This window comes from Gordionus sp. m RMFG-2023, chromosome 4 (assembly GCF_954871325.1).
Source record: "Gordionus sp. m RMFG-2023 chromosome 4, tfGorSpeb1-WG-v2, whole genome shotgun sequence".
Classification (NCBI taxonomy): domain Eukaryota; kingdom Metazoa; phylum Nematomorpha; class Gordioida; order Chordodea; family Parachordodidae; genus Gordionus; species Gordionus sp. m RMFG-2023.
Genome location: NC_088778.1, coordinates 33,716,071 through 33,777,018, shown reverse-complemented (window position 1 = coordinate 33,777,018; position 60,948 = coordinate 33,716,071). Strand labels below are relative to the sequence as shown.

Genomic DNA, 60,948 nt, shown 5'->3' with positions numbered 1-60,948 from the left:
GTTAGCGGGCTGGGAAGCTATACCTAAGAGAAAAAAATTGAATGGGTTGTTCATTCTAAATATATATACTAAAGATTTTGTTAGAAAGCACATTTTGATTGTAATAATTAAGGCAGATGATTTTACAACAAATTAGATTTTTTTAAATTCTTTATTTACAAAAAATATCAATTTTTTTTTACAATTTTCTATTCTATATATATATATTCCTTATAAACTTTTCCGGATAGTATGTCATTGCAAGAGCCAAACCATAGCTTGGAATGGAGATGGTAAAAGTGTACTTATAAACATAAACGATTTTCAAACCGAGCATCTCATCAAGGGCATCTTTCAACATATACGAAATTTAAGAAAATAAGAATTTTACTAAGAAGAATTTATTTTGAGGTTAAAGAAAAAGAATTTAAATGAAAATTTAACAAATTAATAATAACGTAAGGTTAAACTATTTACGAAATTTAAAGGTTAAACAATTTATAAAATTTATATTCAAATAAATCTTTAATTTTATATTCAACAGAGTGTCATAGTAATCTAAATAAAAACGTAATTTATCGTTTACTTTATTTATTAATTTTACCATAATAAATTATACAGCAAAACTTTATAAAATTAAAGTTAAAAATTAAAAGAAAAAAATTAATAAAGTAAATTTTATAAGTAAAAAGTAACAAGTGATCCCAAATTATAAAAAATTGTTTCTTTATATAAAATTAATATCATATGATAATTTAATTTACAATTTTTATGAACTTTAAATAATTATTGACAAATTTACAAAAAGTATTTTTAAAATCAAAATATCGTCTGATTATAATTAACTTCAAAATTAAACACAATAAACCGTAATAAAAATGTCGTCTGATTCATTTTTAATACAATCTTATTAACTTTAATCATTATTCAACATTTATATAAACAATTAATCGAGTTTCTTTAACCAATCACAACAATACTGATCAAATATTTGAAATTATAGTTTAATCAGTTTGCAAAATATTTTTTTTTCATTCAAAATAATCCCCTAAGTGTATTATTTCATTAGTCAAGTCGCCGAAATATCTTTAAAAAATTTATAATATTCACATTTATTGAATAGATCCCCCCCCCCCCCCCCCCAAATAAATAGATTATTTAATTTTTTAAAAAAATTTCACTATATAATTTATATAAACTTTTCGGTTGAATAGCGCAATTTGTTTAAAGCGTAGCTAGGTATGTGTTGTAGGATTTAGCTAAAAGAAAATCTATGCAGAAGAAATTCTAAAGCCTAACGGGTTATCATTAGATTAACCCTGCATTCATAGTTGGCACCATGAATTGGCGGAGAAGTATACAAAATATGCTGTATTTTTGGTGTATATCCACATATACTTTATGTTACGAATTCGCACTTAACTGTGAATGAAGGGTAAGATAATAGATTTAAATCATCAGAACCTCTTGCCATCCATCAGGAAAAATAATTGAAGAATTTATGATAAATATAATTTATACTCTTAAGATGCCCAAGGTAGAGAGATACACTATCAATCTACTCAAAGGAAACTAACTAATTTTAACCAGAAAAAAATGTATTCAGAATCGAATACCTTATCCCATCGAATATTTTGATCTCGTGAACTTTCTAGCCATTTTTTTTAGCAATTAGTAGTCAAATTTTGCAATAATATGCAAAATTTCTCGAGAATATTTTTGGGTGTAATCAAAAATTTGAATCCTAATTGACCGATCTAAATATGTAATTCTTAATAAAATCATATTTCAAGGCTGCATTCAAAATGGTGACGGATCTGTTTTTTTACATCCGTTCCGTCAAAAGTCAATCTCAAAAATGATATATATGTGCAAAGTGCGTCCGTCCGTTCCGATACATTCCGTCTTAAATCAAATCCGGGAAAATTTTGAAGTCAAAACATTTTGACTTTTTGATCCGGCAAATTGAGAAGAGAAGAGAAGAGAAGAGAAGAGAAGAGAAGAGAAGAGGAGAAGAGAAGAGAAGAGAAGAGAAGAGAAGAGAAGAGAAGAGAAGAGTACTTATAATTTTTTAAAAAATGAATATCAATATATATCATTTTTAATGAGATTGACTTTTGACGGAACGGATGTAGAGAACGGACCCGTCTCCGCTTTGAATGCAGCCTTATATTAGTTTTTATAATGATTCATAATAATGAAAAAATAAGGGATTTATTGTTTTATCATTTTAAGAAAAAATCGTTAAATATTTTAGTAATTTTTAATTTTTTTTTTTTTATATATAATTAAAACAGTCTAGTTCCTGATAATTCGAAATTTTATTTTAATTTTTTTATATAAACCCCATCCCCATCCACAAAACAAATTTCTAGATGTTCTTATATAGGATAAATTCTTATAATGATAGATAATCTATGTATATGTTCTTGGGAATTTAGAAAAATCATGGGTTTTAGGTCCAATTATGTAGAATTTACTTATATTGGGGCAACTTTTAAATTTTGGAGGATCTGAATTTTTCCGGAATTGTGTACCCACATGTACAGAGTGCTTGCTCTGTGGATATCAGACAATTATGTAGGGGAATTCTTTCGAGCTACACTTAATTTATATATATATATACATGTGTATAGTTTTTCGTATAAAATATAAAATATTAAACAATAATTTATTGCCGAAATAAAGTGGAGATCATTATCTGGAGTGCTCTTTGACGAAAGAATCCCACACAAATTGAAGAAAATAATTTACGGTTCCATAGTACCAGCGTCTAAATGACAGGATTTTCACTGGATGCAAACCCCCTTCAAAAACCTTTGTCTACCCGCCTAAAAAAAATTGGCCACCTTCGGCGGCGTTGTCTCCTTCTTATTACTTTTACCTTTTAGATTTATTGATACACTTTCCAGAGAATTTATGAAGGATAACTTATATTAATCTATCTCTACTACCAACTATCGATATTTTGTGAATATAAAGAATATATTTTTTAGATAATAAATTCAATTAAAACCTCCATTATTTACAATGAATTAATTATTATGGCATTATGAGCTTGCTGAAATGATAGCAGAAAGTTTTATTTGGAAATTTAATAGATAACCCCCCAAAAAATTTATCTTACCGCCATTAAAGCAGCCTACCCCTCTCAAAAAATAGATGCAAACTGTTCCTACCCCTCCCGATCATGTAGACGCTGCATAGTACAACCAACTAATCTATATAGTTCGGAAACATGGCCAACCAAAAAATCAGACGAGAGAAGTCTACAAAATATGCAGATGAGAATGCTGGTGATTGCTGGGGTAACAGGATAAGGTGCGAAGTACAAGCAGTGTCTACATGACAGGATTTTCACTGGATGCAAACCCCCTTCAAAACCTTTGCCTACCCCCCCTAAAAATCATTATTATTTTCACCTATTTATTTATTGATACTCTTTTCAAAGAATTTACAAAGGATAACTTAAATTAAGCTATCTCTACTGCACCAACCTATCGATATTTTGTGAATATAAAGAATTTATTTTTTTTAGATAATAAATTCAATTAAAATCTTCATTTTTACAATGAATTAATTATTATGGCATTATGAGTTTGCTAAAATACCTAAACCTTTTAAATTACATTTAAAAGGATAGTTTATTTGGAAAACAATGTGTATGATTGTTTGCAATATATAGATTTGATTGATGAATTGTATTATAATAATACTATAATAAAAGTATTAATTTTTACAGCAATAAATTTTGTCCTATTTCATCTCAAAATTTAATGGATAACTACCCCAAAAATTTATCCTATCCCCATTAGAGCAGCTTACCCCCTACCCCCTCAAAAAAATCGGATGAAAACTGTTCCTAGCTCTCCCGCTCATGTAGACGCTGAGTACAAGAATACTAGGAAGTTTAAAGGTAGTTCCCATTAATACTCAGATGATGGTAAACTGACTTAGGTGGTATGGGCATACAATGAGAAGGCCTATAACTACATAGGAAATAAGGTTGCGAGTTTTGGAAGTGATGGGCAAACGTAAAAGAGAAATTGCCAAAACTTCAATGGGGCCATAAAGTTAGAGCCAATACTAAGAAGTATAAATTAGATAAAAGAGATAGTTTGATATAACATAAAGTGGAAGAGTGAGATATTGTAGGTGCCTACCACCAGAAAAGGTGAAAGCTAAAGAGAAACATAAGAATGGATCCTTTAAACATATATAAATAGGTTTCCTGGAATGTTCAGGCATATTTTTTTATACTAAAACTCGGTTCTATTAAACAGAGCCACGTGATGTTATTCGATAAACTCTTACCATGTATACAATTTTTTTTTTGTCTTCTTTAAAGCCGCCTTTTGCCTTTAATGAAATTGAGTAAACTCGAATATATTAATATCATATTTTGAAGGTAAAAAAAAATGATGTAACTTTTTAGAAGTAACACTAACGATACTAATTTTCTTTTATATATATATATACAATTATTTTATAAGCATTTTCTTTTCATATATTTAACCACACACTCCCCGTTTATATGAATTATTGGCACTCTTGATCAGGGATGCCAACCCGGCAAAATTTTAGCCTGGGGTCGGGTTCGGTTTAAAAAAGGTGGGTTCGGGTCGGGTTCGGGTCGGGTTCGGTTTAGGGAAACAGTTTTGGGTTTGGTTCCGGCTTCAACTCGGGTTTAAGAATTTGAATTGATAAAAAAAATATTCTATATTTAAATCATAATTGAAATATTAACATAGATTTGATATAAAAAAATTAATTTTTTTTATTTTATTTATAGGCGAAATATAAGTTAAAATAACAAAGCATTGTCATGTATCAATTTTAAAAATTTTATTTAGACGTATTTCTTTAAATTAACAATAATCCAATATAATAATTTTTACTTAGACTTGTTCACTTTCATTTTCCTCTAATTTTAATAATCTTTGAGAATAAGTTAAAAATTAAAAATAAATGGCGTAAATGAATTTGATTGGTTCGTAAATTTATTAACACTCCAATAGGAATCTTCGAGAATAAATTTAAAAAAAATTTAAAAATGGAGTGAATGAATTAAGTTGTTTAAAATTTATTAACACTTCACTTAAATGGGAAATTTGAAAATATTATAAAAATGTCAAGTAAATTATTAATATTTGTATTAGAAATTATACAAATTATCTTATATTAATTTAAACAATACACTGAAACCGGTTGAACCCGAATTCAAATAAAATTCCCGGGTTCGGTTCGGGTTCAGATTGTTTTTCCAAAAACCCGGGTTTTCTTTTCCGAGTTCGGTTCGAAACTCGGCTCTGGATATCCTTAAATAGAAATTTGCACATCGCATACGCCATTAATTGATGATAGACTTACGTTATTTTGGTCCCAATTATAACGTTTACGCTAAAAGGGAACTTGACGGCAAAAATTTTACTAATATAACTTATTTCGTAATTTTGTAATCATTTTTGACTTTTATCATAGACATAAGAGAAGGTAAAACAAAATATACACATAGTTTTATTTTGATATTATTAATATACAATTATTACAACATTTAACATAAAATTTATTGACGGCAACAACAAGAAGATTAAAATGTATTGATTTTGGGTACAATTACAAAGGATTATAATATGTGTATATATACATAAATAAGTGTTTTTGTAAAATTTGCGCTTCTGTTCAAGATAAAAATTCTTTTTATCGGTGATCACGAAAACATTTGTAGAATAGAGAAAGTTTGAATCCCCTAACCACTTCTTCCTTATAGGCAGGATTTAATATCACGTTCAGGTAAAAGGTCAAAGATATGAACGCATACTCTATGAACGTAAAGGCAGCAAAGGCTATATCGAAATCGATGTTTGATAGATGATGATCGTAAAAGTCTACGGTGGTTATGTAGATCGAAAATGGTAGCAAAAATATGACAAATTGCAGCATCAAAATGAACAGCATACTGAAACATATCTTAAAGTCTTTGCGTCTCTTTGCCAGCCTCTCCGCGGAGTTGCAATACATATTTGCTTGGAGGATTAGATTGTAGACCAAATGCGCGTTGATTAGTTTGGATATAGCGACCATCTTATTGTTGTTCCCGATGTTACTGGAACCGCCCAGTGGTTCTCTTCTAACTTCGGATGATGTCGCTTCTCTTTGGATATGGTTGACATTTTTGGTGGCGGGATTAGCGGCTCCCGCTACTTTTACATTGGACCCAGTCGGAACAGAAATCAAGCTAATCGTGTTTTGCACGCTCAAATTTAATAAAGACCTTTGGCGCATGAGGGAATAGTAAATAAAAAACGCTATCGCGCAAAGCGGTAAATATTTAGTGGTAAATTCCCGGACGAATCCGTATAAAATCCAGCGCTTTTTGGCTGCGGGGGCGTAAAATGCGAATTGCCTAGTGTAGATCGTGGAATTGCCGAGTCCGCATATATAATTGATTGGAATATTATCGAACCACCACCCCGAGGGTAATAGCCAAAACATGAGATAGGAAAAGCACAGGCACAACAACACTCTCATTCTAAATACGGTAACGTGACGCCTATATAAATGGGGGTACACGGTTGCCATCGTTTGCGACAAGGCGAGCAAAATGTATATGGCGAAGGATAAATTGACAAAGATTTTGGCCAACGGGAAATGATAACTCGACAAATATTCCTTCCAAGGTCTCTGTAACCAGAAAGAAGCCAAACGATATTCGGCCGCGGTATCCAGGATAGGGTAGAGAAACATGAAGAAGTAATTTACGATGTTGATCGAATAAAATGCTCTGCTCAATTGCACTGCAACGCGCGAATGGTTGCCCTTCATCGCGATGTAAAATCCCGCCCCATTACCGATTAGACCTATAATTAGCAGGATTGGATACATGCACATAAATATAAGTTTGAGTCGTCTGTCAATGGGAATCAAGTTTTCCCGCATATCGCAATTAATAATCATATTAACTTTTTCTAACCCATCGTATAACTTGTTCTGATGACTGATTATATCGTTCAGGTTAGGAATGTCAGCTGAAAATCTCCACGGCATATTGGTTTATTGTGTCTTTTTTTTAAAAAAAAATATTAAATCTAACGGTAAAAAAAATTATATAGATGTGTTTTAATTTAAAAGGTTATTATAATCTCGGAAAAAAAATAATAAAAGATTGTACCCCCCCCCCCCTTTCAAATTTTAATATAATGTCAAAATTAAATTCTCATTTAAAAAATAGGAAGTGAAATTAATTGAGATGAACAATACTATTGGTGTCACTTCTCCAAAAATAAAATAAAATATTATTATATTTATAAAAAAATAAATAATACTCTTATTTGTTCACCTTTACAAATATTTTTTTCTTTGCTATCAAATCTTAAGGTTCCAAGTGAAAAATTGTTATTGTCGAATATACTTCAATCCACGTTACCTAGGGTCAGCTTAGCTGGCACAGTAACATACTTTAATACGGAACTATCTAATGTGATGAACCGATGGTGACTACATCAAATTGATTAATAATAATCAGAGTTGTTAAAAGATACTTTTTAAATGGATCTAGATACAGATTTTTTGTATCTAGATCTTTTAACAACTCATAATATTTAATAATACTTAAGGAAAATATCAATTAGGTTTAATAGGATTTCTTAGTGTTTTTTAAAAAAAAAAAATTTAATTGAGTAGTATGCGTGAATCATATGTTCATAAAGTCCAATAAAAATCTCCAGCCCCCTTTTTTTTTCTCACTAAATTCTTTTGTTTAAACTATAGGCCTACTTTCTATGGCTTAATTATATTATTATGAGGGGAAAGTGTTGTATAATAAATATAACTTAGGGGTTTTATAAAATTCGAAACTATCCGTTAGTAAACCGGGTAGTGTTTCTTATTTCTCAATTTTTAAAAATACCTGCGTTTTCCGTAATAATATTCCAGCATGGTAGGGCAGATGAGACTGGGGCTAAACTAACCAGGAGTCCTGTTAGAATACATTATTCCATTTTTTTTAAAAAAAATATATAAGTTTAAAGGGTTCGTTGTAGGAAGAAAAATTTCCAGCAATTATTTTAAGAATTCAATTTTTTATTAAAATTCATATACAAATATGATAAAATATTATTATTTAAAAATTAATAATTATAATAATATAGAATATAATAAAATATGTCATATATCAGTTTAAGTTAAAAAACAAAAGAAGATTCAAATGTATATTTTTATAAAAAGAAAAAAAAAACAATTTTAAAAAAAAAATAAATAAAATGGAGGTCGGGCCATGATGTTTTAAATATTTGATAATTAGCTCTATTTATAGATACGGCGACTTTCTGCTTGAGTTTGTAAAATGAAGAAAGGTATGATTTTTTTTTATTGATTTGGATATTGTCTTGAATAGATCTAAAGCCTGTGTCCAAAAGAGCAAGTTGATGTAGCTGCTATAGGAACAAAGTGGTTATCACACATTAGGTGTGAGTATTTTATATTTTTCAGAGATTCGGCTCTGTTAAGGGGATCACGGGAATTATTAGATGGAGCCATGGGATCATTGCAGGTAAAATCCCACATTAAAGGCTTTCCCATGTAAAATGGTAGGACGGTTTTGCCATCAGGGCGTTTTTTATCTAAAAAGGATGTAGGTTCTAACTGTGAAAATTGGCTTTATTTCAAAAAGAAGCTATTATTGCATTTATTTTATCATGTCAGCTGAATTTTGATATAAATTTACAGTGGAGAGCGTGTCTCTCATACGCGTGTGACGATTGATTGCATTTAATGCACATATAATGGTTTAGGAAAAGTACGCCCAAGCGTAAATTGATTGCATAATGAAATGCGTCGTTATCTATTAGCTGGTTATTTAAAATACTGGGATATGAATCTAACCATTCATGGCCAGAGTTGTTAAAATTAAGAGATCTTAGGAGTCATATTGTGACTTATAGAAGTGGAAAGCATTTTAGTCAAATTGACTATCTGCTTATACGGCGAAAGGATTTATGGAGGATCAAAGATTGCATGGTAATACCGGGAGATGAAATCGCCAGGCAACATCGTCCACTTGTCACGGATCTTGAAAGAAAAGGGTTTCCGGAAAGAAGAAAGGTTTATTAACCTCGAATTAGGTATGAAATGCTAAAGGACATGCCGACAAACGATAAACACCATCAGAAAGCCTCCACACTCTTGGGTGCCAGCAAGTTAGAAAGAAACGTAGACGACGATTGGAAGACGCTAACTGCAGACATAAAAGAAACGACGATTCAGATTCTAGGACAGATCCAAAGGAGGCAAAGCTTTGAATAGGGTTATCGAAAGAAAGGAAATTCTATATAGACGATGGCATAAATCTAAAAAGTCGGAGGATTACAAAGAATATAGGGAGGCAAAGAGAGCTGCGAAGAAGGCCGTTGCAATAGCGAAGAATGCTGCGTACACCGAGATGGCAAACAAACTGGATCATAAAGGGGGCGACAGGCTTATGTACAAATTGACCAAGATAAGGTAGAAGAAAAGTCGCGATGTCGGAGTCCTTAAAATAGTCAAAAATGAGGAGGGTCAAACCTTATTCAAGCCGAAGGAGGTGATGGAAAGGTGGAAAGGATATTTCAAGGAACTTATGAATATTGCTAATGACAAAGATTTCCTTCCCGATATTGAGCCAAACATAAGTATGGTCGAACTCTTTCAGGTGGATGAAGTGAGGACGCAAATGAACAAGATGCAAAAAGGAAAAGCTAATGGCCCAGATGGAATTCCTATGGAAGCATGGGTCGGATGCCGGGAAGAAGGAGTCACTACCATGGCGAACCTCTTTAACAAGATATTGGGAGAAGAACGAATTCCTAATCAATGGAGAGCAAGCACGATTATGCCCTTATTCAAAGACAAGGAGACCCTCAGGAGTGTGGTAATTACATAGGTATCCAGCTAACTTGCCACTCCTTGAAACTTATGGAAAGGATCTTAGTTACAAGGCTGAAGAACGAGGTGGAAATATCGACTAACTTATTCGGACTTGTGGCCGGCAAATCCACAATCGATTCGATCTTCGCACTAAGACAAATGATGGAGAAAAGAAACCTACATATGGTCTTTATTGACTAGAAGAAAGCTTATGACACGGTCCCTCGCGATTTAATATAGTGGTGCTTGAGAAAACAAAATATCCCTGACGCACATATACGGCTTATGAAAAATATCTATGAAGCTTCAACTTCTTGTGTTAGAAAGACAGTTGGAGACTTAACCTTTTCGGATTGAAATTGGATTACATTAAGGATCTGCTCTAAGTCCCTTTTTATTCAATATAATTATGGACACGATAACGAGAGACATCCAAAAGCCATCTCCTTGGTGTATGCTATATGCCGATAGATGCGAAGAGACAAAAAGTATTCAAAGAAGCCGAAAAGTGGTCAAAACGCTTAGTTGGATATGATTTAAAGGTCAACAATCGAAAAACGGTATACATGGAGATGAACGTTACAGGCACCCTATCCCTCGATGACCAATTGAAGGACCCAAAAGTAGACAGGTTTACATACCTAGGCTCGATGCTACAACAAGAGGGAGGTTGCGCAAAAGAAGTCAATGCACGGATTCAAAAAGGATGGCTTAAATGGCGAAGTATATCCGGTGTAATGTGCGACAAGAAGATGCCAATATGGTTGAAAAGTAAAGCTTACATATCCATCGTAAGATCGGTGTTACTCTATGGAAGTGAAACATGGGCATTAAACGCTACGGAAGAAAATTTATTTCAAGCCACGGAGATGAGAATGATACGGTGGAGCTTGGAGTATACTAAACTCGACCATATGACGAATGACTGTCTCAGAGCAAAAATGGGTATTCAACCTATGGCGGACTTGATAAACGAAAATCGGTTAAGGTGGTATGGTCATATACTAAGAAGGGAGACGAATGATGTAATCGAAAATAATTGGACATAGAGGTGCCGGGGAAGAGAGGAAGAGGGCGACCTCGTGTTACGTGGAAAAGTCAAGTAGACAAAGTTATGATGACTAAGAAGATAAATTCGGACAGGGCCCTTACTCGATCAAGATGGAAGAAACTTATCAAAACAAACCCCATGACTGTGGGACCATATCAATGATAAAGAAGAATGTCGAGTAGTGTTGTTTAACGGCTTGATTTTTTAAAAACGGCTAGATTACTCAATCCTGAAGATTTTGCTCACAGATGGCACAAAGGTCCTAGACATCTAATATCGAAATCTGGAGACTTATGCAATATTTCTTAGGCTAAAATATTAACACTAGTGATAGTAGTAACTTATTTCGTTTTATTTAATTTTCTTTTTTATTATAATTGTTTCGGTTCTTCTAGAATTTTCGTTCTTTCTTGAATCTAGATAATATGAATATCAGTAATTTTCGTATTTTTCTAAAAACATTTAAATTTATTCGTTTACCCAGGCTGATTGAAGATTAAATTAAAGCCTAAAGCGTTACATATTAATCTAAGCTTTGGAATTAGTGCTTTCAAAAGTTTAAGAAACTTTTAATATCAAATTCATACCAAATTTTTGAAATATATTAGATTTAAAACTATCTTACACTTTCTATATCGATTAAATAAACTTGTAAACTGTCACAATATTATTTTTGTTGTTTATTTTTTGTCGTGAAATTATTTTATGGCGCGGATAAATATTGTAATATACGCGAAATTATTTGTTTTAAGAAAGAGAAGACTCATGGTGAGTCGAGGATATTTTTTTTGTTGGAAAATATAATTTGTAATTTTTGGATTAATTTTTAATTTTTTTTGAAATTGTAATTTTAATAATTTCTGTTTAAGAAAAAAATAAATAGACTAATTAAAGTTTCGGTGTCAATTTGTTTAAAGAAAAATAAAAGTAAAACAAATTAATTCCTGAAAAGGACAGTTCAATTCGAAAGTCATTAAGATACGGCACAGCGTCAAATAAACAACAAATAAAAATATCTTATAAAGATAGTAGAATCCTTAAAATTCAAAAAAATGTTTATGATCGTGGATAGGGGGGGGGGGAGATATTTATTTATATTTAGAGAAAAGTTAATTAACTTTTGAATAGTAATTTAAAATCCAATATTTAAGACACTCGGCCTAAGATGTGCCGTTATTTTTATTTTCGTTATAACTGGTTTTTTTTTTATTAACTGGAAAAACTGCCTGATAAATTAGTAAGTATATTAATCATGCACATAGTGACGGGCCTAGATATTCAGTGCCTTCTATAATTTTACTTCTTACCTCATCGTCAGCCTAGAATTGAAGTGCTCCACTTGCGAAAATGTTTAAAATGAGAAACTCAAGCATTAAAGTTTTAAAATCAAATATAGGAAAAGCCTTATTGATCAATTTTTGACAGAGCTATACCTTTGGCAAAAATTAATATATATTTTTTTAAATCTTAGTTTTCATTTATATATATATTGGGAGGAATAAATAAGTTATTATCCACTTATGACTCAAAAATTTTGAAAAATGTCGAGTAGAGCACTCCAACTCTAGATCGACGTGATGTCAATCTTAGCATTTTTTTTTGCAGTATTTAGTTAAACCCTAGAAAATCGGCTCAAATTGAGCCGTCTAAGAAACAATATTTATTCTCAATAACATGTGTTTCTTAAATTATCAATAATATAGTCAGCATATTTAATTTTTTTATTATTATTATTAATAAACAAGACACAATAAAAAAAAAACAATGAGATATAGTAATTTATATATATATAAAATATGCTTTATATACAAAATATTATCGTAATATCGAGCTACAGTAATAATTATTATAACATACCTTTATTAAAGTCAAGCATTGTGTTTTATAATCATATTTTTAAAAAAAACGAAGAAGAGGAGTATAGAATATTGTTTTAAAATATTTCTGTAAATTTAGGGATTACTGAGGCGATTGTCTTACTCCCATTCCGTCGTCCCGGGAGGCTTAGCAGTTAAATCGTATAAAACCCGCGAAACCCCTTCCACCGTGTTCGTTATTTTATCGACCATTTCGTCCAAGATCTATTTTTTTTTCATTTTTATATTTTGCATGATTGAACTAAGGTAAATTAACCATATTTTAACTTAAGATGGATAATGGGTCATTTCATGCATAATCGATCAGGATTTGGCCGATCGTTTTAGGTATTCATATAATTTCGCATACAGCTTAAAGATCGTATAATCTGTATTTGGGCAAAATTTTTAGCCTCCTAGCCTCTGATACTTTTGATTAAGCAATTATATTTGATGAATCTTGCATCAAATTAGGTTAAAAAATTTTCTAGACTTCTTACTTACAGAATTAAATTTAAAATCCCCCCCAAGAAAAATCGGGAATATCCGATTTTTTTTAAAAAATAAAATTTAGGATAAACATTACAATCACCATTTTATATTATTGTTTAAAAAAAAATTAGAGTGAAGTCTCTATGACTTCATAAGCAAAATCAACAAAAACTAGTAAAAAAAATGAAAAATATTTTTTTATACTATAGATGGCGTTTCATTTTAATTAACCTAATATTCGTAATAATGTTTCTACGTGATAATTTCTACAAAATTTTTCCCTACGAATCGGAAGCCCAGTATAAAAATTGAAAAAAACTTTTCAAATATATTGTCATCACTCGAAAGATTTTGACATTCCAACAGAATGACATTTTCCCGCTACTGCGCACGAAAGTTAGCGCATGTGGCAGTGTTGGAGGCAGAGTGAAAAGGCTAGCACCAAGAGCCAGTTTACAGGGGACCCGAGCTGATCAAATAACAGCACCAATGGAGCTTTCCAAATAATAATATAAACTTGAATTCATGACAAAAGGTGAGTTATAAGATGCAGAGGAAGTTATCTTTTAATAACTATTTTTGAAAGCAAGGCCAATCGCAGGAACAAAAATTCATGTAGCGGATTCCTCTTGGATCGGAACGTTTTATGTAAAAAAAATGTATACGAGTGCAACAAAAACTACAATAGGAAATTTGGGGTAACGAAGATGAAAGTAATACGTTTAAAAATATATTGGGCTACCATGACATGCATATATGACTCAAATTGGTTATTGGCTTTAGTCATGAAAAAAAGAATGAGAAAACGGAACACCCTTGCGGACATCACCAATGTATAGGCGACACTCTTCATCTACCCGAGTAGCAAATTTTAACCACAGTTTCACGCCGACAGGAAGTAACTTACACGCCCCCCCCCCAGGAAAGGTTTGCATGCAACCGAAAAATTAGAATATATACAAAAGTACGCCATTTTTTTTTATTTATTAAATCGGTATTCTAATTCATATATTTCGTTTTTTTTAGAATGAAACAGGTGCCTTTCCCCGATCCGAACGAGATATTAAAAAAAAAATGTTGACATAATATGAAATAAGGAACGAAAATTAATTATTAATAAAGCAAGCCTTATAATTATGTATAAACAACATATTTTTTATAATTATATAAAAATTTATGGTCTGGTAGATGGTAACTTCGCGTAGATAGGTTGTCATTATATAGAAATATAGAAACATTATTCTGAATATTCGGTTAATTAAAATAAAACGCTAATATAAAAAAAAAAATTACTTAATTTTTTTCGATTTTATTTATGAAGTAGTAAAAGACTTCCCTCAAATATTTTTTTTTACACCCATATATAATGGTGGTAATAGTAATGTAGATCCGAATAAAAAAAAATCTGAGATGCCCATTTTTGCTTTATAAAAGTCCTAGAAAATTTTAAAAAAATACAGGCTTCTTTTTGATTAGTTGTTGTTAAACGGCTCGTTTTGAGCCAATTTTTAAAAACTGCTAATTCAATACTTCATCCAGAAAAAATATTACAACCTGAAGATTTTGCTAATAGAAGGAGCCAAGGTTTTAGACATTTATTATCAAAATCTCGAGGCTGAGGCAATATTTTTCTGGCTAAAACATATGAGTTAGCTATTTTAAAAATCGGCTCAAAACGAGCCGCTTGACAACACTAATTTTGATATATAATTGCGTAATTTTTAATCAATTATTTTATTTAATGATTACAGGCGACATTGGCCAAAAAAAAATTTCTCATGCGGTATCCTAAATATCTTCGAAAGTATAGAAGCTAAGAGGAGGCCAATATTTGGTCCAAATTATAGATAACAGAATTTTTATATCGTAAGGGGTCGTCTGCATATAGGTTTTTTCTGATTTGACATGGAATAACCCTGATTCGTTTATTAGAAGTGTTACAGACATCGATGTCAGCTGTAGTATAGACGCCATTGAAAGGCGTTTCGCTAAATATCATATTTATTACGACGAATGCGGTTTAAATTAGTATTAATATCATTAGTAACAAATTTTATAAATTGAAAAAAATTTCCGAACCTGAAAGGGTAAATGAACGCCGGGTCTCGCAGCTACCCCGGTCATAAAGTCGGCACTCACGAAAGGTCTAAGCACTATGCATCTAAGGACCGGATCATCACCCGATACGGGTGGCGTGGGATCCAATTGCAAAGGTAGCATGACAACAGGCATTTGACCGATCTGCAAAGTGTTAAAAATTAATTAACCTTCTTTTTTAAAAATAAATAATTTATTCCCTCAATCATGTCCCGGGGGGGGGGCGTGGGTATCTAGGAAGTGATTTCATAAATGAGCCAAAGAGTACCATTCACTTTTTAGACCCTTAAATATCTTCCCTTTAAAATGGAAATTGACGCTCGAACGCTGAAGAGGGGGGGGGGTGGTGGTGGGAAAAGAGGAAACCTTTTTAATCTGTTCCCTGTTAGGTCCGGGGGCACAATGGTGTAGGCATTCGTGGGCTACGTAGTCGGCTAACCTGAGCGTGCCCAGCGTTTTGGGAGTCACCAAAGTGGGAACTATTTCCGTAACCGGGAGTTTACATTCGGGGCCGAAAGCGTATACAACTCTGAATTCATAAATGACAAAGAATAAAAAAATAAAATGTATTAAAAATATAACACACGTATAATTTGTATGTATATATATGTCGTATGGGGATTCGGAATCTCTCAATCATAAAATCATTTAACTAAGGGCGATTATTAGATTTGGAAAATCTCATTTTACAGGAATCGTATTTCCGGCAAGTAATAGAGTACCCAAACTGTCTATTTCAAACAATTTTGCCACGAACTTTAGAACTGCTCCTAAGTGGATTTTTCATATAAATTAAAAAAAATACCGAAAATGTCTATGGCTGAAATTTAGAGGGTAAAAACTCCAAGCATCCTTAGAATACATTTCCGGGTTAAATCGGATTTAAAATTTTTTTATTAATTCGCCCTCGGTAAAGGATTTTAAATCAAGAGATTCCGAATCCCCACGAATTCCATACCCCCATATGACACACATATACTCAACGTTTCTCAGTATTTTCTTATTTCCGCTTCATATATAAAAAAAAACATATGCTTTTTGTGCAATATATTTCTTAAATTTTCTAGTTTTTGTGTGATATATAATAATGCTGGAGTTGGAGTGTGTTGTTATCTGTCGATTTACAATTGACATTTATGGACGTTTTTCAAATATATTTTTTTTTCGAGAAGAATACAGTTTGTTTTATTTATTCATTTTTTCTTCACTGTTTATAAAAAAAAATAATTTAATCACGTGATTTGGTGTTGTAATTGTTACATACGAAAGAAAATAAAGATAATTTAAACGGGCTGCAATATAGTGTTGTTAAAAAGCCGAGTTTTATCGGCTCCGACCTCGAGGTCGTAGCCAAAAAATTTGCTCAGGCTCAAGAGTTTGCTCAAGCCGATTTGTGATTAGTGTTGTTAAACGGCTGATCCTAACCCGCTTCTTGGCTTACGAGTGTTGTTAAACGGCTGAGCCAAGCCGGCTTCTTGGCCGCCATGCCGGCTTATCCCTAAACTCAGTCAAATTTTGAATCGAAAAATTTGACTCAGACTCAAGAGTTGACTCAAGCCTACTTTTAAGCCAATAATTAATTTATTTGTGATTAGTGTTGTAAAACGGTTTAGCCGTAATTTGAAGCCTTTCATTGATTTTAAATCAGTGATGCAATAATATAACTGCGTATTGAATGTTTTTCCTAGGACCCTTGCAATTTATTTTACTATCTCTCAGCCAATATTATCTTTAGAAATAAAATATTATGTAAAAAAAAATAAATAATAGCATAATTTAGGATTTGGTATAGAAAACTGTTTTAATAAACAAATTTTCTTTTATATATGAAATATCAAACTGAATAAATTTTATTTTGATATTTTACACTCATCTTACATGATTAAAATAGAAAATTGTATTTATAAATCTTGGTATAGTGAGCTTTTTAGACCATGTATCTATCTAGATAAATATGAAAAGTATCATAACAACTCTGGTGTATCAGGATATATAGGTTGTAATTTACTTTATTATTAGCATTAATTTTTTTTTAGTTATTAAATGAATATTATGAAGATAAAATTGCATGAAGGTTAATTTATATAATGAAATATTATATTTTTAATAGTATCATAAGATTTTAATAAAAACCTAATTAATGATTAAACATATATTCAATTAATTCTCATTAATTGGCCCTACTTTGTTTGAGAATGTTGATAAATTCCTCAACATCTATAAAAATTTTTAACAATTGTTTGATTAATAACCTTTCATTTCATTACAATAAAAAATACCCAATTATTCTCTTATATAAGGTAATTATAATATGTAACATTAATACAAATAGTGTATTTTTTTTCCCCTATGTATGCGCAACAAATTTATACAAAATAGATTAACATTTTTTATAAAATAATCATTCCTTAAATAAAATTATTTATAAAAAATTCTCTATAAAATCATTCTCTGTAAAATAAATCTCTATAAACGACATTCTCTATAATTGTTTTCTCTGTAAAAGTTTCTCTATAATTTCTCTGTAATGGTTTCTCTGTAATTACGTGATACCAAAAATATATTTATTTATTAAATTTTATATAACAGCATATAAAATCTTCACCAGATTACTCCATTCTCCCCCACCAATTTTTTTTTTTTTTGCAAAGTCTGTGCTGATTCTTTTTATTTTTTATTTAATAAAATTTGTTTTTTTATAGCATTTCTATCTTATATTTTCAATTATTATTTTATAAATGAAAAAAAATAAATTAAACAATACAATTACAAATAAAAAGAAATTATTATTATTTAAAAAAATAAATTTCAACAAGTTCCTATTTTATTTATCGCATAATGTAATTTTTTTAAATTATTATTTAATATTATTTATGCCATGACATGCCATGCTATAAATAAAATAGGCAAAGTTACATCCTTTTTTTAAAATATTTTATTATTTTTTGTACATATTTTTTTTTAGATATAGAATAGAAATTAAATTATAAATAATTTTTTTCTTTTATAAATTTTATGATATTTTGGATATATTATAATCGTTGAATAGAATGTATATTAGAGCCAGGGCCATAGCCATAGGAAGAAGGGGGGGGGGGGTCTGATGGTAACATAAATTAATAATAGTTAAATATTATTTTTTTTAAAAAAAACTAAAATTTTACAATATAAATTATATAAAATTAAATCCGCAAGCTGGCGTATTATTTTATTTATTTCTTTTTATTTATTATATGCCTTCATTTTATACTATTTTTTTAAATTCTCTTTTTAAATCCCTTATTTTGGCCTTTTAATTATAATGAAGCCAGCCGGAAAATAAGAGAAGAAAAAGTAATTATAATATTTTATTATTTTTTTCATGGGGATTCCAAATATTTAAAAAAAATATATATCCCGAATCAAACGTGGGGATTCAAGATCTCGAATCTCCTAGTTTGGGATTCCGAATCCCACATGATTCCATATCCCAATACGACACGGTGTTTAAATTTTTTTTAGATTTCGGTTATAAATTGTGACCTTGAATTCGTAGCAGCGCGATTGTGATCGCGATTTAACAGCTGATCGATTTTTTTTAAAACTATGTTTTTTTTTATCTTTAATTCTCAATTCCATAATAATGATCTGAGAAATAAGGATTTTAATAGAGAAAAATTGATGCCATAAAACAGGATTAAACTGCTGTCAGCTGTTAAATCGGGATTCGAGGTAACGCTTATCCCATATTTAAATAGAAAAGCCTAAACTAAAACAAAATGATATATTATTTTTCTAATAATTTATTAACAATAACAGACTTGGGGAAATGAATGATAAAGTAATCACCATATGATTTTTCTTTAAAAAATAATTTAATGATGAGAAACCAAACTTGATAAGCAATTTTTTTTATTGCACATTATTTTATTTACATTTATTATTATTCCACAGGTTTCTTAGAATATTTCCAATGTAATTATGTCATTCTCAAAATTTATAATAAATAATACCATATTTCTCAGTATTCCTTCGCCATAGCAAAATTATAAAAATTTTAACCAAAAAATATAATGTTTTAAAAAAAGAAGATGTTTATACAATCTAGAATAAAAATACCATATGAGATTCCATTCGTAAGGGTGTAAATAAAATATGAATATCAATTTAATATGATATAGAATGTCAGCTGTTTATTGGATATTTGGTATAATAGTTTTGCAATACCTTTATAATTTTTATGCCAATTCATATTTACTTGATTGACAGATGTACTTTACCTTTTCCTTAATTTGCCTCATTACCTTGAATTCATAGTGGCGCCATTGTGAACGTGATCTAACAGCTGACAGTTTTTTTAAAATATGTTTATGAAATCAATTTTTTTAAATTAAAATCATCATTTCTTAGATTATTACTATGAATTGAATTAAAATGAACAGATGATTTTAAAAATCGATCAGCTGTTAAATCGCGATCGCAATCGCGCCGCTAAGAATTCAAAGAGATTTAACAGATAAAAAAGGTTCAACGTTTATATAATTACCCGTAAAAAAAAGATAAAATAAATAAATGTTTTTATTGCCTCCGAAATGTTAAATATAAATATGATGGACGTATTCTTGAAAAAAAAATGAAAAATATGTCTGAAAAAAGGAAGAAATAACATCACGTGATCCCAATAATGCTTATTTATTGGTCCCCTAATATTTAGGGGGGGGGGCATCCAAGAGGTATGTAATACAAGAATTAGACATTTTACAAGGTGGGTATGATCAAACTATTTCAAGCGTGTTAATGTTCTCTTAAAAATCTTTTTATTTGAATTTTGAACATATTTGACCGGTGAATATACTATTCAATATCGTATTGTATTTCGTAATATCCACACTTGACTTTATTGGCTAGTGAACTTATTTTATAATACTTTTAGCCTTTATATTTAGATATTCCTTTATGGTATTTATAATATTTAATATATATATTATGGTATAATTTATTAAACAATTAACGCCAACCTGCGGATTAAATATTATTAAATTATGTATTTTAATAATGTTTTACTTTGAAAAAAATTAATAATCATATTTTAAAAAAAGAGATTACATTAAGGTAGGTATGGAAGTTGGTTATTTAAACTATGGATTTATTTAATAAAAAATATGAAAAGTGAAGATATATCTTTATCTAAATCTCAAATAAAATAATATATATAAATATATATATAAATAAATATATACTAGCTAATAACCCTCATTGCCTTAAAATAATTAAACCTATTTTAAATAGGTAAACTTTTGTTTGTTTACAATAATTTTTATCTTGAACTGTCAAATATAAATCTGATTCTATTTATCACTTCTTTGTTGTTATGATGTATTATAATTCATTATCGCTTTATCATATTTACAATTTAAAAGAGAGAAAATGTTGGAATAGAGTAATGTTTCTCGGGATGTTTTGTCCTCTACCAAAAGTATATAAGGAAGACCAAATGATATATTGTTGATGATGAATAAAGAATTTTATCAGGTTAAAAATGGATGCAATTTTTAAACTCTAATCACAAGCAAAATTAGTGTTGTTTAACTACCCAACTTTAGTCAACTATAAAACAGCGTAACCATGTTTTACTTCACCAATATTCGAATCAATCTTCAAGTTGAAACTCAACTTAGAGAGTAAATTCCATTTTTCAGGCTAAAAACTTGATCAAGGCACAATATAAATAGTCTAAGTTAAGTAATTTAACATTACAGAAATAAACTTAGAAAGAAAATTTTTTTTTATAATTAACCATTCCAATTCCCCATTCAAAATGTGGCCTTAGAGAAATTTTTTTTTTTTTAGTTTAATGAATAAGCGTTGCTAAAACATGCGTCCTCCCTTCGTTCATAGAAGCCCAAAATAGTTAGTAAAGCGAAATTTATTTCCAAAGTTAAGAAACTTTTAAAATAAAATAATATTCTTTCGAGTTTGTATTTAAATTATTTTATATTTTGATTTAGGCAAATATGCATAATTATTCGAATAAAGTTTGCTAAATTCGTAAATTTTACAAAATATTTTATCAATACTTATATAAAGCATGATGGCCTTTTTATCATTTTAAGTCATTAAAAATCCATCAAACTAAACTTTTTGATTATGGCAGGTCTAGTAGTTTATGTTTTTTTTTCCTTATGTTGTTTATTTATCAAACATGTGTATATTGTTTGTTATTACACATGTGTATGTTGTTTATTTATTCCACATGTTCATGTTGTTTATTTATTACACATGCGTAGGTTGTTTATTTATATTACACGTGTGTGCATGCTGTTTATTTATTACACGTGTGTATATTGTTCGTTTATTACACATGCGTATGACGCATTTTGTTTATTTTACATATAGTATTTTTCTATTTGTTTTTCAAAGTGAATTGATAGGAGAAGTATATTTCACTTTTATATTTTGTTTACATGAATAAAATGTGTCTTATATATAAAAAAAAATTAGATTAAAACAAATAAAATTGAGTGTAAAATTCTTAAGTAAGAATATACAAAAGCAAAGGATAAAAAAAATCATGAGAATATACAATTGTAAATTATAAATTAAGATATATATATAAAAAAATACGTAGACTAAGGAAAATATGATAACAAGATATTTATCAAAATCACCTGTTGATATTATGGCATACTTTTGGAATAATTTGAGCAAGGGAAAACAAATGATCCCAATTCAAACACTTAGAATCCGTAGGGATGAACGCTGCGTCAGACGACGCGTTTGAGTCGTCGGAACAAGAAAGAGCGCAAACGTAGCTGTAACTCCTTTTATCACCCTATTGTTTTTTTTAGTGTGAAAAAAAATATTGAAAGTTTTATCAGGGTTTCCAAAGCTTTATAAAAATAACTCTTAGCCAGAGTTGAGAACATGATGAAACGGGTCAAATCCAGTGATCAAAATTGAGCCTTATGCGAAAAACACATGTCGGAATTAGGAGAGTGATCTCCGGGGCTCAGTCCGATCCCCCCCCCCCCCTCCGGGTTCCGATTTTATTTCGGTCTTTAAGTGAGCCTAAATTTTTTGAAAATAATTTCGGTGAAGATCTCTAGAATGAACAAGAACCCTAGGAAAGAGATTGCATCTAAAGATACGGGGCATATTTGGATAAAATATTCAGTACCGGAAACCTCTATAGGCGCCCATACAAGTTCTGCTATTATAGCTGGGTTCCTTCGTAATTCAAAAAAAAATTATGTTTAGTCAACCTGAACACCTACGGATTTAACGGGAAGCAATATGGCCGAATATTTGACGTTCTTATCGTTTTTCAAGATGGCCACCAATGTCGCCTGATCGTTGCTTGTCAGGGTATCCCTCAGTTTTTGAACTATCGTATTAGACTTTTTTTTTCCAAAAAAAAAATAATAAAATATATTATAAATGTATAAAATTAATAATATCGATGATTTTCTTATTTCGAAAAAAATTTTTACATACGTGGCAAATCTTGGGATATTCCTCAGGCAAAACCTGAACGAGTAACTTGAGCACAAAGTTGGTTTCGGTGAAAGTCTTGTCGATGAAAGGTTCCATGGCGCAGATTATCCTGATGGCAAGGCCAGGGCCTGAAAAATGAGTGAGTATAAAGAGAGTATCAATAGTTGTGCGATTAAATAAACGGCTAAACATCGTTTTTAAACGAAACTTAAAAAGAGCAGAAGGTCGTTTTCGTTCGCTAAAGAATGGCAAAACATAGTTTTAACCGGGGCTTAGAAAGAACGGAATTGTACTTTTCGTTAGCTAAAGAAAAATGGCTAAACATAGTTTTTTTAACGGCGGTTTAGAAAGAGCAGAAGGTCGTTTTCGTTCGCTAAAGAATGGTTAAACATAGTTTTAACCGGGGCTTAGAAAAGAGCAAAATTGTACTTTTCGTTAGCTAAAGAAAAATGGCTAAACATAGTTTTTTTAACCGCGGTTTAGAAAGAACGAAATTGTACCTTTCGTTAGCTAAAGAAAAACGGCTAAACATAGTTTTAACCGACTTAGAAAAAGCAAAAAAAAGTCGTTATCGCTTGTTAAATAAACGGCTGTAACAAAATCTGTCACAGCCTCAAGGATTTATTTTTTAATTCTTCGAAGAGAGCAAATAGCTCACCGCGCCTTAATGCTCATCTGATTTATTCGCACATCTCTAAGTATAAAAATATTGAGATATTAAAAATTCACTAGTTTATGGAAATATGATGAATATATCATCATTTTTCATCAATCTATATTTGTACCGAATGACATATAAATAATACCTAAACCTGACGATATAATAAATGCATCCGAGAGCGTCATTGAATGCAAATCAGCTGGGACCCGCCATTTTTAATAAACCATATGGTTATTATTCTCATGTTAAAAATATACTATTTATCATCGTTGATCGGGTCAACTCTTTAATAAAGTTTGCGTCAAGACGTAGGGGAAATGAATTGGCCTCTCGTTTTAAATTTAAAATAAAAAATGATATGGGTAATCAAAATGGCGTCCCCAGCTGTTTTTCGTTTATGTGCACCTTTAATGAATGCATCGTCAGTCTAGGTATCATTATTTGTCATTCATTCATACATTATAAATCTAAACTTAACAGCGTTTTACCCCAATTTAAATTTCTTCCCTATTTTACGATTTATTAACATTTTTTTCACCCTTATCTAGAAATCTCGAAAAAGCCTAATAGGTAAACCAACTACTACAGTTACAAGTTACTTTGGTTGGCGTTACTTTATAAACCACGGATAAAAAAAATTTTTTTTTAAGCTATTACCCGGGAATGGATGCCGTTCCACGATTTCCTGAGGCAATTTCAAGTCTCGAGCCAAGGATCTGACTTCGTCCTTGTGGAAATCTTTGAGAGGTTCGATCACTTTACCCTGCGTAAAATTTTTTTAAATTAAAATTAAATTCGTAAAGAAACTTTTTAACCGTATTTATTTGTCACGTGAGAAGAGGTCAAAAAACCAACTTTCTTTTATCGAATTTAAAAAACAGAAATTTTTGAAAACCGGGTCGGTTCGAATATTTTAAATCGCTATATCATTAGCTGGAATAAAATAACAAAATTAGGTGTTTGTTAAACGGCTCGTTTCGAGCCGATTTTTAAAAAACAGCTGACTCAATATTTTAGCCCAGAAAAATACCGCCCGAGCCGCGAGATTTCGCTAATAGATGTCCGAACCTTTGTTCCTTCTACAAGCAAAAATCTTCAGGGGCTTGCGTAATATTATTCTAGATGAAATATTGAGTCAGCTGTTATTAAAAATCGGTTCTAAACGCGCCGTTTAATAACACTAAACGAAATGATATATATATTTAAATGTATCAAATTCATCTTATGTCTCATACTTCCCCCATATTAAATTTTATCGAGAAAAAAAAAACCAATTTCATACAAAAAATGGGGTGGGTTCGGTACGGAAAAGGAAAAAAAAATGACGGCTGGGCCGTTCATCTGGTGACCCCCCTGCAGGTCTCTGACAAAAAAATTAACAAACCTGAGCTCTCAGCATTCTCATGAGCTTGGTGTCGTTGTGATGCGTTTTTATAACCGACGCCTTCGAGCTCACCAAATGACTCGCACTCTCGATCAGGTCCGGTCTTAATGTTCCTTTTACGATTAATTTTTTATTTGTTTTTTTTTATTTAAGTTTTTAAAAAATAATTTTTAAAAAAGGGAAAATAAATAATAGTCGCGAGCGTTAATAATCCAAAATTTAGTAAAAAATTTTTTTTCCCCCATTTCATTTCTTGGAACTCTTCTCGTATTTAACTAATTCTCCTTTCTTCCTAAGATCTGACACCAAAATGCCATAAATATTGAACAATCTCTTCGACCTGAGCAACCCAGTGTTCAATTTCACTATCAACATTATTAATTTAAAAAGCCGTTATGAACCGGTTTGAATGTATATATAAGGGTTTCAGTTCGATTTCGCGGTTTATTTCGAAATCTTTGCCCGCCATAAATTGAATAGCGAAATAAGGAATTTTTAAAACCTAAAAAAAAAATTAAGATAAAAATTCGGAGCTGTCACGAAATAATATCATTTTGGCAAAATTTTGCTCAGCCGGGACCCTGTAATTTTTGACAATATGTCATTATCGATAAATTCTAATGAATGAATAAATCCAAACTGTAAAAAAAAAAATATATATAAAAATTATTTAAGCAATTTAAAATATGATATAAGAAATTTAAATTATATTTTAAAAAATAATAATTTAAATGTTTGAAAAATATAGATTAAAGCACAAAAATATTTTGTAGTGAGAATCATTTCAAGGATGAATCAAGAACCATTGATTCAATCATTAGATTTTCTCGATAATTATAAAAGAAAAATTGAAGGAAAATAAAAAAAATGATGCAGCCCTGGAAATATATTAAGAAATTATGATAAAAATATTATTTAAAAAAAAATTGCATTGAACAATTTGAGGATTAAAAATAAAATGTGGAAATATAGAATGGAAAGAAAAATAGAATAAATACGCGTACCTTGGCAGAAATAAACGTTATTGACATCTAATTTCATTTCGCTGATAATGTCATCGGCTACCTAAAAATACAAATGATAATTTAATATAAAAAATGAAAGGTCGAAATAATCGATCACCTGAACAAATATGTCCCCTATGATCCTCCGCTTAATCTCCGGATTGACCACTTTGCATAGGGGCTTTAGCATGATGTTCCCATCGTAATTCTTGAAGCAGTGAGGTCCCATTCCCATTTTAACCAAGGCTTCCTCCACGGCTCGTGAAGGGGGATTCAGCGATTTGTTGTCGGGATTTTTGAGGGCCGTCATATTAATGGCACAGCATCGACAAACGTCCACCATTTTGGGCGATTTGTGAGCGCAGCAGCATTCGCAATGTTTTATTTCTTCGATTTGTGGGATGAGATTTAAAAATTTTATATTTATTCGTTTCTATCTTTCTTACTTTATATGAAACTTTTTGTTATAAAGGGGGAAGAAAAAATATATAATAATACCTATATTAGCTCCATCTAACCCATTTTCGCTGCTAGGCGGAGGACTGTTATTGTGGTTATCTCCACCCTTGGGATTCAATCGGCCTATCATATTGAACGTACGGCACACCATTTTGGTATTGGTCTCCTTATCTTTATTGTTTATTTTTTGTAGGAAAATTTAAAAAAAATTTCCGCTTTTAACAATGACAGGATAATAATACCTAGACGGACGACGCTGCATTCATAATAATGCACCTGAGAGCGTCGTTGAAATGCGAATCAGCTGAAGCCGTCATTTTGGTAACCCATAATAGTTAATTAATAACTTTGCTTTCTCATTGTCATCGATGATCAGGCAAATTCTTTGATAAAGTTTGAGTGTCAGACCATAGGTTTTAAAATTATTAGTAACTATATGGGTAATCAAAATGGCGTCCCCAGCTGTTTTCCTTGATGTATGAATGCATCGTCCAGTCTAGGTATTATATACTAGTCAATTGGTCTTTACGTTCCAAATGACTTACGATAACTACCACGTTTATTTTTAAACTGAAATTTTTATCGATATGGTATATATCATAAGAATAAACGAATAAAATTTTGTCCGATGAATTTTACCGGGTAAATCATCAAAAATGGTCGACTGGCTCTACTGCCCAAATGGGTTCATTTTGATTACTACGCTTAAATTTCTATCATTTTTAAAAATTAAATTTATATTAATTCTAGATTTTTCTTTCTCTAAACATCTTGGCATTCCTTGTGCTGTTTGTTATTCAATGTCATAGAAATCAAATCTTTTGCGACTATAATTTTTTTTCCTTTGTATTTTCCCATTTTTAAAAAAAATAATAATATGATATGCTTAAATCAAAATTTAGGAATATGATTGAATAAATTCTATGATTATATTTATAGTTTACATATTGTCAATGATTTATTAATAAAGCGACTGGCGGTGCATAAGCTATAAAGACCAATGCACTCAATCTGAATTCTACCCTCGCTCCTAACACAGTCCTGTAGAATAGATACATCATTTTAGCTATCAATCTGCCCATTCTTCATAGGAGACTAGAATTACTTGATATAAAAATTCTCCGGGAAGACAGCGAAGCTTAATATTTTTTCCTAGAATTCTCCATAGAAAATAAAATGAGCTAGATGTGGGTGCCTTATTAACCCCTATTAAACCCTCTATAGATACTCTAGAGGTTCCTGATAAAAATTATTGAGTATACAAAGATCAAATCCAATTTGTGCATACAAACATGGGAATGAAAAATAGTACTCAAACTCGTTATCCAAAAAGTGTTAAAATGACTTTAAAAAAATATAATTCCTAATTTGGGCACAAAATTAAAATTTACTTAGCGGATTTCGCTAAGGGGAATCTTAATTGGAAAACGATTTTTTCTAAGAGGTCCGAACAAGCCCCAGGTCCTAAAATAGGTCGGGTTAGATGGGTTGCCAGTAAACCTGTCCTTGTTAAGTCCGTGTTGACAACTCGGGTTTAGGTCCCAAGGTTAAACGACGATACCTTTAAAATAGGATTGCGCGATTCGTAAATTATCGTCGATCCAATATTTTCCGACCCGATATTTATTCAAAACCGATAACCGGTATTGAAGATTAATTTTAGGCGAATATCTAATAAATAACGGATCGGTACGGTTCTACCCTTTAAAGAAAGTTTATCAGAAAATTCTTAGTCTATGCTATCGAATTTTACCGCAGCAAGCGCAACAACAGCAGCAATTGATGGCGGGGTCGAAAGTCGTAGAATCGGTATCAAAAGCGTCATCTATAATGGATATGGAGTTTCGATTCTTGATCGACACGGAACTTGATTTTTTTTATATATAAAAACGAGGAAAATACAATTTTAAATCATAAATTAGGAATAGATAATTTCTCCTTTTTTAAAAAAATTCGAATTTATTTCTTTCGATTATTCGCTTCAGCCATTTCCCCTGTCATTATTTATTTTGAGTGACATGTTGTCCGATGTCAATCTTTAACATTTATAATCTAGTCGATTATTTTATCCTTGATCATAACGTCCTTTTTTTAAAAAAAAAAAATTTCTAAATATTTCAACTTCAACTTAATAGCGCGGTATTTTTGTTTTTTGCATCGAAAATTCGTTACAATGTAAAAAAGAAAGAATGGCGATTATTTTTTAAAAAAAATAACCGCTAACTCATACAGCTATAACCCCCCCCCCCCTACCAAAAAAATAAGCCATTTATCGCGAGAAGTAAGTAGCTTATAAAAGGTCGCGATTTTACCTATTTTAGATTAAAAATTTTGAGTCGAAATAATGAAGATTTTGTTAAATAGATGTCCAAGCCTATATGCCCCACCTATCAGTAAAATCTTCAGGTTGCCTAAATAATTTAAAGAAGTTCTAGCGCTCTCTCGCTCTCCAAGCATCAAAAAATATTGGTAAACCCGGCATTTTTAGTGGGGAAAAAAAGGAAGAACGTCGCGCCGATATTTTAGCAACAGCTGATTTGCAAATTTTAGGGTAAACTTTAACGTTAAACGAAATTAAAATCGAGATTCGATTCGGAAAAAAAACTACTTTTGTCCGGGGCAAAATAAATATTTAAGCGCGTCCTCGAGATCTCGTTAAATAGATGTCCAATCCAAACCTTTCTGCGTCACGTGCTATTTTTGTTTCGGCTAAAATATTGGGTTTAGCCGCTTTTAAAAAAAGCCAATAACGCCGTTTAGCGGCATTAGCGAAGAAGAAGACAAGGTGCGGGGGCCTACATATGTTATTTTTCGAGCGCGTTTTTTTAAAAATTTGAAAATAAAATTTTGATTTTACCGGAAATACATTCCAAGCATGATTGGAATACCTATCTTATGAATTGTAGATAATTTTAAACCGGTGACTTTTGAGTCATTTAGAAATTTATATTTATATTAATAATAAAATATATATATATATATGTGGGAAAAACTTTTTAAATTATAAAATTATTAATTAAGTTTAAATGTTTACGGGAAAAAATTGTCTGAAATTCGTAGGGTAAGGTAATCCGAACATGACGGCCATGCGTTTCCGGTAGAATCAGAATAACATTTCCGGGAAAAAAACATATTGACGCTAACATGTATATTAGAATTTTAAAAAATTTTTTACAGGCTTAAATTGCGTTCAAAAAACAAAGGGGTAAACCGCGATTCCCTATCCTAGTTGGAAAAGCGTCTAATTTTGAGGGAGAAATTGCCATTTGTTGATGTTACTGGCGGAGTAAAAGAAAGTAATTATTTATTCATTTTTTTTTATTGGAGGGGTTTCAGCCAATGGGGAGGGAGGGTGAGTTTGTTCGAATTAAAAATTTGTTCAGAAGGAAGACGCCCGTTCGTAATTCTCTATTAGGGATTTTTTTTTCTTCCTAAATTCCCGTTAGAATTTTTAGCGATGCCATCCTCTGTGAATGTAAGTTAGAGGGCAACGCGCTTAAGAATGAGAGGCGATGGCCCAGCTTTTTGTGGGATCGATTGCTGCATGGTTTCGATGTTCTCCCCCTTCTACTATAACTATATACAGGCAATTGAAACCGTGCCGACCCTTAGAGTGCACCAGTAAGAGATATTTGACAAGGGCTTACGGTTGGACCTTAGCTATAAACTATGTCATCGTACATTCAACTGATCCAAAAAAATGTAACCTATTTCTAGGACAGTGTCGATACTAAATATCAGTTCGGTGGCAATCATCTACCATTTTATTTAAAAAAAAAAATTGTATCTATAAAAACCGATCCTATATAAATATCATAGTTATATTTTAGTTATTTTTATATACACAATTATATTATTATTTTTTTTAAAATATTTTATACATAATTTGCTAATAATAATTAGGGCTGTGCCGATATTAAATATCGGATCGGCACCGGTATTTAGCGTTTTCTAAAAAATATCGAATCGGGCCGACACCTGTAAAAAACCGATCCGATCCGATATTTTTACTTTTCTTTTTTTTTTGACATTTTATTTTATGTTGTGTATGATTTATTTTACATTATTATAATATTTTAAGAAAGAAAGAAAGAAAGAAAGGAAGGAAGGAAGGATGGAAGGAAGGAAGGAAGGAAGGAAGGAAGGAAGGAAGGAAGGAAGGAAGGAAGGAAGGAAGGAAGGAAGGAAGGAAGGAAGGAAGGAAGGAAGGAAGGAAGGAAGGAAGGAAGGAAGGAAGGAAGGAAGGAAGGAAGGAAGGAAGGAAGGAAGGAAGAAAGAAAGAAAGAAAGAAAGAAAGAAAGAAAGAAAAAAAGAAAGAAATTTTATTCTTTTTTAAAATAGATTTATAGTAAAAAGTTTTTTTTTATAAAAATACAAAGGGAGGCCCAAAGTTTAATTTATTTTAAATCTTTTAATTAAATAATAACGCCAATTTTATTATTTATGAATATAAGTATTTTTTTTAAAATGTAGATCTGAATTATGGGAAATATTTTACAAAAGATAATGATAATTTTGGAAAATGCGTTATCTGCGGAATCATCCGAGTCTGCCTTCAGTAGGGCAGAAGATATGGATAGTGCATATCTTAGAGGCTTATTGCCAGAAAATCTAGAGAATGCCCGGCCCGAGTTTGAAAAAAAACCGGTCATGGCCTTATAATATAAAACCCGGGCCGGGCCGTAAAAAATTTTGAAAAAGATCCAAGCCGGGCCCGATACCTCTGCAGGTCTCGGCTCTCATATTTATTAAAAAAAAGTCTAATATATTATAATTTTATATATTAAATATTACAATTTTATAATTCATACCAACATAAAATGGATATAATATTAAATATATTTTTTTTTTTAAATTATAGTCTTAATTGTAGAAATAAAAAAAAAAATTAAATTAAATTCATAATTCGATTTTTTGCATAAAAAAATATTGATTTCTTTCTTAATTACATTTGGTTCAAAAAGGGGGTGATAAAAAATCAGTATAAATATCGGATCTGTATCGATATCGGATCGGTTTTGAAGCGATATCAAAAAATATCGGACAGGATCGGTGAAAAATATATGGATCGGTGAAAAATATATGGATCGGCACAGCCCTAATAATAATAAAATGTTTAAAATAAAAAATGAAAAATTCAATTAATTTTTAAACTACGTATATTGTATATTACTAAAATTTTACGTTTTTGTAGCCTAATAAATATCATTCTGAGAAGTAAAAATTCTATCGTACATTAACTAAAATCAATAAGATTTTATGTTTCTTGTAAGACTAATAAATATTATTCTGAGAAGTAAAAATTCTATCGTACATTAACTAAAATCAATAAGATTTTATGTTTCTTGTAAGCCTAATAAATATCATTCTGAGAAGTAAAAATTCTATCGTACATTAACTAAAATCAATAAGATTCTATGTTTCTTGTAAGCCTAATAAATATCATTCTGAGAAGTAAAAATTCTATCGTACATTAACTAAAATCAATAAGATTCTATGTTTCTTGTAAGCCTAATAAATATCATTCTGAGAAGTAAAAATTCTATCGTACATTAACTAAAATCAATAAGATTTTATGTTTCTTGTAAGCCTAATAAATATCATTCTGAGAAGTAAAAATTCTATCGTACATTAACTAAAATCAATAAGATTCTATGTTTCTTGTAAGCCTAATAAATATCATTCTGAGAAGTAAAAATTCTATCGTACATTAACTAAAATCAATAAGATTCTATGTTTCTTGTAAGCCTAATAAATATCATTCTGAGAAGTAAAAATTCTATCGTACATTAACTAAAATCAATAAGATTTTATGTTTCTTGTAAGCCTAATAAATATCATTCTGAGAAGTAAAAATTCTATCGTACATTAACTAAAATCAATAAGATTTTATGTTTCTTGTAAGCCTAATAAATATCATTCTGAGAAGTAAAAATTCTATCGTACATTAACTAAAATCAATAAGATTTTATGTTTCTTGTAAGCCTAATAAATATTATTCTGAAAAGTAAAAATTCTATCGTACATTAACTAAAATCAATAAGATTTTATGTTTCTTGTAAGCCTAATAAATATTATTCTGAGTCTAAAATTTCTATCGAACTTTTAAATGATTATAATTTTAGCACGAATAAATGATTAGCTTACAAAGTAAAAATGCAGGAAAAGAAGTTAATCTTTTTTTTTTAAGAATTGCAAGTACAAAAAAAATATACACTACAGAATGAGTTTTAAACGCAATGCTAAAAAAAAGAGGCGAGCATGCGCGGTTTTTAATCTATGGAACGGAACACTTTCAGGAACTTTGGGCAAATTTATGGAATGGGAACGGAACAGGAAATGCCCTTGTTCGGGGTTCCTGCTTTTTAATAAGTGATCAAAGAAGGGAAAAAAATATCCAGATTTCGTTTAAATTAGCGAAACATTATTTCAGCACCAACCTATTGGAGTTAAAGTTGGAGTTGGGGTGGTTAGGGTTGAGGTTGGAATTGTTGATGAACTTCGACAAACAGCAATTCATGACCCCGGGGTAAGTCATATCAAAGAAGTCTGTATACGGAAGCGCGTATTGCAGGAAACGGTTAGAGGCGTTAACCACTTTAAATGTTTATATAAGGAAAGATATATATATATATATATATATACATATATATTAGTATATAAGCGTGTGATATGAAAATTTTCCGGATCATAGGAACCTTTGATTGGCAATCCCAGTGTTTTGGATAGATTTTTCTCGATGAGCATGCTTTCTTGGTGCCTCAGGAATCCGTTGTCGATATGCAGAGCTATTATTTGTTCGGGTCTGAGACACTTTTTAAGCAGGGCTAAACACGTGCAAGAATCGACACCGCCGCTTAGCAATAGCTATATTTATTTTTTAATTTTTTTTTTCGTTTAAAACGTTAAATTTTTAATTTTTATATCAAATATTTTCTTTCGACCATTTGTTTCCTAGCGAATTTTATATTTACCCCCCCCCCCCCTAAAATTAAATAAAGATGGTGGTCACTTAATTGGGCGCCATTTCTTGTGAACGGTATCAAACATACTGTCAAATATTAATGTTTTAGGGGGGGTCATACTGCGCATTTTAGAAAAAAAATCAAATCTATTATAAATAGTGGCACTGCCAGAGTATTCGGGGGATACAAAGAGCGGTGCAATTGTTGTAACCGGATGTGAATATATATATAACGCGTACCAAAACATGTCCGTTCTTGACCTTGCTTTTGATTTCTTCGAGACAGGCCAACTCCCTGTTGGGGAGAGTGAAGTTGGGCTTACAATTAGCTATGTTGAATACAAAATTCCTGAGAATATCCTTGCCACAGGGGGTCAGGTCCACTTCAACGTGAAATTGAACTCCGTATATCTTGTGCTTCTCGTGTTCTAATCCTTTTGATTTTCATGGAGAATTTTTTTTTGATAAAAAAATAAATAAAGTATATATATAATATTGATAATTTTAAAAGTTACAATTTATCATTTTTTGTAACTTTGTAAAGTGTTTCCAAAGAAGAAGAAAAAAGTATCGGATAATATTTTCGCAGGCCTGAAGATCTTTGGTCATAAGATGGCATAAACGTTTGGACACCTATTAGCGAAATCATGTGGTTTAGGCAACATTTCTAACGGCTCAAAGCCGAACACTACTAAAAGCTTAATTTTGTGTTTAAGCTTTGTTTTCCCCGTTAATTTAAAAACAAAGGCTTAACAGCGAAACGCTAGATCACTCGAAAACTCCAGTTAAGACGCGACCTTAAAGGATTGCGGAATCGTTTTATAAGTAACATCTCGGTGGTTGGGTAAATATCCTAAGAATCCAATTATTTATACCATTTTAAGTTTAAAATTTAAAAAAAAAAGGATTTTGGATGTGTGGATCGGTGGAGATAGTATATATTTTTGATATTGGCTCTGCAATGTTGCATGAGGGTTCTAACAACAATGAGTAATATTTTTTTTAAAAAAATTCATATTAAGAATAATGGTTCCTTTATCTTCTAGGCTTGAAAAAAATAATATATTATATCTGTGATGGGCTAATTTGGGGTTATATATATATTTTTTGTATAAAATGGCCATATCATATGGTCAGAAGGAATGACATATGTAACAATACCTAGACTGATGATGCTTTCATTAAAAGTGTACAGCGATGAAAAACAGCTGGGGACGCCATTTTGATTACCCATATCATTATTAAAAAATATTAAACGAGAGGTCAATTTTATTCCTATGTCTGACGCAAACTTAAGAATTGCCTCGTCATCGAGAAAATAGGGAAGCAAATTATCAATTTAATAGTAGTTTTTTAACATGAGGATAATTAGTATATGGGTTTCCAAAATGGCGGGCCCAGCTGTTTTTCATCGATGTACACTGAATGCATATGTCATCGGTTAGACCCGAATTTTTTTCCCCCATTTTTCTAACCCCCAGGCCCAGTGTATTTTTTTTTCTAAGGCCCAAAAGGTCCCGCATTTTTCAAAACCGTACAATTTTAAGGCCATTCCGGGTCGAGTTTATGTTGACAACCCGGATCGAGTTTATGTTGACAACCCGGATCGAGTTTATGTTGACAACCCGGATCGAGTTTATGTTGACAACCCGGATCGAGTTTATGTTGACAACCCGGATCGAGTTTATGTTGACAACCCGGATCGAGTTTATGTTGACAACCCGGATCGAGCCAACAGCTGGTATTCGTAAAAAAATGATATCATTTAACTTCGATCAAAAATGACAAATAAATATTAGGAGCTAGATATAAAAAAAAGGCGTCTTATTTTTTTTTTTTTAAAAAATATTTATTTAATAACAGAACATGCGCACGATATCCACTAAAAAAAATCGATCGAAAAATAATAAAATAACGTAATTCTCACTAAGAAGGTGTTTCTAATTACCAACCCGATATAAATATATAAAAAAAAATAAATAATTACCTTTCCTCGGGGAAAGATAATTTTTAAGAAAAAAATTTTGATTTTTTTCTTTAGTCGAAAAAAAAAATCGTTAAAAAAATCAAACCTAGTGGAATGAAGAAAAAAAACTTGATGAAAATCTTTAAAATATTTTTATAAAAATTTAAATTTCTTAAAATAAAAGTTCAGTCTTTAACAAAAAAAAGAAAAATGAGGAAAAATTGTAAAATAATTGTGTAATTGAAAAATTTTACAAAGAAAGAAAGAAAGGAAGAAAGAAAAAAAGAAAGAAGAAGGCTCAAATCTGATAAGCTTCGAGATTTCGTTCACCGATATTTCCAATCTTTGTGCCCATCTATGAGCAGCAAAAAATCGTCGCGCTGATACATTTCTGGATAATATCGAGTTGGCCCTTGTTTGGAAAATCGACTCAAATCGAGCCGTTGACAACTGCTAGCAAGCACGTGATCGATCCTTCACGAATCAGGCGTATACGATGACAATCACGTGTGGACACGCAAAATCAGCAATTATGCACAAAAATATTCGAGCAATTTTTTTTTTCCGTATCAGTAAAAAAAAATTTCGCCTTAGTTTAAAGGTTATTTGGCATTTCGAAAGTCCTGACAAATATATACAGTGTATTTTTTTTTATCAATGACATATAATAATACCTTAGACTGACGCCCGCCAATCATAATAATGCATTTGAAAGTGTCGTTGAATGCAAATCAGCTGGACCCGCCAGTTTTGGTAACCCGTATAGTTGATTATTCTCATGTTCAGAACTAAGATTAAATTGATAACTTGCTTCCTTACTATCTCGATGATCAGGCAATTCTTTAGCAGAGTTTGTGTCAGACATCGGAATAAAGTAGCATCTTGTTTAAAATTTTTAATAATTATATGGGTAACCAAAATGACGTCGCCAGCTGTTTTTCATTGATGTACGCTTTTAATGGATGCATCGTCAGTCTAGGTAATATTATAAGCAGGGTTGTGGTCAAATTCAAATATATGTTTTTTAAGTTAATATTAACTTTATTTTGAATATAATAGTAAAATGAATCTATAATATTAATTTTTTAAATTCATTGTCATTCAATAACTAATGTGTAAGCTATCTGTATCAGAGTCTTATTCTGATTCATATTCAATATTATCATTTTCTTTAATATTTTTTAATCAATTTTCCTGATGTCTTAGATTTTAAATCGATTTCTATTTTCATAAGAATATTAACCCAAATCGACCTATTTCTGACTAAAGAAGAAGTAGAACTAGGAATTGTTAGTCTCTTAATGGGCAGGGTAGACAAAGTTTAATCTATTAACTTGAGGTCGGAATTGATTGTTTCTGGAAATTACTACTTTCTACATAATTTGCTATATTAAACATGCTGTTTTTGCTTCTGAAATTAATTATATCACTTAAAATATGTTGGTCATCACTATCTTGCAAAATAGCTAATTCTTGAATTATATCCTTCATTAATTTCACTACTAGTGATTTCTCCTCTTGATATTGTGGACCCAAAAAATAAGTAAACATTGTGATCACATGTATTTACATCGTTTTTGCCTTTTTATAAACATATTTTTAATTTATTTTTCCTTTAAATTTTTTAGAGTATATAACCGTATTTGACAGGTCAAATATTCCGGTCAATTGACCGACTTGCCAACCCTGATTATATGTCATTCATTTTTTTTAAAACTAAATATTTTGGTGCCCATTTTTACTAATATTGAGTTAATGACATGGTATAATAATACCTTAGACTGGAGGATGCATTCATTGAAAGTGTACATCGATGATAAACAGCTGAGGACGCCATTTTGATTACCCGCCATCATTATTGAAAAATTTTAAACGAGATGCCGATTCATTCCCTATGTCTTGAATCAAACTTTATTAAAGAAATTGCCTTGCTCATCGATGCTAATAAGGAAGCAAAGCTGTCAATTCAACATTAAAGTTTCTAACATGAGAATAATTAACTATTACGGGTTACCAAAATGGCGGCTACAGCTGATTTGCATTCAATGACGCTATCAAATGCATTATTACGAATGCGCCGTCAGTCTAGGTATTATTTATATGTCATTGTAACGAGTATGAGCATGTCAAATCGAAAAGAAGAAAAAAAAACAATTGCAAATTTTTTTTATCTATTTCCCCCATTCAAACCAGGGTTCTACTTCTAGTTCTACATAAAAAAAATTTTTTTTTGTATACTTACCCTTACCTATGCCTTGAATCTATTTAGAAAATTTTCCGCTAAACCCTTCTCTAAACATCCGCTAGCCATGCCTCGAATCCATTCTTCTAAACCCTTCTCTAAACATCCGCCCATGCCTTGAATCCATTCAGCAAATTTTCTGCTAAACCCTTCTCTAAACATCCCACTACCCGATTGAACACACCAATACAAGGGATAGACCCGATTACCAATTATTAAATGTAAACGACGTAAGTTTCCGAATATGAGAACCCAAGTTCCTTGAAGTAGGATAAAGAGCGATTTCCAAAGGTTATCATGTGGCGGTGAAAATTATAGAAATGCTGAACTATTTACGATTTTTAGTTACTCATCTTTCTCAAGACCATCGAGGGTAATGAAAAACATAGCCTATGCTGTCGTTCTTGTAAAGGTAGAACTGTTAAACATAATTTATGTAATTCGATTATCTTTAGGTCATTAAGATCAGCTCAAATTTAATCTATCCTTGAACCTCCAGGTCTTTTTAGGTCTAACGGGAAACGTCCAGATGGAATTTCTTAAATTCTATGGAAGTGAGGTCAATTCATGATTTCGCATTGATCCATTGGCTCCTTCCAATACAAGAACATATATTAATTCCTATAATTTCCACCACCTTAACAACCTTTGGTATTTAATAACTCAACCTGATACTTGCTCTGACTGCAGTTATACCATCGAGGGTAGTGGAAAACATAACTTTCATTTTCGTTCTTGTAATGGTCAAATTGTTAGACATAATTTATGTAATTCAATTATCCTTAGAGTCTTGAGATCAGCTCAAATTCCATCTATTCTTGCACCTTCAGGCATTTTCAAATCTGATGGGAAACGTACAGATTTTCTCAAATTCCTTAGAAGCGAGGTCAATTCCTGATATGGGATTAATTGTTCATTGATCCATTGACTCCTACCAATCAACCACTTAACATCCTTGAGAAAAAGGAGTAAACTAAAAATATCAAAATATTCAAAAATTTCACAACAACACATACTCATTCCTATAATTTCCACCACCTTAACAAACTTTGGGAATCATACTTTATCCTTTTTCAAGGAACTTGGTTTCATTCATAAACTAATGAACAAACCTTGTAAAAAAAATTTCTTGAGACAAAGACACACCAAAGCTAATCACAAGGCAAATTAGCTTCATGAGTAGCCTCATCCTGAAAGATGATTATTTTTAACATTAATATATATTGTGTGTTGTCTTTATATATATATATTTTAAATTGTGCGATTATGAGAAAAATCTATAATATTTGTATAATAATATAATATTTAAAAACAATTAAATAAATCATTATTCATAAAAAAGTTATTAACTAAAAAAAAATATCCCATAAAAATCTTAATTGATTAGGTCAGGTATTGAACCTCAAATGTAAGCATATTAAAATTAAAATTGTCATTTTAATATATTCTAACCTTAAAAAATTATTATATATATAAAATATATATTTGTCAATAATTAAAAAAAATTTTTTAGAAGGAATTTAACAAACTCGCATAATAGTATTATTAAATTAGGTCTAAATGAGATGATAAGTGAAGTAATAACAATAATATTACTAATGTGAGACAGAACTAGTACTACACCTGATAATTATCTGTGTAACAAAATTTTATCAGCTATAAAATAATTATATGTTTTACCAAAATGTTGTAAATTTTGATAGTTAATGTTGTAAATCAAATAAAATGTAAAATCCTTGTTCAACAAAAATAATTATTTACAAATAAATATGTATATTTGTATAATATTTCATATTTATAATCTTACCTACAACTAATGGACCAGAAAGAGCATTTGATTTTAATCCTTTTCCTAATTCAATCAAACTATCACCATGAGTTAATAAAACCATTTGGTCAGCATTTATACCTCTGTTACAAATTAATAAGTTATTTAACAAATTCATAAATAGTAAACTTATATAACAAAGAATGAGTATCTAATTTGACTGGTAGTACTCCATCTTCCCTAGAGGCTGCAGGTTGTATAACACCATCAAACACATGATTTATTAACTGAAATACAATTATGTATAATATAATTTATAAAAATATTACTTGAAATCCATAGCATATTCCCAAAATAGGTATTGTTGACTCGTTTGATGATGGACTGACAAATGAGTTAAATATTGAAGGATGGCAGTGTGCAGAATATGTATCATAAACAGAACCTGGGCCTCCAGATATGATAATTGCTTTAAATGGATTACCTGATGTTTTTACATCACTTAATAACACTGATAGAGGAGTATCCATAGGCATAATGATTGATTCTACACATAATTCTCTAAGTGCTCTATCTATCAACTTAATTGAATATAAAATTAGTGATTTCACTATAATACATTACTTTCCCATATTGGGCACCAGCATCTAATATTGCAATTTTATCATGAACCATTGGAATTTAGGAATCTAAAAGAATTTACTAAAATAGAATTGAAATTAAATATGAATGCGATACATATTAAAAAGCGAAAAATGTGATTTTAAAATTTTCGATAATGAAAAAGTTAAGAATTTAGAAAATAAATGTAGATGGCGTATATTTATTTTATTTATTCTTATAATTACAAATTGGTATATTGTTTATTTTTCATTTGGAGACTTCCAAATTATGTCATAATATATATTTAAAACATTGTAATTTTTGGTAAGCTTATGTGGCCTAGTCTATAAGAGTAGTATTGTTAAACGGCTAGTTTTTTTCAATAATGGCTAACCCAAATTTCGCTATAAATATTATAAAAGCTTAAAGATTTTGATGGCAGAAGGTTTATATTAACAAAATTATGAGGCCTGCATTATTTTATTTTGGCTAAAATCTTAATTTAAAATAGGCTAAATAGAGCTGTTTGACAACACTAGATAAGAGCGTCGCTTGCCAATCTGATGTTTCTGGATATGAATCCAGCAAGAATCGTATTATTTCTGAAGACAACTCAGTTGTGTCTACTCTTGGGGGGAGGGATAAAACACACAAATTCTTAATACATAAAAAACAGATCTTTTGTATTCTAATAAATCTTGGGCAGTCTCTAACATTAACTTATTTATTCCTTTGACATTGATAAGTAGGATACTTAAACGGTTCGATTGGATATCAATATATTAGTCAAAAATAATACGGGTGGAAATTTGCCCATAGATGGCATAAAGTCTTGGATATATTATTGAAAATTTCGAGGCTTGCGTATATTATTTTGGCTAAATTCTTAATTTAAATTTTAGCAAAATCGAGCTTTTTAACAACACTATTAATAGGTTAAATAAATAACCAAGTGTAAATTGCAAAAAATAATATTTTAAAAAAGCTATGTTTGAGAAAATTTTAATCTAATAATTATACCGGTGAATCTGAAAATATCCTAAATGAACGCCAAAGGCAAGCTTAAAAAATATATTTAAGTGTGAAGAGGTATAAATGGGTATTATTTTTAGATATGTTAGAATTTTACTTCACACATTCAAATCAGTAGCGTCATCAGCGTCTACATGACAGGATTTTCACTGGATGCAAACCCCCTTCAAAAACCTTTGCCTACCCCCCTAAAAAATTTACCACCTTCGGCGGCGGTGTCTCCCTATTATTATTTTTACCTTTTTAATTTATTGATACTCTTTGCATATAATTTATAAAGGATAACTTAAATTAATCAATCTACCAACTATCGATATTTAGTGAATATAAATAATTTATTTTTTAGATCATAAATTCAATTAAAACCTCAATTATTTACAATAAATTAATTATTATGGCATTATGAGCTTGCTGAAATATCTAAACCTTTTAAATTATATTTTAAAGGATAGCAGAAAGTTTTATTTGGAAAACAATATGATAGTTTACAATATATAGATTTTGTTAATTGGGTTGTTTATTCAAATTTGTGAAATAATTTATTGAGTATTAATTTAAATGTTTTGTAACATATTGTGTTGTTTATTCAAATTTGTGAAATAATTTATTAAGTATTAATTTAAATGTTTTTTTACATATACCAGTTGATTGAAATGTTTTAGTATATATATTAGTCGATTATTATACATTGAGGATCATTTTATATTATTATTATTATTTTATTTTTTAAAAAAGTAATAAAATTTATTTAAAACAAAATACAACTTAATTATTTTTTTGTTTCTTTCATGGTGCCCCGGCACGTTTTTGTTAAAAAAAAAGATAAAATATATAAAATTTGCCTTAAAATTTAAAAAAAAAAAAGTAAAAAAGAAAATTAATTAAAAAGATTTTTTTTTTATTTGCTTTGACGATATAAAATTTAAAGACATAGAATTATTTATTTCCGTTTGACGATGAACATAATTTTTTTTTCCGATATGAAATTCATAACTTAAAACATATAGTATTTTCTTAAAGTAAAATTTTTATTGTGGACAATAAACTTAATGCTAATTATGGACAATGCCCCGGCTCTGGGTGGTGGACTAGAATGAGATGGCTACCTAACCTATCGAGATTATGAGATGACTACCTAACCTATCGAGATTATGAGATGACTACCTAAACTATCGAGATGACTACCTATTGAAATAACTACCTATTGAGATGACTACCTATTGAGATGATTACCTAATCTATTGATGAATCTATTGTGATGACTACCTAATCTATTGATCAATTATTGAGATGCACCTATTGAACCTAATCTATTGATGTGACTGCCTATTTATTGAGATGACAATCTATTGAGATGACAATCTATTGAGATGACAATCTATTGAGATGACAATCTATTGAGATGACAATCTATTGAGATGACAATCTATTGAGATGACAATCTATTGAGATGACCAAGAATCATACCTTAGTACGTTCTTTCATGCAAAAAGCTTCTTTCTTCATGGTGTCCTGGCTCTGGATGTTGGACTGGAATATGATAACCAGCACCTAACCTAAGGTGACAACCTAGAAAGAACCAATATGGAAGTTGGACGTTAGGTTATGAATTCAATATTTGAGATCAATGATGATTACTTATTATTCTAATCCACATAAGAAGAAAGTTATTATAAATTAAAATTTTTTGCCGAGATAAAGGCATGTTGTAAATTTACTTATTAAAATAACTTAAATGTAAATCAATAATGGACTTATTTGAACACATATAAAGCCTTAAAAAAATTATTTACTTAATAAAGATAAATTTTTAGATATAATTAAAAATATACCATTAAAAATCCTAAACAAGAAGATAAAACTTTAATTTTAAATATATTAAAATGTAATTAAAACATGAATTAAAAGGTTGAAATCACATGATTGATTTAAATAACCTTTATAAGTAATACTTAATATGATAAAAATGTTCTTGAAATAAAGCTTTTGAAGACAAATTATGTAACATCTTTATTTTAGATAAGTATTTAAATGATGTGATGAGATCATTTTCTAAAAATTATCTTATGAAGTATTATTTTAAAAAAAAGCACTTATTGAATTAAAACTAGGGTGTGAAATTTAAATTTTTTTTTTAAAAGAGAGGGAAATGTGAATAGTATTTTATTTGCATATCTTAACCTCAGGATTGAAAATATTAATTTATAATTATAAATAAATTTAACACTAAAACGCGAAAGACTAAAACGCGAAAAAATAAATTGGAGACTAAAACGCAAAAAAATTAATTGAACACTAAAACGCAAAATTTTCAAAAAACGCGAAATATTATATAATAATTTTTTTTTTGATTTATCATTCTTATGGAATTCCCCATATTTATATAATTCATTCTTACGCAATTCAACATATTCATCATTCCATATTCTGAAAATTTTATTCCAAATTCTTTTGTTCCGTATATTCAAATTTTATCAATATAATGATAACGTACAGCAACTTTTCTAACCGACGAAAACGTATGGACTCACCCAACTCAAACAGACTTATGCGCCCACCGAGCAGCAACTTAATGCTTTGTCGAGGAGGGGAATGTTAATTGGGTTGTTTATTCAAATTTGTGAAATAATTTATTGAGTATTAATTTAAATGTTTTTTTTACATATATACCAGTTGATTGAAATGTTTTAGTATATATATATATACTAGTTGATTATTGTACATATTATCATTTTATATTATTATAATTTTATTTTTTAAAAGTAGAAATGAAATTTAATATTAAAACTAAAACTTAACTTGTTTTTTTTTAAATGGTTTTTTTCAGAATTTGTTATATAAAAGTATTAATTTTTACAGCAAATAATGTCCTATTTCATCTCAAAATTTAATAAATAACCCCCCAAAAAAATTTATCCTACCCCCATTAAAGCCTATCCCCTATCCCCCACCCCTTCAAAAAAATAGGATGCGAACTGTTCCTACCCCTCCCGCTCATGTAGACGCTGAGCGTCATTGGGGATGGGAAGGAGTGCAGGAGCTCGAGCCCCATAAAATTTGAAGAGCCCTCTCAAGATTAGATATTTATTATTTATATCACTCAAAAAAGGTAAATTAGGATAATGCTTCAAAGTAAAAAGAGGGTAATTTCGAAAATAATTTTAAAATTTTTTAAGCCCCTTATGATTGTAAAGACTTAGTGACGCCCATGATTCAAATCATTAGAGATCCTTTAAGTTAATTTTTTTTTTTCTGCAATATCGAATATTCAGAATATTACAAATATATATATTATTTCAAAAAATCAAATATAAATTATATAAACTATATTATTTAAAAAACGAAAGGGGAGGAGGGGGGGGATTAAAAAGATTAATTATCAGGCCAGGCATAGAGCCGATATGGATATAAAATTTGATCTACATATCTCGAGAGATATTCTTTGTCCAAGGCATAAATGGATCTCTAAGGATTGTTGTTAGTTTTTTTTAACCTAAAAGTACTAAAAAGTAGTTACCTAATAAGGACTTTAGATTTTGTATTGTTGATATAAAATTATTCATAGAAGGATTTATGAATATAAAAATCTGAGTTTATTTAAATGAATAGATTTTAAATATATAAACAAAAATTTATCAAGATAAAATATTTCGTAACTGTAGAGTTTAATATTCTAGATTTTATGTTAATTAAATGTAAAATATAATATATTTTTTATTTAACCTTATTGAATTTGGTATATAATTAATAGAGTTTAAAATATATTTAAATATAGAAATTAATTTTTTTTTTTAAATTACTTCAAAATAAAAGATATTCGCTATATGGCATCTACTTTTTCTTTAAAATAAAATCACATATTTTTTATTTTACAATAAAAAAAATTCAAACATAAAATTGATAAATTGTAGATATATTTTAAAAAATTTCTAAGGCCCGACCCCAGATCTCTAGTTGATAGCCGAGCCCGGAGAATAGTTATTATTTATAGGTTACTGGCCAGCCACAATATTAAATTATAGTATAATAATAATTTAAAAAATTTTTTTTGTTAATTAATTGATGCAATCTAGGAATTGTATGTAAGTAAATACTTTCTATTTTAATGGACTTTTATTTTATAATATTTTATATCATTTCTCAGTTTATAAATAATTTAAATTTATCGTAAAAAATGTATAAAAGTTGTTATTATTATAATGGAAAAAATTTATTTATATATATATATATTAAACTTGTCTTCTTGTTTTAAATAATTAAACATTATAACTATATAAAATGACATTTATTTTTGCACCACAATTAAGTAAGAGATGTAATTTTTACTTTCAAAATATTATTCAATTAGGATACCATCTGATATTCCTAAATCCGATGCTTAATTCCTATAGGATACCATCTGATATTCCTAAATCCGATGCTTAATTCCTACAGAAATATACTTTTTTATAAAAAAAAAAATTAACTAGGGCCTGTACAAACTGGCCCAGGCACGATTCTGTCTCGGGTTGAGCGGCTCGGAATGGATATTCTAACAGGCTCAGTCGATTTGAACTCAGAACTCTGACATTTTAAATTATTTTATTTTCCTAAATGATTTCTTTATTCTTTTCAAGAAAGTTCGAGATTTTATTTCGCTATCCGTTAAAATGGCGTACTTTTCTAATCTCGGAATTGGGTTGAGATCCTGGGGCTTTCTTTCTTTCTTTCTTTCTTACTGCGTAAAGAATTCGTTAGAATAATAAGAATAATCACGTGACTATAAAAGAAGGTAAACATAAAAAAAAAGTACATTAAAAGAAAAAGTAAACAAAGAATATAAATATTTTTTTTTAAAACGGAACCGGAAATAGAATTTAATTGAAAAACATATTTTTTTAAAAAAAAATAATCATATTTTGAATTTAAAGAAATAAAATTTCTTACATGATCGATTAGCTCCCCCCCCCCTCTTTTTTTTTAAAGAAAAATAAATAATATGTTTTAAATGATTGATTGACGCTTGTCATAATAACGTGATCACAATCTTTGCTTTGTATGATAGATAGATTGACTCTTCTCAGAATTATCTTGAATGAAACCTTGCTTTTTATGATTGATCGGCGGCTCTCTTCATAATAACCATATTTAATAATTTCTCTTCCAGCATTTGAACGATTCATTACCGAATTTTTCTCCCACTTTATGATCGACATTCTTGATCTTTACACATGTGACGCCTAGCAAATTGTGACACTGACAGGCATATCTAATTTGTTTTTTCTCCCATTTAATATAAATGGATGATTCAAAAAAAAAATTAATATATTAAATGGCTTCTTCCATGACGAACCTAACCTGAACCCCTTTTTTAAATTTTTTTCAAAAACCGCAACCGAACCCGGATTCCGGATTTTTTTTGCCGGGTTTCAAAAAGTGAATTTTTATATTTTAAAAATTCATATTTTTTAAATATATTTCTAAAATTGTAAAAATAGCAAATATTATTAATAATTTAAAACGAAGATTTTTTTATGTGTTGTTAAACGGAACGTTTTGAGTCGATTTTTAAAAACAGCTAACTCAAATATTTTAGCCGGAAAAATATCGCGCAGGCCTGAAGATTTTGCTCAGAGAAGGAACAAAGGATCTAGACATGTATTTTCGAAGTCTCAAGTCTTAGCCAATATTTTTCTAGCTAAAATATTGAGTTAGCAACACTAATTTAAATATCTGTATAAATTCTTTAAGATTACAGTTATTTACTCAGATATCACTTAAGCGATGGTTAATTTGTGAGAAAAGCTTTCTTTCTTTCTTTCTTTCTTTCTTTCTTTCTTTCTTTCTTTCTTTCTTTCTTTCTTTCTTTCTTTCTTTCTTTCTTTCTTTCTTTCTTTCTTTCTTTCTTTCTATAGAGGGTCAACGATTGCAGGGAAAAAAAGTTTCGGAACAATAAATAGTGGAATTTCGGCGATCTTAAAGTACTGAATAAGGGAGGAAAATCTTTTCCCATTTTTGGGAATCAGCTGTAGCACCTTGATCCAAAATCTTAATCTGCTCTACGCGTAAACTCCAGTTATGATTTCAGTCATATTTTCATACAAATATAATATTTAATATATAAGGCTCAACGTTTGAAAGATACATTTTTTTCACATTTTAAATTCATTCCTTCATCCGCCATAGATTGAGAATTGATAGAAGAACTCCTGCAAGATTATATTTGAGAATATAATGTCCTAAAAAAAAATTTTTTTTTTTAAAATCGATACATGACCCACGCTTTACATTTTTACATATATTTTGCCCCTTGTCTAGTAATTTTTTTTTTAAACTATGATTTAAATTTTGGGAATTTTTGTTCTTAAAATATACAATTTCGGATACCTAAACCCGGGCTGAATCGGTAACCAACCCTAGTTTCAAAAATATTCCCCTGAATCAAACTCGAATTAACCCCGCTTAAGTTGGTTTTTTTTAAACCTCGAAACAAGTTTGAACCTAACCCTAACCCTTATATTAATTAACCCTGTTTAAAATTAAAAGTTTTAGGTGAATTAAAAACTTTTAATAATATATAAAATTTTAATTATTTATAAAAAAATTTATTATTACTTTAACTTTTGTTCTAACTACAGAAATATTTTAAAAAAAAATATTTAAAAACCCTTGTTATAAAAACTTTAATAAAAATGATAAGAGAAAAAGGATATTTATAAAACTATATAATAAATACGATACTTAATTATTATAAATTTTATCGTAATAATTTAATGAGCCTATAAAATACAATGATTTTAAAAGAAAATTATTTAAATAGGATATTTTATATTACAGTTTACCAATTATTTACAGGAACCAGATAACCGGAAGCAGAATCCTTATTTAAATAGTGCGCGCGATTCATTTTAGATGATTTTACTTATTGTTCAAATAGATCTTTTTTTCTTCTTCCTCTTCTGATTTGCTGTAACAGAGTTTTAAACCGGAACTAGCCGTAAAAAAACATCATTTTTAAACTTTTATTTAAAAAAAATAGTTCTCATAAACCAGAATCCTTTTTTAAATCCAAGTTCCAAATTCTGGGTTGTCACGCATTTCTCCATATAGGTGAAATACGATCGAATGAAAAGTTAGTTTGAACTTTTAACCAAATCACCCTGGCCCACATTACCCCTCCTTTATTTTGATTTTTTTTTATGTTTAGATTGGGCGAGTACTACGTAAAATATTATGAGACTCGATAAGAAAAAAGATTTGTTCTATCTACATCCTTTGAAAAAGAAGAAAAAATGAAACAAATTACATTAATTCGAAAAAATAAAAATAAAAAAATTGATATAAGTTGACTGACACTTGAAGAAGATAAATAATCCATTATAAAAATCTAATGGAAAACATCATATCAATTTATCATTTATTGTCGGGAGGAAGCAAGGTATTTTTAAAAATTTGATTTATTTATTTGTTTTTTTAAAAAAAAACAAAAAAAACAAATAGAAAACAAAACATGTTTTTTATTTTTGGCATTTTAATAGTCCTTAAATGATTAGGAAATGATATATATATAATATGGATATACATTACAGATACTTATCAAGTAATTGATTTATTAATTATTAATCAATCAAATTGTGTAAAAAAAAATCTATGTTTCATAATAGATTATAATTAAATTAACGAAAAATGATAGATCGAAATAATGTATTATTTTTTTAATATAGAGGTTTAATTTTTAAAAACGTTTAATAAATAATTATATTATAAAATAATACTAAAATTCAAAAGAAAATACAAATTTTTAAAAGAAATTTAAAACCTGCGAAAAAATGACACGTATATATAATAAAAAAAATCTTTGAATAAAGAGATTTTGGAGTAAAAATGGCTCCTAGTGTGATGTTAGACATTCTTTAGAAGTCCTAAGAAATAAAATCATTTGAAATAGGTCATCCTATTCTTGTTTTAATTGCGCTGCTAAATCTTAAATTAGAACTTCTTTCTCTTTTTTGTTCATTCTACTTTAATAGGAACTTATATACAGGCGTCTAAAGAGATTTTTGTTTAGAAATAAGACTAGTTCAGGGTACACTAACCTAAGAGTTGCTTACCAATTTAGTATATTTTTATTTTAACCGGAAATAGGTATATGGGTAGTCACTAATATTTCCTGTCAATCAAAATCAATAATAACTCGCAAAGATATTTTTTTAGGCATACTGGTTAATATATCTTCGGCAAAATAGGATCTTCAAATTTGGAAAATGAGCGCCAAAAAGAAAATGATTATTTTCCTACTTTTTATACTTTTTAAATCCTTTTATTTAAGCGCCTAAAAAAAAATCTAATTTTGACAATATTCAAAATTCTAACACATGCCCTTGTAAATTTCAGACAATTTTTATAAAGTGTTATTACTAATATTTTTCTGATTAAGCATATTACCGATGAACATGGAATGAATATGAAAGACTTTAAATCTATTTTTTCCGCAAAAATGATTCAATTCCTAACACACGCCCTTATATAAATTTTGGACAGTTCTATAAAGATATTTACAAATATTTCCTTGATTTATGCGCATTGTCGGCAAACATATAGAAAGAATCAATGAATGAGATATAATAATTAGGGTAAAAGAAGGGAGAAATTGCTACTAATTTTTGCATTGTTTTATTCGCGATTTACCATTTTCCGCGTATGAAGAGACACTTTAATAAATATCGCTTTAATGCTATAGGCCCATTCTTTAAACATGGGTAACCAATCCAGTTTCATTTCGGGCACCACAAATATCATCCACATCGAGGTCAGCAGAAACCCGAGTAATTCCAAATAGGTTATAACTGGGTAGACATTGTCGAACAAGTAATATTTGAATTCGGAGGGCATGTAATGGTAAGGGTGATTATCGAGCGACGCGTCTCTCCTAAAAGGGTAGACGAGGTTAATGACGCCATTCGGAATGAGAGCCAAGATCTGGGTTACGGATAAGCACAGCTGAAGCTGGCTAATCCTCATTTCGTGGGTGAATAAAGATTTGGATTCCACTTTGTGATTGTGGTGTATATCCGATTGATTATCGTTCCCGGAGGAAGTCGAAAAATTTGGCTCATTAAAATAACGCCTAATTTTTAAATAGTAAACGGCATTTCTCACAGCGAAACCAACGTTGAGGGTCAAAATTACGAAACTCGTAATATTTTCTATCAGGTAGGCGATCCAGAAACTTCTCCCTTTCAACCTGTACATTCTGGAGTAAATCTTTTTCTTGGTGTAGATAATTTTGCGGGGTAGGCCATCGACGTGATTCAAAAAAACTTCGCTAGGATTTTGGCTGGACATCTGATGATTAATGGGTTCGGAATAATCTGACTCGAAGTACACGTAAGCCGTGACCTTGTACCAAGTTATTCTGGGCATCGAAAATAGGATCCCGAGCGAGAGGCATATCAGGGACAAGAATTTGACGAAATTCGCATTCCTCAAAAGTCTGTAATCTACACCAAGGGTAGTGTCCGAAAAATGATCCCACCTATATATCCCCTTTTCTAGGTCGGCGCTTCTCAGAATGCTGGAAGGAGTTATCGGGCATACCCGATTTCTCCTGCACATAATAAAATTGCTGACCTTGAGAAGAAGAATTTTTATGGGAGATCTGGGCGATTCGTCGATATTCAGCATTCTATGGGCCCTGTAGCATTCTATGCTATTCCAGAAAGGGATGAGAGGACAGAACGAGCGTTCAAACGCGAAAACCAGTATCAGGAAGCTTCTGGATTTGACAAATATGCTCCGGATTATGGGATGAAAGAAGGTCATGTACACCAACCAATGCAGTGACTGGGATAGGGGTTCTCGTCTGACCCTGACCACGTTGAATACGAATGGCCATATGATAGCCGCCAGGCAACCTCCCACGCTTAACAATAGCAAGTATTTAGCTAGGTATATGCTAGGCGGGTAAATTTCCGCCAATATGTGACTTCTCCGAAAGACCGCTAGATTTAATACGAGACCGCACACGACTGTTATGGGGGTGAGAATTATTTGGAATACGTATTCGGTCACGTGCATTTAAGTATAGAAGAAGTTAGAAATCCCCAATAAGATCGATACGCTTGATTTTGCTATCAGAAATCATAAATATTAATTATATAAATATTAAATGGTTTTTTTTTTTAAAGATATAAAAAATATATATATAAAATAAAAAATATTTTATTTTGGTAAACCGATAAAAACGTTTAAATAAAACATTAGATATATATAATAAATAAAATATATTAATAATTAGAGATAATATATAAAAATTTTTTTGGTGTTTGTTTTCAAAACAAAAATTTTTTTTTTTTATCCTTTAGAAAACTTTATATAAGTTTATTATATTAACTGGTTATATAAAAAATAAGATAATAATTGGTAAAATCTTTTTTTTTTGTTTATTATATTTATATATATATATATATTTTTTAAAAAAATTATTTTTCTAGGTATTATAATACATTAAGAGTTAATAAAAATCAAGTTGAAGATGGGAATAGGATACAATTATCAATCTTCGCTTAATAAACTTTAAAGTAAAATAAAAATAAGAAAAAGTGAAAAGATTATGAATCAAAAAGTATTGAAATCTGTAGAAAATGTTTAGAAAATGGTTGAAACTGCAAACTAGGTTAAAAATTTTTTTTACATAGATATACAGCAAAACTACGTTACAGTTAGACTCCAAGGGAACCTATTTACTATTCGTATTCGGTTCTTTTCATTAGGTCGAATAATTTACTATTCGTATTCGGTTCTTTTCATTAGGTCGAATAATTTACTATTCGTATTCGGTTCTTTTCATTAGGTCGAATAATTTACTATTCGTATTCGGTTCTTTTCATTAGGTCGAATAATTTACTATTCGTATTCGGTTCTTTTCATTAGGTCGAATAATTTACTATTCGTATTCGGTTCTTTTCATTAGGTCGAATAATTTACTATTCGTATTCGGTTCTTTTCATTAGGTCGAATAATTTACTATTCGTATTCGGTTCTTTTCATTAGGTCGAATAATTTACTATTCGTATTCGGTTCTTTTCATTTGATCAAATAATTTACTATCCGTATTCGATTCGAATTATTTGAACCGTTTTTTAAATATTTGTACCTATATTTTTTTTAAACAGAAAAAAAATAAAATTATCATAATAAAAATGCCTTATTAATTATTTATAATTGCCAAGCCATTTTTTTTAAAAAAATATAAAGAGTTTGTAGTTTATAGCTAGTTACCGCCAAAGGCAGTGTCGAAAGAATCGATATTTTACCGCCTTTTTTTGGTGACTGTTGGGATCATCGAAAAATGAATCGCCGTTGCTGGAAAGGCGTCTTGCGGGGTCTAAGTCAGTGAGCGCTTATATCATCTCACCGCGTAGATCTTGATTCGAAAGCGTTGGATGGATATTTTTTTTTCTTCTCTGAATCCCTATTTATTCAGAATATTTCAAATAATTTCCTATTCGTTATACACTATAATTAATAAACTATTTTAATTTTCTTTTGCAAATTATGGAATTTTTTGGGGGGTATACCCTAAAATATGAATGATCTTTACCCTTAACCAAAGTCAATTTAAATTGCGTTAATTTATAGCTAGCCCATTATGAGATAGACAAAGTATACAAAATTTCGTTTTACGATCGCGGGTATTTAATTATATAAATAAAAAAGTTATTTAGTTATATTAACCTAATTATTTAACATTGTGTCGGATATGATTTTGGCCAGCGGTCAGACTTTTAGAATGACCGTTAAACGATTGTTAGCTATGTCCCATATAACTATAAAGTGGTTTTTAACTGTACATATTATTTATATATTATAAATAACATGCTAATTTTTATTTTCTTCTTTCTTTTAGTAAATTATATTCATTTTTTGATAATTATTTAAATATAAAATAAATTATGATACTTTGTAGTTAAAATCGATAAAAATAAGTACAAAAAAATAATAAATAAAAATAAATCTAATTACAATTTGTAATGGAATTCTCTCAGATTCCATTTTTTTTAGAATCAGATGATCTCAAGAATTTATCTACTATAACATTCATCACACAAAATTTGATGTCCTAAATGAAATTTGAATAGTTTAGAATGAGTGAATTATTTATTTATATTCCTCCCCCCCAAGCTCTTGGCAAATATGATGATTTGTTAGATTTCTTAGAAAAATAGCAAGGGAACTTTCAGATATTTTTCATTTCTTTTTACTAGAAAAATTCTGTATTTCAGCTTAAAGAACACACACCCCAGGCAAGCATGTGTTTTTTTCCCAAAAAGGTTTAAGCTCTAGAAGAAAAAAATCTTAATTATTATAAATACAAAACTAATATTTTTAAGATAAATATTCAAATACGAGGGGTGGCTTATGTTAGGGTAAACAAATTCTGATAATATACTCTTCCCCCCCCGTCAGATCTTAGTAAATATTAAGAGCATTCCAATATTTGTTGGATTGTATCATTCCTCTTGATTCTGGAACTTTGTAAGAGGTTCCCTTATCTGCTTTTAATCTTTTACTAAAAACCGCTCAAATCTGAAACCACGCAAAAATTATCCTATCTTAGACAAATTGTCACATTTCAGCGTTAATCATACTTTAAGCTCATCTTGAGCCAAAGTGATAGTGTCAAAAATGGAATTATTCTATTTAGTTGAATAACTCCGCTAAGACATCATCTCACCAACGTATCCAAGCGCTCAAGCTGACCAAAAATCTCAGCGGCAAAAAAAATGGCCCATCTCAAAATAATTCCAAATAAATGAATCGTTAATTTTTATTTCTCCTTAATCGTCCATTTATTTAAAAATAATTTTTTGTTTCTTTTATTCTTTTCATTTTTATTCTCCTTCTAAGTTATTCCTGAAAAAAAGGTATTTGTCTGCCAACTCACCCCGTTCCCCTTTTCCCACTTTCACTAAGAACTTTTCCTCTCACCCTGACAAATATAATGTCGACTTTTAACACGTGTCTCAATCAGGAAAAAAAAATGTCCAAGCTGCGGGTCGCGCACCCTAATCGACAAATACGGGACCCTAAGGACACACGGTTAAAGTGGTGATTGGTGCCATTTATCACGTCAGTCACTTTTCACAGATCCTATTCCCCAATAGCATCACTAGAGAGGGAAGCTAGCGCAGGGGCAAATTTAAAATAATTTTTGGGTTCCCTGAGATTTTAAAGACTATTTCCGCCCCTGCATTTCCCCCTCACTATTATATTCTATTGCATTTAACACAACAAGCATGCCATTTACATATCCCAGTTCTACGCCTCAATCAATAATTTACCTGATATTGTGACCTCATCCTGCACCTCTAACGATTTACCATCGCCTTCCTCCTATGAATTTACAAATTTTCCTATAATATATGATCACAAGAATCCCTCGGGAAGAGCCAGGCTTCTTGCTGCTAAATCGTACAGTTAAACTATTAATAATCTTCCGACCAATTTTAGCTCCCCAGAGCACTGAAAAAAGTTGGCGCCGTTTTCTCTAAAATTTTTGACCTGGACTGTCATACCAGGAGTTCAGTTTTGCAGTGACCATTTGCTTAAATGTAACCGCCTCAGTCTCACGCGAGTGCGCCAAATTCTAGAAACCTGCAAGCCAATCTCCGGCATATCAGATGCAATGCATTCATAAAATGGGCTTTACAGTCCGCGGTTTGTCCTGCAACTTTAGAACTCCCGCGTCTCTCTACTGATGGAAAACTACCCACATGAATTGTACAAATTCCTAAGATAAATGACCGATTTCTAGCGAGGGACATTTCCTGCATTCCCTCTTACCCACCAACATCAATAAAGACCTCTTAAAATACACAAATGACTTTAAAACTAACAAATATAAATTCATACCAGTCGTCACTACAACCTTAACATCATTTGGGAGCCAGGCGCTTAGCCTAACTAAAATGTTTAACAGACATATGGAACAAATCGGGAGATCCAAAATAAGACTTTTATCAGGGCATTAAAAGTCAGATAATGGAATCTAATTTCATATGCTCATGTGTTCCTTTCCTGAGTAGCCAGAATGATTCAGATCTTTCCCCCTTTCCCTTCATTGTTTATTTTTTTCTTTCTCTCCCAAATTAAAGTACCTTTTTTTCTTTCTTTTTTAATTTCGCGATTCTTCTAACATAAAAATCCATCTCTTCAAATACTAATATTTGTATGAAATTAAATTGATTCTTCCCGCACATGGATTTAATTAAGCAAACTTATATTATGTTAAAAGTAATAATTAAAAAAATACTGATAAAATTGCTTAATTAATTTTTCTAATTTGAGTATTATTATTATTATTATAAAATACAAATTCATAATCTTTAAAGTGATACAAAATCGAATTAATTATATTTCAAACTAATTTTAATTTTTTTAAAAAAAAATTGATTTGAAAATTGGATTTCCGGAAATGATTTGAAGAGATATCTTAGATTTCCATGGAAGATTAAAATTCCACACTCCTTAGCTACAATAATATAATATTTTTTTAAAAAAAATAATAATAAGAATATGTAAATGATGAAAAACATGAAATATACAAGTGCCAATTAGTAAAAAGGAAAATGGCGTTTACACCTGTGAAACTGTGACACGATATTTAATATAAAATAAAATAAATATATGTATTTTATAAAATATCGAAAAGAAAAGTTTTTTTTTAAAAAAATTAATTAAATTGTATATTCAATATTGGGGTCGCTTCTTTTCGACTTTATGACTATGACGATGAATATTTCAAATTTAAACATACCTCCTCACCCTTATCATATATCTTTCTTTCTTTCTTTCTTTCTTTCTTTCTTTCTTTCTTTCTTTCTTTCTTTCTTTCTTTCTTTCTTTCATTCATATATATATATGATACCAGAGATGTACCAATCAGGCAAAATCCACATAAAGGTAGGTACTTTATGCATAACTTTTTAATTCTGCAAGTTCAGAGCTTTCAATTTTTAAAAAAGAGGCTCAATATTTAGCCTATTTCTATATTTTAAAAGGATAAAGTAATACGAGCATGAGTAAAATACACTTAAGTTTTAGACAATTTTTAATAAAATATACGCTTTACACGAATTCCTTGATTACCAAAACTCGATATCGGACATATAAAGTATCGAAAAAATCTTTAAACAGCTGTCTCTTCAAATATAACGAAACGATACATTTTATGTATCTTGTTATATATAACCTGACGTTGAGTAGGGATTATTATTTGATAAATTAAATTAGGTTGAGCGATTAATAACAAGACATTTTTTCTATATTCCATGTGTAATAATGGTTTCTGGCATGGCGATTAAGGGCCCTTTAACACGGTTAGGGAGTGGCGATCAATTATAGGGGTGTTCTCTTGTACGTGCCCATTTTATTATCGCATTATTTTATATTTTCTCTTCAGAGTGGCCTCGGCGTCATTGATTGGGGGGGGGGGGAATGGTCTGGAGTACCCCGTGGCGATATCTCGCAATGCCAATCTAAATCTAAAAAAAATATTGACGGGCGTAATGTAGAAATAATCGTCATATTAGATCACTTTAACTAGTCCATTTGGAAGTAATTGTTCATTCAATCAAAATATTCGTCAACGATACCTACCAACTATCTCTTCTTACCCACCCATAATTCCCAAAATTAGCTTTTCTTTAAAGAGTTAGGGCACCGGATCTCATTAGGGCAGAGGATCTCAAGGAGGGTTACTACCTATGTCAGAAGATGGGCCTAAACATAGTAACAGCTTTAATATTACAATGAACGAAACTTCATGAATAAAAATCCTATATTTGGGGTGCGTATTAAACATCTCAGCTCGGTAAGGGATACATTCACTAAGTGAGCCTCCTTGATTTCGAATCGAATGAAAGGAAAACAGCTAGAAAATAAGATTGCTATATTTCTTCTTATTCCCCAGAACCATAATTCAAAATTATGACTCCCCTCCCCCCTTACAACTAGTGTGCAATTACGTATCTTACTTTACCCCAATGAACTCCAGCTAGGCAAACATGAATGTCCGTCTCAAATGCAATGCTTTTAGAACACAAATCTACCAGGACAACCATAATAACTACTTATACTACACCCGACTACTTCCGTAACACTTATTAGAATTTGAATAACTAAGAATGATTCCATGAAATAAGAATGCTGAATCGTAATAAATAAGATTTTTTAATATACGCGCTATTTAAATATTTTATTTTATATTATATTTCGTTGATTTATATCGATTTTAGTGAATGAGTTATTTATGTGTTTTTCTAAATGTTTTCGAAATTCTCTCTATATTGTGTGTCTGTTTTTGTTTACATCATTCATAACGTGATTATTTAAACGCTTTGATTATCAATACTATAATACCAGTTGTTTTTTTTTAAATAAAAAGGACAACCATCTTGAGAAATTCTGAAGAGATTCTAATATATTGCATGGAGTGAGGTGAGAATAACAGCAAAACATTTTCAGAGCTCCATTAAATAAACTAGGATAAAATACTTTTTTTTTATTCGCGTACATTCATCAATGTATGAGATCTACTATTTCGTACTAATCAAGGTGTCTTCAGAAAAGAGTCGAAGCATATTCTCAGATTAAATGGCATATCGCGGAGCCTAAAAACCAGATCCCAGTGAATATTTTTCTAAAGAATTGTTAGGCAAATCACGTATCAAGAGTTTACGTTATTGCGGGCGCATGCGCAGGAATATGGGCGAAGGATTTTATTTTTTATTTAGAATTATTCTAGGAGTTATTCAAGAATATAAGCTCCAGAAAGTTTATTATGACTAGTGACTGGTTGTTGTTAAACGGCTAGAATTTTAAACAATTTTAAAAAACGGGCTAACTCAATATGTTATCCAGAAAATTTATCGCGCATGACTAAGGATTTTGTGTCACAGATGGTTACAAAGATTTGGACATCTATTAGCTAAATCTCAAAGGTTTAGCCAATATTTTTCCGGGTAAAATATTGGTGTTAGTCATATTTAAAAATCAGCTCGAATCGTACCGTTTAACCACACTACTAGCGCATGCCTAAAGATTGACAATTTCTTATTATACAAATTTCTTTAAATGTATAAGAAAGAAAGAAAGAAAGAAAGAAAGAAAGAAAGAAAGAAAGAAAGAAAGAAAGAAAGAAAGAAAGAAAGAAAGAAAGAAAGAAAGAAAGAAAGAAAGAACTTTCCATGTATATGCTAATCCATTTTCAGGGATAGTACTTATTTATTAGTGTTATTGAAGGGCTCGACTTGAGAAAAATATTGCTCAAGCTAAGATGGTGCTCACTCATAGATGGCACAAAGGTTTGGATATCTATCAGCGAAGTCTCGAGGCTTAGGTGCCAAAATGTATCACGGAAAACTTATCCTCAATAAAAATATGTAGATTTGAAAGGATTATGCAGTAATAATATATGCAGATTTGTAAAGTGCTTCCTGATTAATCGAGAACTTTTATTCTTGTGGGAATAAAAAGTATCTAAGAGGTAGATACAGATATTTATTAAAACGTTGTAGCTTCACTAGGGATGAGGGGATGGGCGGTGGGTTGTGATAGGGGCTTTAGCACTCTGAAAATTTTATCATTTTGAAAATGTTGAAAATAATTTTTGAGCCCCCCTGAGATTATGAGAATGTGAAGACTAAAAATGTCTTTGGAACGATGGGCTTGTCTTGCTGCGCGAGTCTAGGTAGACTAATATTAAATTTATAGTATTCTTCTTTTGACTCAACAATTATATATAATTTTTATTGCCATCAATCTCCTTAAGTTCCAATGAAATGCTTTCAGCTATTCTCTTTTGTTTCTATCGAATCGATGTCATTTTTTAAGAGTATTTTACTTTAGTTTTGCAGTTGATATTGTTTCAAATGATTTTGGAGGGAAATTTTTAAAATGGTAGATAAATATAAGGCTAAAGAAAGTTTGAAATCGATACTAATTCGTAGAATAAAATGATAGCTCTAAGACATTTAATTCTGCTGCGATTTATGACAGATGAATGTAAAATAGAATATATATGTGTGACGAGAAGTAGGAATAGGCAATATTACTGAAATATATTTTATAGCCTGCGCTGTTGTATCCATAGAAGAATTGTTAATGTTATAAGAGATATTTTAAAGAAATTTAAAAAGAGACATTGACACTGTTCCTGTTCGTCATCATGATTGACTCACCAATTGAAAATATGAATGAGGAAAAATTATAATTTAAAAAAATACAAATATAATAGTTTTAAATTTGTGCTTGGTTGCTACTCGGATCAGGTGTAGGGTTGTTAGCAAAACCTGTCCAAAAAAATCTTCCAATCTGATCTTATCGGGAGATATGCTAACACTAGGCGGAAAGAATTCCTAAAACATACTATTTCGACCTTAACTAAATTCTTAACAAAAGTGGTGTTAGAACTCTATATAAATTGTACAGCGATATGTATGAACTATTAATATAACTTCTATATAGATTAAAAAACATGGGAGCTGTCCTGATAAAAAACTTGAGTTTCTTGTCTATTTCTAAGAAACTTAGGATAATTAGGCGGACCAGATGTTAAATAGATGTCCAAATTGTAAATCAGCACTTCTACAAGCAAAGAAACAAAACTCTTCATTAGTTCATAGAAAGACCCACCCTCAGATTACTTGGTCACATTATAAGGAACATTTTTAATAAATAAGATTTCTCTGGAATATTCTACATATACCCCCCCCCCCTTATGTTATATAGATGTACCATTCAACCAATCAAAGAAAACATGTCTTGCGGCCATTGTATATATAAAATGGGGGGAAAGGAAAAATATCCCTTAAGAGTGGGGGTGGGATAGCTTCTAAATAAATAGGGTACAAAAGTCTTGGGCAAAGAGGGAAGGTAAATTTTGACCAGTTTTTCAAAATAAGTCTTCGATATAAATATTAGCAAGCCACAAACTCAAACTCATGAAACGACTTGCCAGATAACCATATGATCATTTTATTGAAGGTGTTCGAGATTTAAATTTCCTTCTACCAATCAATAACCTTTTTATTTATTTTTTTAAACTTTATTTTAGGTTCTAATTTCGCCTAAAATAGTGCTAAAATTTGAGTATTTGCTATTAAACTTTATTTTTTGATACGCGAAATGGTATTTAGCTAATTTGCTAGTAATTTTTGTTTATTTAACTATTAAAATTTTATAATTTACTATTACATTTGCTCATATTATGCATCTTAGAACAATATATCATATTCATTCATGATAATTTCACGGAAGGCAGGTAACGAAAAACCAAGAAATACATTTGAAATCTTTTAATTTACTTTATTTTTATTATTATTACTAATATTTACAACTATATATATTAAATACTATTTACATATATACAATTTAAGATTAATTTTTTTAACAAATTCGTCCTTAATTAAATTAACATTTACAAAAATTAGGATAATTTAAAAGATCATTAAATAAATTTAAAAGAAAGGATTTTTACAAAAAGGTCATTAATTACAAAGTAAAAAATATGCAAATTATATATTAACATTTCCCCCTTTTTTTAAGTCTATTTTTTTTTCTCAGTTTCTTCCAGTCATTCATTTCTCAAATTCTCCATTAGTCACTTGTTCAGATCGTTTGTTTGACCATTTGATTATCGTTTGTTGAATCGATTATCAAACATCTTTTATGAAACATCGTTATCATTGTTGAAACGTCGTTGGTTGAACATTGCTAGTAGATTTGCTCTTCGTATTGATCATCCCATTTCTCTTTCAAAAATATATATATTTTTTTACAAAATTTTTTATTTATTTATAACAATCATTTTCTATGTCGCAGGTTATATTCTCGCTTTTGAACTTGAACCTGACTTTGAATTTTCGAATTTTGAGCTTCTTTAAATTTTCGAATTTTGTTGAACTTGTTAACTTCTCCCCCTTCTAAAAATTTTTCATTTGTATGTAGTAGAATTTTCATTTGATATTTTGTT

General features: G+C 30.1%; 3 protein-coding genes across 3 annotated transcripts; 2 read left to right on the top strand and 1 right to left on the bottom strand.

Annotated features, from left to right (window-relative positions):
- The first annotated feature begins 9,562 nt into the window (after nucleotides 1-9,562).
- LOC135928865 (uncharacterized) lies at nucleotides 9,563-10,239 on the top strand. The gene is made up of 2 exons (XM_065465329.1): nucleotides 9,563-9,886; nucleotides 10,123-10,239. The coding sequence occupies exons 1-2, from the start codon at nucleotides 9,563-9,565 to the stop codon at nucleotides 10,237-10,239; spliced, it is 441 nt and encodes a 146-aa protein (XP_065321401.1).
- Nucleotides 10,240-10,343: 104 nt separating this feature from the next.
- Nucleotides 10,344-10,931, top strand: LOC135928864 (uncharacterized). Its single transcript, XM_065465328.1, has one exon. The coding sequence runs from the start codon at nucleotides 10,344-10,346 to the stop codon at nucleotides 10,929-10,931; it is 588 nt and encodes a 195-aa protein (XP_065321400.1).
- Nucleotides 10,932-12,725: 1,794 nt separating this feature from the next.
- Nucleotides 12,726-40,065, bottom strand: LOC135929127 (GMP synthase [glutamine-hydrolyzing]-like). The gene is made up of 19 exons (XM_065465642.1): nucleotides 39,924-40,065; nucleotides 39,629-39,880; nucleotides 39,489-39,586; nucleotides 39,339-39,442; nucleotides 33,564-33,757; nucleotides 33,058-33,226; nucleotides 32,800-32,956; nucleotides 28,113-28,225; nucleotides 26,399-26,530; nucleotides 26,019-26,287; nucleotides 25,901-25,961; nucleotides 24,897-25,009; nucleotides 24,170-24,275; nucleotides 22,852-22,979; nucleotides 22,620-22,754; nucleotides 22,026-22,189; nucleotides 15,745-15,907; nucleotides 15,361-15,522; nucleotides 12,726-13,014 (listed from the first exon to the last, which is right to left on the bottom strand). Exons 1-19 carry the CDS (start codon nucleotides 39,972-39,974, stop codon nucleotides 12,910-12,912), a joined length of 2,676 nt encoding a protein of 891 aa, XP_065321714.1. The 5' UTR covers nucleotides 39,975-40,065; the 3' UTR covers nucleotides 12,726-12,909.
- Nucleotides 40,066-60,948: the final 20,883 nt, after the last annotated feature.

What these genes read in the sequence shown, in the direction of transcription:
- LOC135928865 (XM_065465329.1), top strand. Translation starts at nt 9,563, where the DNA reads ATGGAAAGGTGGAAAGGATATTTCAAGGAACTTATGAATATTGCTAAT. An exon ending in AGGAGACCCTCAGGAGTGTG is followed by an intron (nt 9,887 to 10,122) that starts GTAATTACATAG and finishes GATTTAATATAG; the next exon opens with TGGTGCTTGAGAAAACAAAA.
- LOC135928864 (XM_065465328.1), top strand. Translation starts at nt 10,344, where the DNA reads ATGCCGATAGATGCGAAGAGACAAAAAGTATTCAAAGAAGCCGAAAAG.
- LOC135929127 (XM_065465642.1), bottom strand. Translation starts at nt 39,974, where the DNA reads ATGGTTCATGATAAAATTGCAATATTAGATGCTGGTGCCCAATATGGG. An exon ending in TCCAACTTTAACTCCAATAG is followed by an intron (nt 28,226 to 32,799) that starts GTTGGTGCTGAA and finishes AAAAAAATCAAG; the next exon opens with TTCCGTGTCGATCAAGAATC. An exon ending in GTATGCCATAATATCAACAG is followed by an intron (nt 15,908 to 22,025) that starts GTGATTTTGATA and finishes TTATGAATTCAG; the next exon opens with AGTTGTATACGCTTTCGGCC.